The sequence below is a fragment of the Onychomys torridus genome, chromosome X (assembly GCF_903995425.1).
Source record: "Onychomys torridus chromosome X, mOncTor1.1, whole genome shotgun sequence".
NCBI classification, from domain to species: domain Eukaryota; kingdom Metazoa; phylum Chordata; class Mammalia; order Rodentia; family Cricetidae; genus Onychomys; species Onychomys torridus.
In genome coordinates this window covers 129,743,271-129,815,011 of record NC_050466.1, presented here as the reverse complement: position 1 = coordinate 129,815,011, position 71,741 = coordinate 129,743,271, and the positions used below count along the sequence as shown (strand labels likewise).

The 71,741-nt window shown below is 43.5% G+C and overlaps 2 protein-coding genes across 3 annotated transcripts; both read left to right on the top strand.

The window, feature by feature from the left end:
• Positions 1–30,808: 30,808 nt before the first annotated feature.
• Positions 30,809–57,553, top strand: Fam104b (family with sequence similarity 104 member B). 2 transcript variants are annotated; one of them, XM_036175304.1, is made up of 3 exons: positions 30,809–30,985; positions 45,867–45,966; positions 56,528–57,553. In XM_036175304.1, exons 1-3 carry the CDS (start codon positions 30,981–30,983, stop codon positions 56,759–56,761), a joined length of 339 nt encoding a protein of 112 aa, XP_036031197.1. In that variant the 5' UTR covers positions 30,809–30,980; the 3' UTR covers positions 56,762–57,553. The 2 variants fall into 2 exon arrangements, with proteins under 2 accessions (XP_036031197.1, XP_036031196.1); XM_036175303.1 differs by lacking the exon at positions 30,809–30,985 and adding an exon at positions 31,144–31,198.
• On the top strand, positions 45,907–70,263 carry LOC118574404 (protein FAM156A/FAM156B-like). The gene is made up of 2 exons (XM_036175302.1): positions 45,907–45,966; positions 66,690–70,263. The coding sequence occupies exon 2, from the start codon at positions 66,813–66,815 to the stop codon at positions 67,425–67,427; it is 615 nt and encodes a 204-aa protein (XP_036031195.1). The 5' UTR covers positions 45,907–45,966; positions 66,690–66,812; the 3' UTR covers positions 67,428–70,263.
• The last annotated feature ends 1,478 nt before the right edge of the window (positions 70,264–71,741 follow it).

The window sequence follows — 71,741 nt, the reverse complement described above, 5'->3', positions numbered from 1 at the left end:
GAGCATCCAGTACTCTTAACTGCTGAGCCATCTCTCCAGCCCCTTTCTTAGATTTTTGTATGTCAATAATCATGACATTTTAAATAGAGACTCATTTACTTCTTTACGAAGATTACATATCCAAGTATTTTAAAATGAGTACACTGAACATGCAAAGGCCTGGGTTCATCTCAAAAAACCAAACCCTACAGCATAAGTAAATACATAGCAGTAAAGAAGAGGGTTCTCTAGGATCATTCTGGAAACCATAGATGTCTAACTCACCTGTCGGCATTTAGTGTTAGGGTCACAGCCTGGACCCTGACAGCCATAACAAGCTATGCTTTCTCACCTCTCCTTAGTAGGCTAATGAAAGAGACAAGTAAATAGTGAAAAGCAGAGAAAAGACATTTACCCTATGCGGGCACACTGGGAAGAGGGACAGCTCTGTTGACGCCCTTCCTCCCAAGGCCATCTTCTGGGTGCTGGCCTGAGATTTAGGTTTATAGAGGGCAAGAGGTATGTGTTAACTGCAGTCCTGGTTAAGAGGTGGGCTCACTCATCTTTGGCACATCATCAGCTTAGCTCCCATCTCTCTTCCAGGGCGGTCTGTTGTCAGAACCATGTGAGATCCATCCCTGGGAGACAAGTTCTTCTTCTGGCTGGCATCAGGCCTTTCAACCTTCACTTTGTTTGAGCACAAGATTCTTGAGTAAAGTCCAACTTCTCTGGGGCTGACCGCACTCATGGAGCCGTCTCCTTGCTCCAGAGCAGTGGTTCTGAAGCCCAGGGTTTGAGTGACACTTTCACAGGGGTTGCCTATCTGATACCCTGCATATCAGACAGATATTGACATTAGCATTCATAGCAGTAGCCAAATCACAGGTATGAAGAAGCAAGGAAAATAAATGTATGGTGGGGGTCACCAGAGCATGAGGAACTGGATTCAAGGGCTGCAGCATCAGCAAGGGTGAGGACCACTGCTCTAGAGGAATTGCAGTCCTGCTTTAGCTGTGGAGTTAGCGGCCTCACTATCATCCTTGGTGTGCTTCAGCTGAGTAAACAGTATAAATCAGTTATTATTTTTCTCATTGATATTGTGGTACCTTGGCTTGGACAGGTTGAACTAAGATTTCAGACAAGCGCAGAGAGTACAAGGTCTTGAGCACCACTGTGAAAAGGAAAGTTCAGCTATGTGGTCTGGTGTTCCTGTATCCTGCTGTTTGAAGGCTTTGATTCCTCCAAGTAAGTACTCAGTCTTAGCCATGTGATTTTATAATATCTAAGACCATCAATTCCAGAATCGTGATTTTTAGGGGGAGGACAGACTTCCTTTGTATCTTCAAAGTGGAAACTAAGGGTTGTTAGTTTTTAAAATGAGTAACAGGTTTTATTATGGCATTTTATACTACTTTGTGTTGATTCTTGGCCCACTCTCCTTCACCATTGCCTTCCTCTTCCTGCTGGACTCTGTCTTCACCCCAGCTAGCAGCCTTTCTGCTTTCAAAAAGGGTCTGTAACAAAACAACAACTTCATATGCCAGTGCTAGTTAAGTATAGGCGAAGGTATGATGCCCTAGTTGGTAAAGTTTTGTCATGAAAATCTTACTAATTTGAAATAAAAGAACTCAAGTTTCTGTAGTTTTTCGTGTCACTGATAGACCATGCCAGCCAGGAAGAAAGAATGAAAGGGTCCTCTGGAGCCAATGAGACACTGGGTTATCAATGTCACCTTCCTTGGAGACAAATGGCGTCTTCACTTCCTGGTCTGAAGTACCAGATCTCCCCCTACAGGCTGCTCACTCCAGTTTTTCTCTTTCTTTTTTTTTTTTTTTAATTATTATATTTGTGTTTTAATTTTACACATCAGCCATGGGTTCCCCTGTCCTCCCCCTCCCGCCCCCACCCCTACCTTCCCCCCATCCCCTCCCCTCCATTCCCATCTCCTCCAGGGCCAAGACTCCCCTGAGGATTTATTTAAACTTGGTGGATTCAGTACAGGCAGATCCAGTCCCCTCCTTCCAGGCTGAGCAAAGTGTCCCTGTGTAAGCCCAAGGTTCCAAACAGCCAGCTCATGCACTAAGGACAGATCCTGGTCCCACAGCCTGGGTGCCTCCCAAACAGATGAAGCTATTCAATTGTCTCACTTATCCAGAGGACCTGATCCAGCTGGGGACTCCATAGCCTTTGGTTCATAATTCACGTGCTTCCATTCATTTGGTTATTTGTCCCTGTGCTTTTTCCAATCTTGGTCTCAACAATTCATGCTCTTACAGTCCCTCCTCTTTCTCGACAATTGGACACCTGGAGCTCCACCTGGGGCCTGGCTGAGGATCTCTGCATCCACTTCCATCAGTTATTGGATGAGATTTCCAGCACGACCGTTAGGGTGTTTGGCCATCTGATCACCAGACTAGGTCAGATCAGGCTTTCTCTCGACCATTGCCAGTAGTCTACAGAGGATATATCATTGTGGATTACTGGGGACCTCTCGAGCACTCTGCCTATTCCTGTTCTCATGTGGTCATCATTTATCATGGTCTGTTCTTACTTGTTTTCCCTTTCTGTTCTTATCCAGCTGGGATCTCCTGCTCCCCTAAGCTTTCTTTCCCTCAAATCTTGCCCTTCATTACTCCCACTGTCTTCCAGGTTGTTCATGTAGATCTCATCCATTTCTCTGTCATTGGGTGATCCCTGTGTCTTTCCTAGGGTCCCATTTTCTAGGTAGCCTCCCTGGAGTTGTGTAGCAGTGTAGTCATCTTTGTTTTATATCTAGTATCCTCCTATGAGTGAGTACACACCATTTGTCCTTCTGAGTCTGGGTTACCTCACTCAGGATGATTTTTTCTAGATCCATCCATTTGCCTGCAAACCTCATGATGTCATTTTTTTTTCTCTGCTGAGTAGTACTCCATTGTGTATATGTACCACATTTTCTTTATCCATTCTTCAGATGAAGGACATCTAGGTTGTTTCCAGGTTCTGGCTATTACAAACAATGCTGATATGAACATAGCTGAGCAAATGCCCTTGTGGTATGATTGAGCATTCCTTGGGTATATGCCCAAGAGTGCTACAGCTGGATCTTGGGGGAGATGGATTCCCAATTTTCTAAGGAAGCGCCATATTGATTTCCAAAGTGGCTGTACAAGCTTGCATTCCCACCAGCAGTGGAGGAGAATTCCCCTTGCTCCACATACTCTCCAGCATAAGCTGTCTTCTGTGTTTTTGATCTTAGCCATTCTGACAGGTGTAAGGTGGTATCTCAGAGTCGTTTTGATTTGCATTTCCCAGATAATTAGGGATGTTGAGCAATTCCTTAAATGTCTTTCAGCCATTTGAACTTCCTCTGTGGAGAATTCTCTGTTTAGTTCTATAGTCCATTTCTTAATTGGACTGTTGGGCATTTTGATGTCTAATTTCTTGAGTTCTTTATATATTCTTGATATCAGCCCTCTGTCAGATGTGGGGTTGGTGAAGACCTTTTCCCACTCTGTAGGCTGTTGCTTTGTCTTGTTGACTGTGTCCTTTGCTCAACAAAAGCTTCTCAGTTTCAACAGGTCCCATTGATTGATTGTTTTTCCCAGTGTCTGTGCTACTGGTGTTATATTTAGAAAGTGATCTCTGGTGCCAATGCGTTCAAGAGTACTTCCTACTGTCTTGGCACAGTGGCTTACAGACAGACAGACAGATGGGATGGAAAGGAAATTCTCGGGAGTCCAAGACCTCCCTTTCAGAAAACCGTGTCTGCCTATGATAGTGCTTAAAATGGAAGCTTGTTTTGGTACAGTATGCTATTTTTTTCCAGTTGTGTAGGGAATAGAGGTAAATAATTCAGAAAGTGTATGGTTTTCTTACCTCTGTCCAGGAGCTCAGGTACATCCAGAGCACCTGTCCATTATTGACTGTGACAGAAAGGCAAAAGCTTTCTTACCACCTAGGGCATGATAAAGGGTGGGCATAGTAAGGAGAAGCCAGAAGGCTCTTGAGGAGGAGAATCCGTTGGCTGCCTGCTCTGTGTCCTTCGCTCTTTGGTGGGTAGTTAGTGTGAGGATTAAGAGAAAGTCAGTGAGTGCTCCTCCAGAGGAATGAGTTCCAAGGCTGGCTTGAGTGGGTGTAGTGTCCAAAGGACAGGTATTTGTGGGGCAGCTGTTCTGGAAATGAGCAGTCCCATCCATTAGCCTAGAGGCAGCTATGATGTTGGGAAGGTATGTCTTGGTGGGCCCCAAGAGGGAGAGTTGTGGAGATCTCACTGGCTATCTCCGAAGAGACTCAGAGCCTGCTAGATACCTCATTGGCTGTTTCTGCACAGGCTCAGAGCCTGCTAATTCTTGGGTAGGGACAGCTGAGTTCTTCTGGTGAGGTGAATCAAGAACTTCCTGTTTCTTTGGTTCTGAGGGCCGCAGCAGAGAAGGCTTTTGTGGTGGGGGTCATTTTCTGGGTCCACCTGGCAAAATGAGAGTGTTTTTTGTAACGTTTTCAAGTCACCCTGCCCTTTTCTTGCCATGTCACTTTCAGTGATTCCAGCTGGAGACCAGTTTAAAGAAAGCATTTCTTCTTAAGTGTGTGAACTGGGGGTTTTGACCAATTGGTGACAGTATTGCTCTAGGATGTGATCCAGCGCAGTTTCCCCTTCCCTTCTTGCTTGAAAAAAAATGGATCTGGAAGTTTTGTCTGCTGGAATTATGGGGTTGATTTGCTGAGTTCTGGAGGTTCCCTCCCAGCAGTTCAGGGTCTCTGAATTTGGAATGCTTTGATTTTTAAATTGCAATTTCTCCTGTGGGGCATTCTAGGCACCCAGGCTTCTTAGTGTTTCTTCTCCTCTGAAAGGTCTGGTCAGTTTCTCTTACTGACCTTGGGCCTTATGGACTTTTTTGGGTACGTTTTTGCAATAAAGACTAAATTCAATTTTTGGTCTAAAATTTTCTGTAAAGTGTAATAAAAACAGTTCTTACCACAGTCTTATCACCCTGTGGTCATCATTACTTATATTTTATCATAATTACCTTGTGGCTTTTATCCTCCATAAAGGTACATTTTAAACATGCTGTGATCCATATCTGCCTTGGTGTGTTAACATCTTTTTACATACATCCATGTCAACTCAAAAACAAAAAACAAAACAAAACAAACAAACAAACAAAAAAACCACAGCTCTCCATCTTAAAGGAAATAAGAGATAGTTTATTTTGGAGCCATTTGAATGACCATGGCCCAGGAACCCAGATTTAGGTTACTCCAAATTCCATGTTTCCACGTGGAAGCAGTTTCATAGAGTTTTATAGTTTTAGAGAATAAAGAAAGTCATGAATCAAGGCAAGTTTAAAATACATTGGAGGATACATCAAAGAGACAGGTATGCTGAGATGAGGGAAGTCTTCCTATAGGCCCAAGATGCTAGCTGAGCTTTTGGGTAGCTGGAAGCTAGTACTCTGCTAAGTTAATAGATTCCAAAGGCTTCTATGAGTCACAAGGTATTCTAACATAGAGGTGGGCAAGGAATGGCTATTCCTCCTTAGGGCTAGAACTAGCCAAATATAAGGTAAGTAGCCTCTGGACCAATCTCTCCGCAGTTCTCTAGCAATGAGTCTCTGCAGACACAGCTTCTTTGCAGTTTTCTTTCATACACACATATGCAGGATCATCACAATAAGCTTCATATACATGTTTTAAGCTAGGGGCTCAGTAAAAAAACTACCAAGTTGGCTACTCCATGGTTAGTGGGGAAGGTTTGGTTATAGGTAAGAGTGACTAGCCAAAGGCATCTGGGGGAAATCTGCCATAGCTACCTCTCCTGGACAGAGATGAGCAGACTGGCAATTGCCAGGGCTATGAGAGCAGGGGAGATAGCAAAACTGGTGGGAGAGGCCTGCCAGTTCTAAGGGGTTATGTTGTTTGGGAAAACGGCAGGTTAGCTGAGACAGCCTGCGAACCAGCTTGGGGCTCTGGTCTGTTGGAGGCTTGTTTGACTTAATGGAGAACTAGATGTCCTTTCCAGAGGTTGGGGAGCTGTAGGAGCAGATAAGAAAGCAGTGGTTTTTCCTGGCAAGCAGAAACTCACTTTACGAGGTTTCTGAAGAATGCTGAGCCCAGACTGCCATCATTGGGGGTTGGGACCTGACACGTGTATTACCCAATCTCATTTAACATAAATCACCTTAACCAAATAATCGCTTGGAAAGGTATGAACATTTTTCTACATAAAACATTACTCCAGCTGGGCATGGTGGTGCAGACCTTAATCCCTGCACTGAGGAGGCAGAGGCAGGGGATCTCTGAGTTTGAGGACAGCCTGGTCTACAGAGCGAGTTCCAGGACAGCCAAAGCTGTTGTTACACAGAGAAACCCTTTCTCAGAAAACCAAAAGAAAAGATAACCGGAAAACAACATTTTCCTATTCTGTTTGCTTTCTTTTTGCTCACCATTGTTTTCCCAGCACACCAAGAAAGTGCCCAGAACTGTGCTCTCACAAAATGTGTATAGTCTGTTCGATATGTATAGAAGTGACAATTTCTTCAGAGTAACTTTTAGAAGACTACTTTTTAAAGATTTATTTTTAATTGTGTGTGTGAGTGCATGTGTATGTACACATGAGTGCATGTGTCCACAGAAGTAAGAGGCATTTGATCCCTTGGGGTTGGAGTAACAGGCTGTTGTAAGCCACCTAACCTAGGTGCTAGGAATTGAACTCAGGTCCTCTGAAAGAACATTACTTGCTCTTAACTGGTAAGTCATCATGCCAATTTTTTTTTTGTAATTTTGTTTATAAATATAACATTTCATAGTACTCTAGTATTTGAACACTTACCTAATGTGACTTTTCTTTCCACTTAACACCTTATTCTAAGCCATAAAGATGTTGTTGTAATTAAATCTTTTGTGGCTGGAGAGATGACTCAGTGTTTAACAGCACTTGTTGCCCTTGAAGAGTATCCAGGTTTGAGTTCCAGTACTTGAATGGTGGCTCACAACCATCTCTAACTAATCTCAAGGGACTCTCCCTTGCCTTCTTCTGACCTCTGTGGGCACCAGACACACACATGGCACATAGAAATACATTCAGGCAAAATGTTCACATACAAATACATCTTTAAAAATGAAAAAGTAAAATTTTTCACCTATGTATTTAGCAACAAGAAAGCCTTTTGCAAAGCCATAGACAGTGTAGAGTGGAAGAGATCAGGGGCATTGATGAACATGCCTCTTTTCCGTGTAGAGTGGAAGAGATTGGGGCGTTGATGAATGTGCCTCTTTTCCTTGCTGTGTCCTGAGACTCTTGATGCTTGGCTCCATATCTGTATGGCATCTTTCCCACAAAGAGAATTCATCAGTAGATGGTAGAAGGACCTACTTCAGGAAGTGATGGCCTACATAGTAGCCTAAACGGGCTCTTAGTGTATGTCTTGCTAATGTTACATGGCATGCTATTGTTATTTCTCATATTTGTTAAAATGTGGAGTAGACACTTATTAGAAAATTGAAACTGATAAAAATGTACCTTAATAAAAAAAATAGTCAGGCAGTGGTGGCACACACCTTTAATCCCAGCACTCAGGGGGCAGAGGCAGGCGGATCTCTGTGGGTTTGAGGTCAGTCTGGGCTACAGAGAGAGTTCTAGGACAGTCAGGGCTACACGGAGAAACCCTGTCTCAAAAAACAAACAACAACAACAACAACAAAAACAAAACAAAAACAGAGAGAGAGAGAGAGAGAGACTCTTATGCATCTCAAGCTAGCTATAGCTGAGAATGATCTGATCTTAAGTACTGGGATAACAGTTCTGAACCTCCATACTCAGTCTATATGTGGTTTGGAATCAAGCCTAGAGCTTTGTGTATGCCACGCAAGCATCCTACCAACTGTGCTTGATGATCCTCAGCTCCAAATACACTCTTTAAAAATGTCACAGCTCATGTATGTTATATATATATTGAGCTTTCTGCTTTCTAATACAAAAAGAAGTGTCATCTGTAGGGAAATCCATGCAAGAAATGTGAATCAGGAAAGCACATTTATACATTTCTCAAAGATGTCCTTTCTATAAATGAGTTTTTATGTTTTGATTTTTACTATATTGAATTGTTTGTAATATATTTCTGGAAGTAGACTTACTGTATTAAAAACCTAGACTCTTTATACTTTGGGTGTATACTGAAGGTAATACCCAGTATATACCCTCACTATCATTTATGAATTTTAAAATATCACATTATTACATAATTAATAGCCGCAAGTATAGAAATGAATTCCAGGTGTCACAAATGTTGTGACTACTTTCCTTGAGATTTGCTCTTTAGTTGTGCTTCTGGTTTGAGGATGACTATACAATTTTATTTTTCTGTAGCTAGGTCCGTGACAGTTTCTGCTGCTCATGAAACCCAGTCCATGGAGAATGTTAAGTGAGCATTCTATCACTGAGACATACCCACAACACTGTCCCTTTTCTGCAAGGCTTCATACTGAAAATGTCATCCTGATCTGACCTTTTCTGTCACTAGACTTTACTCCTATTTTTCCTTTGTTTCCCACTGTCGTGATAAAGTCTTCCTGGACTACCAAGATTCCAAACAGAATTCACACTTGTGATTTCTCTACCTCCCAGCTGTTAGCATTTAGGCATCTGCGCTGGCCTGCCCTTAGGGTCCTGACAGGGTAGACCTCAGCTGCAGCCACTAAGAGCACCTCCTGTGTGCATTCTCTACATTTCCTTATAAAAGGTGGGCCTTGCCCACCTCCAGTCCCTTTCTCTTTCCCTTCCTTGTCCCCAGGGACCGATCCCTGCCCCCTTCTCTGCCCTTTCTCTCTCCCCTCCCTTTAATAAACCTCCTATGTGGGCCCTGCTGTATGGTGTGACCCCTTCCTGTGCTGTTTTTAAAATACAACGTTGATTCCCTGACCAGGAAGGCTCTCCCAGCAGTCTGAAACATGCTGGGACCCTGGAACCTGGTCTGCCTGCAACAGCCCTACTTTCCTACCTAATGGATCGCTGGGACTCTCCATTTAACACCGACGATTGGTAAGCCACCCCTTCTCTACCTCTGGCCATTTCCCACGAATGAGGCATCATTTCTCCAGCACAATCCTCACCTGGATTTTTCTTGAGGTGCTGGAACCAAGTGACTGTGTCTCACTCAGGCTCCTAGCCCATCGGCCCCTGCTTTTTTGGATGAGGGGCCGCTGAGCAGCTTGTGCCTTCTTGTGGGTCCTCACTGAATCTCGTAGAGATTCCAGCCCTTGCCTTTTCGACCTCACTCATGGAAAATGTGCCTACCTCCATAAGGGCTTAACTTATCCGCCTTTGTAGTCAGACTGGGTAAATGACCGCTTTCCAGCACGCCATATCCCGCCTGGTATTTTACAGGACCTTTGCAGCTTCCACCAGCGGTGCGATAGATGGAGGGGTGCCCTACTGTCAAGCTTCTCTTAGTAAGCCCCTGCTCCAAGGCAGCTTTCCCTCACACCTGCGACAAATCTGCTTTCTCTTTCACCAACTATTGGGTCTCTGGTGGGGCCACCTGCCTCTGACCATTCCTCTAGATGTGAGGCTTCATTTGTCCAGCACAGTCCTCTCCTCGCCTTCTGGCTTTTCTCGAAGTCCTGGTACCAGGCGACTGTGTTTCTCTTGGGCTCTTAGCCCTCCACTCCTGTTCTTGTGTGACAGCATACTGAACAGCTTGTGCCCACTTAATCTGATCCTCCCTGGATCCCTCAGATGCCAGAACATTCAAGCTTTTGGGCCTTCTCTCTGCCTCATCCTTGGGAACTGTGTCATAAACCTCCTCCCTACCACTGGGATGTCTTTTGGAGACCCACTGACCATTCTTTGGACCTGGCAGTTGGGGACCTGAGAAAAAATTCTCCACTTCCTTCCCTTTTTTTTTACTCCAAGACCTGCTAGTGTCTGTCTACTCTCCTGCTTTAAATGTTCTGTTTGCTGCAACGTGTGAAGCAGAGATGGAGAAGCCAGCTTCGTCTTGCTCAGCACACACCACATACCAGTTCTCCCTTTCTATTTACTCAACTCCTGTTTAATTCTGTGTGTATGTACATGTAACTATTAACAGCAACCATGTGGCTCTCCTCCATCTTGGGTGGTGACCTCATCATGATTTCTTGTGAGCTCCAGAGAGTCAACTTGGATCCATCTGAATAGCATCTTTCCAGGTCCAAGTCATGCTGGACGGTTCCACAGAGCCTGGGCAGTGGAGTGAAACAGCCAGCTCCCCCAGGACATGGCCAGCACTTTAGTTTTCTCAGGTCCCCAAGAGATGATCAACAGTCTCAAGCATATCACGACCTCATCTCCACCTCACCTGCTACCCCTTTCTAACTCCTCACCTTTTTTTTGGGGGGGGGTTGGTTTTTCGAGACAGGGTTTCTCTGTCTTTCCTGGAATTCACTTAGTAGCCCAGGCTGGCCTTGAACACAGAGATCTGCCTGGCTCTACCTCCTGTCCTCACTTTTTTATAATAAACAAAAGGGAGGAATGTTAGCATTTAGGCATCTGTGTTGGCCTGCCCTTAGGGTCCTGACAGGATAGACCTCAGCTGTAGCCTCTAAGAGCACCTCCTGTGTGCATTTGCTACATTTCCTTATAAAAAGTTGGCCTTGCCCACCGCTTGTCTTTTTTCTCTTTCTTTTCCTCCTCCCCAGGGACCAGTTCCTGCCCCTTCTCTGCCCCTTCTCTCCCCACTTCCCTTAATAAACCCCCCACCTCCCACATGGGCCCTGTTATATGGTGTGACTCCTTCCCGCTGTTTTTAAAATACAACATTGGTGTGAACAGTAGTTGAACAGGGGTCAGTCATTCCTGAGAGATGGGGGCTCCAGTCTCTCATAACTGCTTCCAGCTGACTTGGTGGCCGTTGGTTAATTTCTTGAGGGTGGGGGAGGGGCTTTTCTTGAGGTAGTCAGACATTCTGAGGTAGCTGATTGTCTTCCTGCTGTTTTGAGCCCTGTGGAATCATATAGCGCTGCTTGGATCTGAGAGCTTGGACTCCACAAGCTGAAGTGGATCTGACCTTTCTGGATGGGTTCAAGCCAACTTCCTGGAGCTCAGAAGAATTTTTAAGTTCACAAAGGAGACAAATTTTAGACATAAGAAGCAACTGAAGAGAATTTCAAATCCTGAGCTGGGAGCTATGATACTATGGTGTTTAGTATTCTGCTATCAGAATTTTATTGGTTAGTGCTAAAGTTACGGAGTCATATAGCGAAAGAAGGTGCACACTACCTCTGACAGTGGGGAGTGGGTAGAGCCTGCTTTTATAGATCACCTAGCACATGCGGATGTGGGCTCACGTAGCTACTTATGCATGCATATAGATTACGTGATCATGCTCCTGACAAGTTTTAGGCCTCCTGAAGGCCTCTCTACCTTGCAACAAACTGAATCAGACCAAATTGGAAAGCCCAGGTTTAATGGGTGAAGCATTTCTGGGTGATTCCCCAGCCTTGCAGAGAGAAGAAGGGGACGAGACTGGAAGAACCACGAGTATGTTTTCTGGGATGCCACTTATGTATCCCCTGGGAGAGCTCCTGAGCCTCTCTGGGGGAGGAGCTGTGTTTGGCTGGTTTGAAGGGGCATGTTTGGAGAGGACCTGTGTTTGGCGGGCTTTGCAAGGGTGGGTTTCGGGAGGAGCTGTGTGAGGTGGAGCTCCCACCCAAGCATTCCAGACTCTTTGGGTATAGGGACACCGGTTCAAGTCTGACTACTTCCTGCAGGCATGGGGCAACATGGGGAAGAGGAGTCGGGAATTGGTGAGCTCACATTCAGTAGGAGGTGTGAGTGGAGAAGCATCTGGTTAATTTGGGGACCTCAGGCATCTGTTTCTGAGTTCAATGAAGAGCTTGATGAGCGGTCATTTGATGAGTCCATTGGCCTTCTCAACCTCCTGGTTGGTGTCCTCAAAGCTGGTACAGAGGCTGACATATCTGGAGGGCCTCCTGTGAATGGACCTGTGAAATACTCAGTAGAGTGTGAGGACCAAGGTGAGTATGGCCCCAAAAAGGCTGAGAACATTGCAACCAAGCAGAGGTGCAGGGCAAGCAAGTGCAAAAAAAAAAAAAAAAAAAAAAAGAGTGTGAGAAGAAGCGCCCTGCAAGAATGCAGAGAAGTGTCAGGGTTTTAAGTGGGAAGGAAGGGATTCCGTCCACCCCCATGACAGAAATTGGTAGGACCTAAGTGAAATGTCAGAATAGGTAGCTCCTGTGTCCAAAAGAAAGTCAATGAACTTACCCGTTACCTGCAGCGTCACACTAGGCTCAGAGAGGGCTATGGGAGTCAGCAGGTCTTGGCCATGTCAGTTCTCCACCAGGCTTAGGAGTTCCCAGTTGCCAGAGTTGGTGAGGCTGGACCTCCATGGCATGGCATAGAGGATGATCCTGCATGGGGGCATTATGATTTCCAGTACCCAGGCTGTCAACAAGCAGGGCATGGCCTCCTGGGTGGCAGGGGTCAGGGCAATACCATGACCAGTGGCCTTGCTTACTACATTTGAAGCAAATTTTTGGAGGAGTTGACTTGGGCTGAGCTCTGGCAGGATGGAGCCTCATGGCCGACTTCCCTTGGACCCCTTGTGGGGGGCCCTGGTAGCCTCAGAGCAGCTGATAAGGCTTGGGCTTGGAGCGTATTCTTGTTGCAGCCCTGTCTGTTGGGTTGACTTGGCTGACATTCTCAAGCATTAAAAGCTTCAGGAGCCATTTTCACCAATTCCTGTAGGGGAGTTTGGGATACCCCCCAGCATTTAAAATTTTATTTTTATTTTTTTTGTAATTTCTGGTGCTGACTGAGAAATGAAATGGGTGGGAAGGCAGGAGTCTGGTGAGATCAAGTATGAGAAGAAATCGGGGAAGATTTGAGGGCGTTATGTAGTGGATAGCCATCCCCGCATTGGCCTGGAAGTTCCAACCCCCATTGAGGCTTCGGTAATGGTCACGCCCACAAGGCAGGGCGGAGGAGGAAGCGGAAGGCCCAGGCTAGCTCAGTTGGTCGAGCATGAGACTCTTAATCTCAGGGTCCTGGGTTCGTGCCCCACGTTGGGTGCCAGATATTGGTGAAATTATTAAGGCCACTCCACGTAGTTAAAAGGGAGGTTTATTTTGTGGGGTAACTTACAAATGAAGGGATAGGTTGTAGGATCTGGCAAAGGTATGGTGCAGTCTGGTGGTGTTCTCTGGAGAACTCTGCTCGGTCTACCTCCTGTGTCCAGCGTCCCAGAACCAAGAGAGAGCCCTCCTCTTGATCCTGGGCCTTCTGCTTCCTCCTCCGCCCCGCCTTGTGGGTGTGACCATTATCGAAGCCTCAATGGGGGTTAGAACTTCCAGGCCAATGCTGGGATGGCTATCCACTACAGCATTAGGCCAGTGTGTAGGTTGAGGCATTGGGAGATAGGGGGAAGCAGTGTGGGGAGGGGAGGACAGGAAGGAGGATGAGGAGGGGGTTGGGCAGGTAGAGTTTGGGGGAGGTGGAGGAGGGGTCAATGTCTCCAGCAGTGAATAGGTCAGTGCTGTAAGACACTGTAGGGAGGGCAGGAACACAGAATCCAAAACCCATGGACATAGGGCAGTTCTGTAGCCCCAGTTTGAATAAATTTTGTAAAAGACTCGGCAGAGTGTTTGGGGGTCAGCCTTTGAATGGCAAGTGCTCTTTCTCAAGTCTATGCTGGGGACTGAAGCCTAACACAATGCATCCACTGTGGTAAGTCTTGGGTCAAAAAACCCAGGTGTGTGTGTGAAATGCCCTTCAACAGAACATCTTTTGGAGGGGTCCCATGAAACAAAGGCAGCCCTTTGCTCTGGAACTGGTTGGGTGAGGCGAAGGCAGCCCTCTTCCAGAACAGGTTGGGTGGAGTGGAGGCAGCCCACTGCAGTACAGGAAGGGGCAGAGTAGAGCAGAGGCAGCCCTTCACAGCACCAGAAAGGGTCTGGTAGAGCGCAGGCATCCATCTGTACTGGAAAGAGTCAGGTGGAGCCGAGGCAGCCCTCTGCACCAGAAAGGGTTGGGTGGAGTAGAGGCAGCCCTCTGTACCAGAAAGGGTTGGGTGGAGTGGAGGCAGTCATCTACACCAGAAAGGGTTGGGGGCCTGGCGTGGCCGAGTCTCTGGCAAGATACCCCGAAAACGAAGAGGCCCTGAGCCTCCTAGGCAAGGACGTGAAAAGGGCAACTTACCCAGCCAAGAGCCAATCTAAGTCTGGCAGAGAGCAGGTGTGGGGGAGAGGGGTGTTTTCCCACCAAGTGGCCTTGGGCCAGTGGGGGGAAAAATCAACCTTCCCCTCGGTGGAACCTCTAAATAAGTTTTAGGCCTGTGGAAGGCCTCTCCACCTTCACAAAAAAACGAATCAGACTGAGTTGGAAAGCCCAGGTTTAATGGGTGAAACATTCCCTGGTGAATCACTGGCCCTGCAGAGAGGAGAAAGGGATGAGGCTGGAAGAACCACAAGTCTGCCTATATATCCCCTGTGGGGTTGTCCTTAGCCTCAATGGGGGAGGAGCTATGTTTGGCAGGCTTTGAAGGTGGGATTGGGGAGGAGCTGCGTTTGGCAGGCTCTGAAGGGGCAGGTTGGGGAGGACCTGTGTGAGGTGAAGCTCCCACCCAAACAGCTCTGTGCACATTACATGACCACATTGTGCATGGATTATAAAAGGTGAGTGACTAAGCATTTTGCCTGACTGCTGAGCAATGTGCAGACATGTGTAGTTAAGAGTTTTCCTGCCTGGTCCACAGTCAGGACAAATCTCTTTCACCTGCCAAGCCCATAGAAGCTCAGAACCAACCAAGTAAACATACAGAAACTTACATTCTTTAGAAACTGTAGGCTTCTTGTTATCTACTTCTTCTATCTTAAATTAACCCATTTCTATAAATCTATACTTTGCCACGTGGCTCGTGGCTTAACCATTACCTTACATCTTCCTTGTCATGGCAGCAGCTGGCAGTATCTCTCTCTGCCCCAGCCTTCCATCTCCCAGAATTCTCTTCTCTCTTGTCCCACCTATACTTCTTGCCTGGCCACTGGCCAATCAGCACTTTTATTTATTTTAAGCAATCAGAGCAACACATTTGACATACAGAACATCCCACAGCAGACATGTTACTCCAAAAGTGCCTAGGAGTAACACTAGCTATTTTTCTTTTCTTTCTTTCTCTTATTTTTTTTTAACAGCATTGCTCAGTTCTAGCTGTCAAGAAACTTGCTTTGTAGACCAGGCTGGCCTCAAACTCACAGAGATCCACCTGCCAAAGACTCCAAGAGTGGGACTAAAGGTGTGTGCCACCATTGCCTGGCTCCCAGTTGTTTTTCTTTTCTTTTCTTTTTTTTTTTTCAAGTCAGGGTTTCTCTGTGTAATAGCCCTGGCAGTCTGGAACTCACTGTGTAGACCATGCTGGCCTTGAACTCTCAGAGATCTGCCTGCCTCTGCCTCCCAAGAGCTGGGATTACAGGTATGCCCCACTGTAGCTGGAGTTTTCCTGTGTCCACGCAGCTCCTGCAGCCACTCAGACCCAAGTAAACACACAGAGATTTTATATTACTTATAAACTGTATGGCCATGACAGGCTTCTTGTTATCTGGTTCTTATATCTTAAATTAACCCATTTCTATTAGTCTATAAGTTGCCACATAGCCCATGGCTTACTGGTACTTTTACATCTTGCTTCCTCTATGTCTGGCTGGCGAATCCGGACTCAGCCTTCTTGTTTTCAGAATTCTCTCTCTTTGTGCCGCCTATATTTCATGCCTGGCTCCTGGCCAATCAGTACTTTATTTATTAACCAATCAGACCAACACATTCACAGCATACAAAGCAATATCCACAGCACTTCCCGTTTTCTCTTTTTTTTAAATAGGAAGGTTTTAAATTTAACATAGTAAAATTACATATAACAATTATCGAGCAAGAATTACAGTTACAATATCTAATCTATTTGTATTTGGCAAAATTAAAGAAGATATCCTACCTATCTTATATTCTATATTTGTGAGTCTAAGGTTTCATATCTAACTCATCTTTTATCATAACTAAGGAGATTATAACTATCTAGTCTTCAACTACATCAAAGACCTCAGAGAGACACAATATTACCTGAGAAATGGGAGAAGGACGCAAGCAGCTTTCAGGAGCCTTGTGAGAATAGACAGAGGCAGCTGGCAGCCTGGACAGTCGTCCAAAGTTCCTCTGTAAAGTTGGGGCATCTGTCTTTCGCCCACAGACCTAGAGTCTTTCAGTCCTTTCTGTGTCCTGTAGAATGTCTTGCAGTTTCCTGTGCAAAGCAGGAACCTGAAGGACCTTTGCCAAGCAAAGCTCAGTGGTCACCTTCCTATGGGTCCTGCATGTCCGGTTGATCAAGCAGTCCAGGCAAGAACAGTTTCTTTCCCAAATGGATACTTTTGCCAAGAAGAAGATAAACTCCATATAGTATTTTTTGATGCCCATCCTCCTCTCTGAAGTAAATTGGTGCTGCCAGGAGCAGACATGTCTCACTGTCCAGAAAGTCTAAATTTTTAAAACATTTTAAATGCCATATTCTGTAGGTCTTTGAAGCATTTGAAGATTACCTACCTAATTGAATTATATCAGTGTATACCTAGAAAAATTAACATGACTCTAAGTTTGACTATCATAGAAGACTAATTATTAATCTGTATTTTTAATTATCCATTACAGTCTAAATGAATTACACATAAACATAATGCCTCCAACGAGAGTAGAAATATATATACAGTATAACAAAATTAAGTTTAAACTTGTATCAAACTAAAATCCACAGCAATGTAAAACATTTCTAAACAAGTTGTTCTTTAAAAGTAGATTTATTAAACTACCCTTTTATCCTATTACATCTATACTATCCCCTTTTCTTCTTTAGAAAGAGATTGCACTTATAATCAACCTGCTTAAAATAAATAGTGTTTTTTCTCTGTCTCTTCTGATATGAGTCAGGAGAATCTCTCAATCTTTTCTTTTAGCAGTATGCTTGAGTTTAGAGAAGGAGTGAGCCAATCCATCTCCAAAGCCAGCTTGGTACATTTGGGAATTTGAGTGTAGCTTTTCATACTATTTCCTGATGGATGAGGGCAATATAGTCTTATGGGAACATAAAGAAAATTTTAGGATTATGGAGTAGTCCATGAGGCTGTATTGTCTGAGCCAGTTGCCTTGAAACCGTTCTGGATGTTGGATCATCTGGGCCATGCATGGTGTCATTGGAGACCTTTCAGGGGGTCTTGGCTGGTCAAACTTGATATATCTTAATCTGGAAACAAAGCAGAGCCTCCTTTCCAGAGCAACATATCCTTAGATCCAAATTTCGAGGTCAGGGTACCTTTAAAATACACATATTGGTTTAACTGAGCAGCCTTTACAGTCAAATGTCTTTTTGCAGTTAAAAATGCCAAAGACAACACAATCCATATTCTCTGTGTGGTATCCATCTTTATGTGGCTTACTTTTTATATTACTTTTACTTTAAAGACTTTATTTCTTAAAACTTACCTATTTCTTTATATAACTGCATGTTACTTTTTTCTCTCCTCCAAGCCAACATACGTTTTTATACACATTGTAAATGGTTTAGAGGTTTATCCCATCTGAATCTGTCTTATTGTGAATCTGTTGCTTTAAACTGCAGCATTTTCCACCCACTTCCCAAATTGGCGGTGGTATGTTTACCGCCAGCTCTGGGTTTGGGAGCCATGTGTACCATCAACTCTCAGAGGCAGTGGGTCTATGCTTCTGTCAAAGCAGCATGTAGCCCAGGACCCCCCCCCCCCTTTTTTTTTGTCTGTATTAGCAAAGGCTAAATTCACCAAGCAGTGTAATGTGTGGCATGCAGATGCCTCATTCCCGCCATACTGCAGGTCAAGCATGCACGCAAGGAACCTGCCATATAGTAACTCAAGCATGCAGGCTGTGGCTCACTTGAGAAAGACAACTAGAAAGCTGTTTTTAGCTCTCCTGTAGAATCTTTTTCTTTTAAGCTTTCTCAAGTTTTAGGTGGAAACTCTTGCCCCATTTTCTGGTGACATTTGTAGCTGGAGTTTTCCTGTGTTTATTTGGCTCCTGCAGCCGCTCAGGCCCAAGTAATCACACAGAGACTTTATATTACTTATAAGCTGTATGGCCATGTCAGGCTTCTTGTTATTTAGAAATTAACCCATTTCTATTAATCAATAAGTTGTCATGTGGCTTGTGGCTTACTGGTATTTTTACATCTTGCTTCCTCTGTGTCTGGCTGGTGACTCCTGACTCAGCCTTGTTTCCAGAATTTTCCTCTCTTTGTGCCACCTATATTTCCTGCCTGGCTACTGGCCAATCAGTGCTTTACCAATCACAGCAACACATTCACAGCATACAAAGCGATATCCACAGCATCCTACCACTGCACAGCCCAACTATTTTTCTAAACTCGCTACCTGTGAAGGTGAATACTTCGGGAACTCTTACAAAATGCGTATTATGCCGGGTGACCGTGGCACATGCCTTTAGTCCCAGCACTTGGGAGGTAGAGGCAGACGGATCTCTGTGTGTTCAATCCTGGCTGGTCTACAGTGTGAGATCCAGGACAGGCTCCAAAGCTACACAGAGAAACCCTGTCTGAAAAAAAAGTATTATTTACGTGTGTGTGTGTGTGTGTGTGTGTGTGTGTGTGTATGTGTGTATGTGTGCGTGCCTGAATGTATGTGCACTTGTGCATACAGTTGCTCTAGGAACTAGAAGAGGATATTGAATCTCCTAGAACTGGAGTTATGAACAGTTGTAGGGCACTTGCTGTGGGTGTTAGGTACTGAAACTGGGTCCTCTGGAAGACTAGCAAGTGCTTTTAACCACTGAGCCATCTCTATAGCCCATGACTCTTAATATCTATTTTCCTTATAATCATTGAATTTGTGCTAATGTAGCCCAATTATACTCTGTCCTATAATCTCAATAGAAATGTTGGACCCCATGTATTCTGATTATTAAGCGCCTTGAACATGTACATTGTTTTAAATTCCACCCAGAGGAAGGCAGAATGACAGCTGTGGAAATTGGCCCCTTTATTGGAATAGGTGGAAAGGCCAAGAGTTGTTGGGGGTGGGATGCTGAGAGCAAGGAAGAGATTCTGTTGCCATCAGAGAGAGAGAGAGAGAGAGAGAGAGAGAGAGAGAGAGAGAGAGAGAGAGGGAGGGAGCGCGAGTGCTGACCTTTACTTTCAGGGCAGACTCCTGTATTAATGTTCCTTCAAGGTGCTCTCTCATTTATTTTCAGCTAGAACTTTATGGTATAAGCTGAGCCTGCCCAGAGAGAAGCATTCCTGCTCATCACTTTAATCTCTTTAGACATGTGCTCTCTGACCTTAAGCTGAATATTCTTAGGAATGGGTCCACCCCTTATGAATATGTATAGATCCCTGAATAAAATCCCTATGCTTCTTTGTTCCCAGGAGAGCTTTGCTTTGAAAATAGCCCTTGTGCTCTCCTTGCATGATGCAGATAAGTATTTCTTCACTCTTATGTTTTGGTTTTGCTTATTTTAGCCATTGTGAATCCTTTTGTATTCATTAACAATGGGATCCTTGGCTTCACTCACCACAGTTGAACTATCATTTCCACATTAAAGGAGTTATCAGTTTTGCAGAGAAGACCAGCATAAATTATACCTCTTTTATATGGCCACTGACAAGCTGACTTCATTGTCATCATGAAGAGGCCTAACTGCTCCCTTGAGTCTGGCCAGTGGGTTGTAGTTTACGAAGTCTGGTGAAGCCATGTTCTCATACCCTCACGCCATCATTAATCCCATACTCTAAGATGGCATTTTATATCTTTTGGTATATTATTTTGAGAGGTCTGGCTATGTAGCCCAGTTGGCCTAGAAGTCTGATTATCCTGATAGTGTTCTTTTACCTATAATTTTGAGCTTGCATCATCATATCCAGCCTTAGAGTTAATTTCTATTGTAGTCATTTTGGAATACATAGACAAGATAGAAAGGAAAAAAATAACTGTGGCTCAGCTACTCACATACATTCCTTTTAACAGGTTCCCACTTCCAACACGTTTTGTATGTCACATTTATTTTTCTGTATTTGAGATAATATTTTGCCACATGCTGAATTCTGAAATTGTTTAGTTTATTATTAGGTAATCATTATATCTTGTTTAAACCTAAAATCTCAATAATTCAACATAAGTATCTGTCATAAAATGCTTAAAATTTCCTCCATTGTCTCTGAAATAGAAAATATATGCTACTGATGCTGGAGTAAAATTTGATGCTATAAAGGATTTTTTATTAAACTTACTTATTTTACATCCTATCCATAGTTTCCCCTCCCTCCTCTATAGCATGAATCTTAAAGGTACTTAATAAAATCAAACCTGAGGCCAGTTATTGGGGTGAATGCTGGAAGATCAGAGAAGCAGAACAAGCCAGCCACAAACTCTTACGTCTAGGAAATCCTCAGTCTCTAGATAGTGATTTCCTATTTCCTCATGCCTTATATACCTTTTAATGCCCTGCCATCTTACTTCCTGGGATTAAAGGCTTGTGTGCCATCACTGTCTGGCCTCTATGTCTAATCTAGTGGCTACCTCTGTCCTCTTGATTCCAAGTTAAGTTTTATTGGGGTATACAATATATCACCACATTTCCCCTTTTTTTGTCTAAAATAATAAAAGGTTATAACTAATGTAAGAAAAACAATAAATACAGTCAAGAATTACATTAACAATGTCCAGTCCATTAACATTTGACAGATTCAGACAAAAAAAAAGCTATTTGGCCTATTTTGGTGAGTCCAAAGTGTTGTACCTAATTCACTTTCTATCCTAACTTGTTTTGCCAACCAAAAACTATCTTTTGATATCTTCCAAATTTATACACTTATACACCTTAGTGAGTTTCTTTTCTGAATTTGTTAGCTATCTAATCTTCAACTCCCTCAGAGACCTGAGAAGGAATAATATTTACTGAGTAAGCAGAAAGCAACTTCCAAAAAATGTGAGAAGTGACAGAAACAGCTGACTGCCTGGACAGTCACCCAAGGTTTCTCTGCAACATTGGGGACATCCATCTTCAGCCTACAGGTCTGACACATCTGACAGACTCATCTGTGAAGCAGGATTTTCTAAAGAGTCTCCCTACCTTGTCTTGGCAAGGATCAGTAGTCCTTTGTTTTGTGTCCTGCTTGTCCATTCTGGAAAGCATACTGTCAGCAGTCGTTGTACATTTTCTTGCCCAGTGGCTAATTTGCAACAAAAAAAGTAAACTCCATAAGGAGTTTGTTTCTTCAATGCCCAACATCTTCTTTGTAGTAGATTGGTGCTGCCAGGAGCAGACATGTCTCAGAGTAATAAAAAATAGAATCTATTTTATTAAAACATCTTAAATGCCATATTCTATAGATCTCTGAAGTGTTTCAGGATGACCTGTCTATCTAAAATATATTTCTGTTTAACCTTGAATGACTACAAGTTTGATTGTAATGACTGTATCTTTTTATCTTATCATATCCATATTCTCTTTTTTCAGAGTAGATTCAATAATCTACCCTTTATCCATCATTTATATAATTTTTTCAGAGTAGATTCAATAACCTACCTTTTATCTTATATCCATATCTTTTTTTTCTTTTTAGCATAGATTCAATAATCTACCCTTTATCCTGCCATTTCTATATCCTACATTTCTGTATTATATCCCCCTTTCTTTTAAAAAGAGATTGGCCATTGCCAATAACAATTTGTAACCAACAACCTAAACAAAGACAAACATCAATAATCCTTTTTTTGGGAGAATGTGGGCATAGTGTTCTAGGCTACTTCCTTCTGATTGGCAATCTTATGGGGATCCTGAGGAAATTTGAGGTAATAGTCAAGTCCTGGGAAGACCGACTGGAACCTTTGTTGATAGGTACCATTTGTTAAGGTTCAGGAGGTCTCGCTTGATCAAATCTGATACATCTTAACCTGGAACAAACCCATAGCCTCTTGCTTCCTTTGGAAACAACAAAAAAAAGAGTCCCCTTTCCAAAACAACATAACCTTAGATCCAAGTTTTAAAGTTAAGATACCTTTAAAATGTGTATATTGGTTTAACTTAGCAGCCTTTACAATCAAATGTCTTTCTGTAGTTAAAAATCTCAAAGACAGTAAAAGCCTGACTCTCTGTGTGATATCTATCTTTATGTGGCTTATTTTTATATTACTTTTACTTTCTCTTTAAAGACTTTATTTTTTAATAATTATCTATTTCTTTATGTAATGGTCTACCTTCCTTTCCTCTCTCTTCCAAGCCTACATAGATTTTTACATATAATGTAAACCATTTAGAGGTTTATTCCATCTGAATCTGTCTTTTGTGTATCTATAATCCTTTTCTAATCATTGGAAACTGCAGTGTGGCTAAGACTGAAGTGGCAGCCCTGACTGCTGACTCCTCCCACTTCAGCCTCTCACCATAGCAGAGGTACCAAATAGAGTCATGCTTACCTCCCCAGCTCTGGGGTCCATGTTGCCATCAGGTAGCGTGCAGCTAGCCTATAAACCCTTTTTGTCTGTATGAGTGAAAACTAAATCCACCATGCAGTGTGCTACATAGCTGGGAGCCAGCTCTTTGTACCTATGTGGGAATCCACTATGCTTCACTCAAGCCCAAATGCTATGGTGTCTCACGGCCCACATGAGACATGAAGTAGGAAGCTGTTTTTGGCTCCATTTTAGGATCTCTTATTAAGTTCTCTCAGGCTTTAGGTGGAAACTCAAGCCAACATGTTGGCCAGCCAAATGTAGTGTAAGCTTCCTAAGGTCCCGCCCAGCCCCACTGTCCCTCAGATACTTATAAAAATAATCATTCAGCCCCACGTTGGGCACCAAATGTAACATGAATCTTATTAATAATAATAATAAAAAACTCAGAGCCAAGTATTGAGGTGAAAGCTAAAAGATCAGAGAAGCAGAAAAAGCCAGCCACAAGCTCTTACCTCTAGGAAATCCTCAGTCTCAAGACAGTGAGTTCCTGTTTCCTCACACTTTATATACCTTTTTATGCACTGCCATCTTACTTCCTGGGACTAAAGGTGTGTGTGCTTCCCAAGCAAAGGTATGAGATCTCAAGTGTTGGGATTAAAGAGTGTGCCACCACACCTGGCTGTGTTCCCAGTGTGGCCTTTAACTCACAGAGATCCAGATAGATCTCTATCTCCTGAGTGATAGGATTAAGGGTGTGTGCTATCACTGTCTGGCCTTTATGTCTAATCTAGTGGCTGGCTCTGTCCTCTGATTACCAGATAAGTTTTATTGGGGTGCACAGTATATCACCACATTTGGCTGCGGGTCTACATCTATTTTCATCAGTTGCTTGGTGAAGATTATCTGATGACAACTGGGCTAGACACCAGTCTGTGAAATATTGTTGGGCATCATTTCATAGACCTTTTTCCTTTTTTTTTCTTTTCTTTTCTTTTTTTTTTCCAATCATGTTTATCATAGGTCTTTGGGCTATATGTTTCTGGTCCTTGCACTTGAGGCAGTGTCAGAGGTTGGCTCCCTCTTGTGGCATGGGTCTCAGGCTGGACCACTCACATAGACAGGACAGACTGTAGGGTGAAGGTTTTGTGGCTGGGTGGTGATGTTCCAATCCCTCCACTGGAAGTTTTGCATGGTCACAGGAGATGGCCAGTTCAGGCTACATATCTGCTATTGCTAGGAGTCTTAGCTGGGTTCATCCTTGTAGATTCCTGGGAGTTTCCCTTGCACCAGGTTTCTATCTGACCATGAAATGCACCCCCTTTTCAGTCATCTCTTTCAGTACTCTTCCCCCTCCAACCCACCCAACCTGATATCCTATGTTCCCACCCCCAGTCTACCAAGGAGATCTCTTCTATTTTCCCTTCTCAGGGAGATACTAGAATCCCCCTTTGGGCCCTCCTTGTTACTTAGCCTCTCTGGGTCTGTGGATTGTAGCCTGGTTATCCTTTGCTTTAGAGCTAATATACAATTATGTGTGAGTACATACCATGTTTGTATTTCTAGGTCTGGGTTACCTCACTCAGGATGATTTTTTTATTGTTTTCTTTTCCAGAGCTGAGGACCAAACCCAGGGCCTTGAGCTTGCTAGGCAAGCGCTCTACCACTGAGCTAAATCCCCAACCCCAGATGATTTTTTGAATATAGTTCCATCCATTTGCCTGCAAATTTCATGATGTTTTTAATAGCTGAGTAGTACTCCATTGTGTAAATAAACCACATTTTCTTTATCCATTCTTCAGTTGAAGGACATCTAGGTTGTTTCCAGGTTCTGGCTATTATGAATAAAACTGCTGTGAACATAGTTGAGCAAGTGTTCTTGTGGTATGATTGAGCATTCCTTGGGTATATGCCCAAGATTGATACAGCTGTGTCTTGAGGTAGTTTTATTCCAAATTTCTGAGAAACAACCATACTGATTTACAAAGTGGATGTATAAGCTTGCATTCCCACCAACAGTGGAGGAGTGTTCCTTGTGCTCCATAATCCTCTCCAATGTAAGCTGTCTTCAGTGTTTTTGATCATAGCCATTCTGACAGGTGTAAGATGGTATCTCAGAGTTGTTTTGATTTGCATTTCCCTGGTGGATATGGTTATTGAGCAATTCCTTAAATGTTTTTCAGCCATTTGAGATTTCTGTTGAGAATTCTCTGTTTAAATCTGTATTCCATTTTAATTGGATTATTTATTTATTTATTGGGTTTTGAGACAGGGTCTTTCTATGTAGCTCTGGCTGTCCTGGAACTCACTCTGTAGACCAGGCTGGCCTCTAACTCAGAGATGTGCCTGCTTCTGCCTCCTGAGTGCTGGGATTAGAGGCATGCACCACCACCACCTATCTGATTATTTGATTTTCTGATGTCTAGTTTCTTGAGTTCTTTATATATTTTGGAGATTAGCCCTCTGTCAGATGTGGGGTTGGTAAAGATCTTTTTCCATTCTGTAGGCTGCTGTTTTATCTTATTGACAGTGTCCTTTGCGTTAACAGAAACTTTTCAATTTCATGAGGTCTCATTTATTAATTGTTCTTAGTTTCTGTGCTACTGGTGTTTTATTTGGTAAGTTTTCTCCTGTGCCAATGCGTTCAAGGCTATTTTCTACTTTCTCTTCTATCAGGTTCAGTGTGATTTGATTTATGTTGAGGTCTTTGATTGACTTGGACTTGAGTTTTGTGCATGGTGATATGAATCTATTTGCATTCTTCTACATGATGACATTTTGCAAGCGCTATTTGATGATGCTTTTTTCCATTGTATAATTTTTGCTTCCTTGTCAAAAATATAAAGGATTTTTTAATAAGCTTGCTTAGGAACCATTCAATTGTACAAAGTAGAATTTAGCTAGCGGATTGCTGCCTCCAAGAAGGCTGGAAGATAAGACTGGATGGTGGTGGTACATGCCTTTAATCCCAGCACTTGGGTTGCAGAGGCAGATGAATCTCTGAGTTCGAGGCCAGCCTGGACTACATGGTGCATTTCAGGACAGCCAGAGCTTCACAGGGAAACCCCATCTCTACCCCCCCCCCCCAAAAAAAAAGAAAGACGAGAAGAGAAGTAATGCACTAACAAGACTTGTTAGAAACCGAGAAAGCCAAGTCTGCCACAATTGAAGTTTAAGGTTGTTGGGAAAGTTTCTGCTAACGTTTACTCAGCAAGATTATCCTCCAATTAGGCTCCATCCTGTAACAAAAGGAGACAACCCTGACTTTACAACCAGCCATTATCAAAGAACATGCCTCTAAGGGGCAATGCTAGGGGGCAGTGCAGGGTCACAAGCACCATTAAGTCCTGGTCTGCCATTAACTCCCCTTGCTCTTCTCAGTAAAAGCTTAATTCTGCCAGGTGGGCAAAATGAACCCAGGTAACAACTAAGCGAAAAGAACAATACAGGTGTACTTAGGAAAAAATTCTGACAATTTCTCTGCTCTGTAACTCTCCCATCTGCCCAAGTGGCCGGACATGAGTCTGCTGCCTGTTTAAATTGCTCCAAGTGTAACCTGGGGCTGAGATCTAAAAGAGATTTAAGGATGACTGCATGTGTGGAATGTGTAAGCCTGAAGTATACTTAAGCTAGTGAAATCTTCTGGTTTTGGCCATCTCCTCTTTGAGCATTAGCCAGAGCTGGACAAGTGCTAGAAAGAGCTTTTTCTTCATTAATCTCTTAATTATGTAGTATGCATAATTAAAATGTTCAGTGTGTAGAGCAGTTTCTTGCTGGGAAGGCGTATTATTTCTATTACAACAAATATTGTTAATAAATCCTTGTCAACATTTGAGAGTATAATTCTCCTGTTGATTTCTACAAGTTGGCATGTTTCTGGAGTTGCTGGGTTTCAGCAGTCTGGTCATGGCAGTCCTCACAAGATAGGCTCTGCCATCCATTCATCATCAATAAGCCAGTTAGAGAGATGGTTAATAGTAAAGAGCAGAAAAAGGAGATTTCAGTGTGTCCACACTTGGAAGAGGAACCAATAAAAAGGGCCAGCCACCTCCATTTTGGGTCCTGACATCTGGTTTAGAATTCAGCAGCCATTAACTCTTAGGTATGACTAAGCAGTCCTGGTCAGGATGTGATTCTACCCATCAACTGACACTTCACTGTCAGCCCTGCAGGCTCAGCCATATCGTTGTCAGCAGTCCGTGAAATCTTTCCAGGAGACTAGCTCCCCCTCTGACTGGCACCTGGGCCCAGCCTTTTCCTTCCCAGAATGGGACTCTTGGGATAAATTCCCATTTCCAAGGGTCCATTGTCTCTCAATAATTTGATAGCCCAAGGCAGGGGCACAAGTCTCTCTCTTTAGAATATCTTGGCTCCTGCTGAGACTGCTAGAGATACATTTTGCAAAATTCCTTTGAGAACATTTATCAAGTGTCTGTATTACTGTACCTTGAGATTATTGCTGACCTTTTAAATGTTACTAAATTCAGACATTGCTATATTGTTTTTGTTTTAAAATAAATTCTCTTAAATTGCATCAAAGATCTACATTTTCATTTAAGACCTATACATTTGTTTCTCATACTTGTTGTATAAAAATAAGCTTACAAGATTTCATATAAGACACTGTTAATTTAAAATGAGTACTTTGGGGCTGGAGATATGTTCTTCCAGAGGTCCTGACTTCATAGAAGCTCACAAACATCTATAATAGGATCTGATGCCCTCTTCTAGCAGCATGCAGATATACATGCAGAGAACTCATACATAAAATATAAATAAATAAAAATTTAAAAAAAAAGAATTTAAAAAAAGTTAAATGAGTACTTTGTGGTCAGGACTATACATTCAGTATTAGAGAATTTGCTTAGCACTTACAAGGCTTTGAGTTCAATCCCCAGGTTAGCAAAAAGTAAAAACAAAAGAGTAATAAAAAAAAGAAAAATAACTTCATAAGTACATGTTTAAAAGGTGGTGGAGCTGGGTGGTGGTGGCGCACGACTTTAATCCCCAGCACTCAAGAGGCAGAGCCAGGCAGATCTCTGTGAGTTCGAGGCCAGCCTGGGCTACCAAGTGAGTTCCAGGAAAGGCGCAAAGCTACACAGAGAAACCCTGTCTGAAAAACCAAAACCAAACCAAACCAAAACAAAACAAACAAACAAAAAAAGGTGGTGGAAAACAGCTCATAGAAACCACAAGTTTTGGAACCCAAGATGGAACACAGTCACTAACCACAAACTCTATTCTCTGTCCTAGATAAACTACCATCTTGCCTCAGCTTTGAAGTTGTCTAGTCTCCTTGTTATCTTTGTGTATATCAGTTGAATAGGAATTTATATTTGAGTCACAGGTGGGCATGGTGGTGCATATTTGTAATCCCAGCATTTAGGAGGTAGAGGCAGGAGGATCAGTTCAAGATAGCCTCATTTATATAACTAGTTGGAGGTCAGCATGGTCTACTTAAGACCCCATTCACAAAAATTACTAAATTTAAGTCACATATTTATTTTTTACCTTATGATACCTTGTCTTGGATATATTTGAACAATCTTTCCAGACTAAGATTACAGACAAGGATACAGCACATAGGCTTTCCTCTGGAAAATAGCAAGTCCTGTTCTTGACTGTGTAATCTGCTATTTCCTTGTGTAAGTGTCCAGGCAGGAATGAAGATGTCCTAAAGAGATACTTAAGTATTTTCTCCTTTGCCTATCTTTTCAACAATGGACCTCAAGGAGTTAGAAATTTCCCCAGGAATTTCACTTTGGGGAACTAAAATACTGAAACCTGTGCCAGCCCCAAGGGAGAAGCTGTTCTTAAAGAGATTGCACATAGTTCTGATACCTTGTCATACCTTGTAAGAGAGTGGAATCTAAAATATGATGGCTAGGACTACACCTTGAGCAAGACAGCTTAGTTCTGCATACTTTATTCTGCCCTCTATTTAAAACTAAAAGTCATCAGATGCAGAGATCCATGGCCAGGCTGAGCTCCAGGAGTCCAATCGGTGAAAGAGAGGAGGAATTCTTTTTCTTTCTTTCTTTCTTTCTTTTTTTTTTTTTTTTTCTGAGACAGGGTTTCTCAGTGTAGTTTTGGTGCCTTTCCTGGATCTCGCTGTATAGACCAGGCTGGCCTCGAACTCACAGAGATCTGCCTGGTTCTGTCTCCCGAGTCCTGGGATTAAAGGCATACATCACCACCGCCCGGCTGAGAGGAGGGATTCTGTGAGCAAGGGACATCGAGTTCGTGATGGGAAAATGTACAGAGATGACCAGCCAAACTATTGGAAACACATGAACTGTGGACCAATAGCTGAGGAGCCCCCATGGTACTGGACTAGGCCCTCTGGATAGGCGAGACAGTTGCTTAGCTTGAACTGTTTAGGGAGCCCCCAGGCAGTGGGATTGGGACCTCTCCCTGGTGCATGAGCCTAGCTAGTGCCTATGGTGAGACACTTTGCACAGCCTTGGAGGGGCTTAGACCTACCTCAACTGAATGTACCAGGCTCTGCTGACTCCCCATGGGAGACCTTGCCTTGGAGGAGGTGGGAAGGGGATCTGGGGGCGGGAGGTGGAAGAGGAGGGGAATCTGTGGTTGGTGTGTAAAATGAATAGAAAAATCTCTTAATTCAAAATAAAACAAAAAACTAAGCTGGGTGGTGGTGGCGCATGCCTTTAATTCTAGCACTCAGGAGACAGAGCCAGGTGGATCTCTGTGAGCTTGAGGCCAGCCTGGGCTACAGAATGAATTCCAGGAAAGGCACCAAGCTACACAGAGAAACCCTGTCTCGAAAAACCAGAACAACAGCAGTAACAACAACAACAACAACCCCCCAAAACATTAAAAGTCACTTCTGTATAGTGGAAATGGGCTTTGGGGCAGATCACTGGAGTTCTATGCTCCTCTGCCCACTGTGGCTGCAATAAACAACAAATCTTTGCACTTTTTACCATTACTTTGTTTAATTGGCTTATTGAGGATAGGTGGTCTGCCAGGGCCTAGGCTCTGGCTGTAGTGACACTTGCAACCTGAAGTTTGTAGGCTTTGATTCTTAAGTGTATACTCAAATCGTACATGATTTTCTAACAGACCACAAGCTCTGGAGTCACAACTTTAGAAGTAAAGGGTTCCTCATGTATCTTCAAATCAGAAAGGGTGCTGCAACAGAACAACACAACCTACATTGTCACTAGGAACTACAGACTGGCAAAAATATGATGAGCTTCCTATTTGAAACAGTTTGCTTGTTAAAAAAACTCACCTGCAATAGAAGGACTCAAATATCTATGGAATTTAGTAGTTGCTATTATTGTCCGTGCACCTCCATACTATTTAGGTAGGACACAGTAGGGCACTAAAAAAAGATCTTAAGAATGAAAATTTTGGCTGGGTGGTGGTGGCGCACGCCTTTAATCCCAGCACTTGGGAGGCAGAGGCAGGCGGATCTCTGTGAGTTCGAGGCCAGCCTGGGCTACAGAGTGAGTTCCAGGAAAGTTGCCAAGCTACACAGAGAAACCCTGTCTCGAAAAACCAAAAAATAATAAAAAATAAATAAAAATGAAAAATTCTCTTAATTCAAAAGCTTGTCATTGATGTAGCCCTAAGCTTAGAGGTTGCTTTTGGGTGTCTGGTACTCTTCAGGATGACAAAGTGTACTCATTTTTGTAATTTCCTACTTCTCATCTTATTTTTCTGTCTGTATGGGATACTGAGTAGAAAGGAAAACTTAGAGATCATGTAGACCAATGGATTTTAAATTCTAAGAGATAGAAACTCCCGGGAGAGGGGAAAGTGCTGTGCACGGCGGAGCTGTAGCAGAAGCAGGGCCTTTCTTCTCAGCTCCTTGCCTGAATTCGGAATTCTCTGGCTTCTTCTCCTTACAGTTGAGGACACAGCATGAAAGAGAGTTCTTTTAGTCTCTGGCCCACCAGGAGACCCTGTGAAAAGTAAAGAACTGCCTATCTGTCTTTATGGCAAACCTACTGTCATTAAAACGATGATGTACAGTTCCATTAAAAAATGAAATCTGTTTTTGTTAGGAAATATGATTTTTTTCAGTTATGTTTGGATAGAGCTAAAATAATTCAGGCTTTTGCGATTTTTCTTGTCATTGCCTGGGAGCTCAGTAACAGCTAGGGCATCTATCCATTATTGAACCTACAGGCACACTGTTCCTTGATGCTCAGGTGTGACCTAAGAGGGAAAGAAGTCCCCAAAGGATGAGAGGCCCCAGTGGCGGCTTGCTTGGCTTGCTGCTGTGAGCAGTTAGATTCAGATTAGGTGAGGGCCTGGAGGACAGTGAGTGCGTCAGAAGTGGGTTCGAGGCTGGGGTGAGTGGGAGGAGCGTGTCCTTGTACACGTCTTGAGCGTGAGCCGCAGGGGGCTGTCGGGAACAGGTTCTGGACATCACCAACCACGTCTCTTAGGCAACAGGCAGCTACAGCGCTGGAAGGAAAGTGCAGGAGCCTCGGAGCCAGACTAGCTGCAACCTCGCCAGCATATGCTTGCAGACTCTGAACCAGCCAATCCTACACTAAGAAGAGCTCATCTTTCCAATGTGGTAGGGACTTCCTGTTGCTGTTGCCATGGTTCCGCGGGCGGGACTTAAGAGAGGCTTCCTTTGTTTGAATGGTTCTCTAGTCCCCTTGCTCAGGTTTGAGTGCCTTGTGTGTTGTTCATCCCACCTGTCTTTCCCAGCCTTCATCTTATGGGCTGTGGGCAGAAAAGCAGCGGAAAAGATGGATGATCCTCCGAAGATGGACGATCCTCCGATGTGGGTGCCTGTCTGTTTCTTTAAAGTCTTAGATGGCAGTGTTGCGCCATACAGCCCCTTCTCCTCTGCCCTATGTGTTTGAAAAAATACTGTGAGTCTTTTTAAACTAAAAAGGCTTTTTTCCCCTTTCCTTTTCCCCTTTTCTTCCCTTTCTTTCCCCCTCCCCTTCCTTTTCCTCTAGTAGGATTTGTGCTTGCCTGGAACTGGCAATTGAGTTAATAAATTCTAGCCTTACCTTGTTAATATTCACAGCCTTAGAACAAATCCCTTTATTTTTCAAGTTGGCTTTACTATTGTAGGGCAGCCTAGACACTACAGCTACTTGTATTTTGGCTTCCCAGAAAGGCCTTATTATTCTTCTCCCTGCTTGTCCTGGGGTTTGTGTTCTTTCAATGTAGAATTTGTTTCACTTCCGTCTGGAAAATTTCTGTAAAGTGTTAATGAAAACAAGTTTTTTTCCTACAGTCCCATCACCTCATGGTCACCATTAATTGTATTTTATGGTAATTGCCTTAGAGATTTTCTAATCCATTCGGTTCTTTTAAACATACTAGGATGTATATTTGTGCCTTTGCTTTATAGAATCAGACCAAATTCCATTGATATATGTAATTGCTATATGTCACATTAAAAATCTCATATATTTAGCTTGAGTTATTTGTCACTTGAACATTTTCTTCAGTGTGACAAAATTATTTAAAAACTGATATGAAAAATACAAACAACCCATAACCCCATCTCATCAAATATTTTAAAAGTATTGTTGCTGAGGACAAGATTTGTACTAGTTTGCTTTTTTTTTTTTTTTGCTAACCATTTATACTTAAGCACATAAAAAAGTGGCTAGCAGTGTGTTCTGAATAGACATGTTGTGTGTAAGAATTAGTGTTTAATTTCTGTGGGGTAATTTTGTTTATAAATATGATATGACATTTTGTAATATCCTGTAGTATTTAGTCTCCTACATGCTTTTTCTTTCCATTTAAACAATGTGAGTAATAAGTATATTATTAGAATATAAAGCCACCTTTGTTTCCAGGTTTACATTCCTTCCCAGAATATCTTGTTTTTTCTTGTATTTAGCACAAAAAGTTGTTCTACAAGAGTGTATAATTTAGATTGTGATTCCACATCTATGTGCCACAGTTGCCATGAATATGAAAGGTGGTGACTTCAGTATCTGCTTCAGTGTTGATAGCCTGCATACATAGCTCAACAGGTTCTTAACTTGGGTCCTCACTGCTAGATGTCCCATTATTGCTGTCTGTCCTGTTGGCTGTGACATGTGTAGTAGGAAGAGAGTTTTAAACCAACTTTTTATTTATTTTTATTTGAGTCTTGGTGTGAAAAAATCTCTTTAAATGCAACCTCTTGAGATTCCCATTTCTACCTTCTAGTACGAAAAGCTTTATGTAATTTTGAGTGAACTGAGTCAAGGAAGAAAATATTAACACATTACTCAACGATATTGCTTCTTTAATTTACAAAGAATATTTTCATACATTCTTATTGTATTTCTATAAGTAGATTCATTGACTTTACAAGTCCAAACTTTTTTATTAATGAAATTTGTTTTTGACAATATTATATTATAAGTCCAAACTTTTATTCTATGGGTACATGCATGAAAGTTAATTCCCATTCTCTGTGAACTTTGGTTTTTTGTGCACTCATAATCATTTATAAATTTTGAAAAATAGTATTGATTTTATGTTGCAAATGTAGAAATTAACCCCACTGTAACATATGTATTATACATGTTTTCCTTTTTAATGATGTTTGTGGTCTTTAGATATATAATTATTAGTACTACTCCCACCCCCACCTCTTTGTCGGGGTGGAACTTAGAGCTTGGAGCACCTTATGAACACACTACCACTGAACTACCTCTCTGCCTTCCTCCAAACACTGAATCCTGTTTTCTTCTGCTTTCTTCTTTGATATGGAGCTGGAAGTCCCATCTGGTCCTACCTCCCCTGCCACTTATTTTTAGCCTAATCCGTTTATTTTTCCACTGTCCTGATGAAGTCCCCATCAAAATGCTTTGAAAACCTCAAATAAATAAAAAGTCCAAGTGATTACATGTTTAAGGTTTTCCCTAACAACTTGCTAAAATCACTACCCTCTAGGACTCCAATATATGTCTATTGTGTATATCCCTGAACTTGTGGTCATTTAGCACAATTACATGCTTTTTAAACTCTCACTAGAAGTACTAGATCCCACAGCTTCTGAGTCATTAAAGCTGCCCATGCATGTACCTCAATTTAACTTTGACCGACGAGGGCAGAGCTGGTGGTTGTGGAAGCGGTTGTCTCCCTCCTTCAGCGCAGCTGAAAGGGCAAAGAATTGCTGGTAGTGAGAGTAAGCCGTGGTGGCCTTATCAAAGGGGGAGACGAGTGTGGCTGGGAGTGGTGGATTCACTAACCATGACTCTTCTACCATTTCCACCTTAAAAGGAATGTCAGCGTTGAGAGAAGACCTACAGGAACTCCACTTGCTTTCTCTGTCCTCTAGCAGTCTTACTTTATTGTTTCCATGGCGAAGGCTGACTACTCCTTTGATGATGTCCAGGGGTGTGGGAGTTTACAAACCTGCTGAAGAAATTGTTTCACACATTCACTGTTAGTCTATCATTAATTCCATATGATGACATGGCAGTCTCTTTTGTTTGCTTGTTTTGTTGGTTATTTTTGAGATAGGGTATGCCTATGTAGTCCAGTCTGTTTCTGTTCTTCTGTCTCAGCCTTCCATGTTCTGGGGTAACAAGTGTGTTGCAAGCCCAACTTTCTGATTTATTTTTATTGTAGTCGCCTTGGAATATATGGAAGAGAATAAATGAAAAAGTGTGATCTTTTCTTAATGTGTTTTACATATTACATTCATTTTTTCCTGTAATTGTGGTAATATATTTTTCAATATTAGATTATGAAGTAGTTTTTTTCCTACTAGATAATAAGAATATTGTCTTAAAATTCAAATTTCCCAATAGTCTATAATATATATCTTCTACAATATGATTAGCAGTTCCTTTATTGTTTCTTAAAAAGAAAAACTAATGCTGCAATAAACATTGTTAGAACGTCATTGCCCTCGTTTAAACAATGTGCCTACTGTGGTTTCTGCCAAGTGGATACATACTGCAAAACTCCTCTGACCAAGAAAACTTGCCAGGATCTGCACCATTGGGTTTTGAGATTACTGCTAACCTTCAGAATGTTACTATGCTGAGATTTGAGTTTGCTGTCTTAGTTTTTAAAAATATCTTTTACATTATTTGTGACTTAGTGTTCTTTCATACATTTTTATATACTCTGTGAAAATGACTTTAAGATTTCATATGCGATATTGGTTTTAAAAGGAATACATTGTGGCATGGGAGTATGTTTCAGTGGTACTGAGCTTACATAGCAAGTGGGCAAGTAAATCTAATTACACATAAAAAGAACCAAAACAACAAACAAACAATAAATAAATTATCATTAAACCAATCCAAACATTTCTCAAGAAACATTCTGTCAGCCATGCACCCCAAACATTTCCATATGCAGGTTTATAATCTGAGAAAGATCATAGTCACAGACTGCCTGCCCTACATAAACTGTCATCATGGTTCAGTTCTAGAATTGGTCCATCTTAGGATTCTCCCTGGTGTCTCTCAGTTAAATAAACAGGCTAACTTGTATCACTTTCCCCCCATTTCACATCCCAGTACCTTGTGCTAGTTGTTTCTGAGTGATCCTGCCATACTAAGATTGCAGAGAACAGAACATATAGATCTTCTTTCGTGGGAACCACTGGTCATGTTATAAGACAGGACCCAATCCTAAGCATATGTTGTGGTGTCTTGGTGCAGCAGAAGCTTTCGGGCTTTGATTCTCAGAAGCTTATATGTATAGTCTTAGCCACATAAGACCACAAACTCTGGAGGCACAATTTTTTTTTTCCTGAGACAGGGTTTCTCTGTGTAGTTTTGCGTCTTTCCTGGAACTCGCTTTGTAGACCAGGCTGGCCTCGAACTCACAGAGATCCACCTGCCTCTGCCTCCCGAGTGCTGGGATTAAAGGCGTGCGACACCACCGCCCGGCTAGGAGGCACAAATTTTAAGGGGTGAGGCAGGGACACAAAATTTCCTTACATCTTCAAAATGGCAGACAGAGTTCTACTACAAAATGTTAAAACCTGTGATACTAGATAATTAAATTTAGGAAAAAGTATCTTGTGCTATTTGGAAAAGATGATGCACACAATCACATGAAGAAATAGGACTCAACTCTGTAGAGATTGGTTTTCAATGATGGATGTGGATAGGGCACAAGAAGGTAGCAAAGATACGCTACATTGGAAAAAAGTTTTTTTTTTTTTTTTTTATATATCACTTGATTAGTTTATACCTGGCTAACAGCTTACCAGTGTTGCAGACCTAAGCTTAGGGGTTACTTCTGAGTGCCTGGTACTAAGGATGGTTAAGTTTACTCATTTTCTTACTTTCCTTTGTCACATCCTTTGACACCAGGAGGAAAGCTTAGAGAGCTTGAAACCAGCAGATTTCAAACTGTTTAAGTGTAAGAAACTTTGTTAGAGGAGGGGTGTAAATGAAGAGGTTGTTCTCTTACACTCTCCTGCCTGGTTGCTGCTACCCTCAGCTTCTGGGTCTTTTTTCCTTTTCTTTTCTTCTCTTTTCTTTTCTTTTCTTTTCTTGCTTTCTTTTTTTTTGTTTTTTGTTTTTCTCTGTAGCTTTGTGCCTTTTCTGGAACTCTGTAGCCCAGGCTGGCTTCAAGCTCACAGAGATCAGCCTGCCTCTGCCTCCTGAGTGCTGAGATTAAAGGCGTGCGCCACTGCTGGCTCAGCTTCTGGTTCTTAAAGTTGAAGAAACAGCCTGCCCAGAGAACAAAAAGTTCTCCTTGTCAGGTTACTTTTTTTTCCCTCAGTAAAGCAGGAGAGGCTGATGGACCTTGGATTGGAAGGGGTAATCCCTTGAGCACCGGCCAAGGCCTGTCTTACCCTGTTTGCTCACAGTCCTGTTGAACTTCCTCTCCCCTTTTGAGTAAATATGTGTTTTTGCCCCCACCTTTGACTTCTGTGAGGATTGAGTTAAAATAATTCAGACAGGAGCAGAGAAATGCAAGCAGGGTATGGTAGAACATCACAGAAGGGCATAGTCCTCTATGCTGCTCAGGGCATGACCATGAGTAGGAAGTAGACTTTGGAGGGGAAGAGAAGGGTCGAAAGGCTCCATTGGCTGCCAGCTCTGTGTCATGGGGCATTGAGGTAGGGAGTTAGGATTAGAGAGGATGAGTGCAGCCATTTGGGAAGCACGAACAGCGGCTGGGAGGAGTGGGAGGAGTGTGTCCAGGGACTGGCATAGATCTCACGTGGTGCGTGCTGTGCAGGGCAAGAGGTCCTTCTTATCAGCAGTCCCAGTCTACATCAGCGATTGCAGCCCTTGGTCAGCAGAGAACTAGAGCACTGGAGGAGAGTACAGGCCTGCCTCAGGACGGAGCCGCCAAGGCCTCCCAGGACGCTTGTGCTCAGGCTGCCAATTCACCACTACTACTACAAGGAGCAGCAAGCATCTTTGCAATGTGGTAGGGATTTCCTCTTGCTGTTGCTATGGTCCCTGAGCAGAACTAAGGGAGGCTTCCTTCGTTGGTATAGACCGATTAGCTACTCGGGCAGGTGTGAGTTGTGAGTTTCCTGTGTGATCTGTCTGGTCAGTCATCTCAGTAGGTTGACTTTTTCATCTTCATTTAGTGGGCTAGGGGCAGAAAATTCCCAGAAAAGATATTGGTGCTTATACGGCTCTCTGAACCCTAGATGGCAGTATTTCTCAGTGCAGTGGGCCTCTCTGCACCATCCCCCCTCCCTTCTTGTGTCGAAAAAAACATCCCCTGCTGTGGAACATTTTTTTTTTTTTTCCCCCTAATGTAGAGGCTTTAAAAAAAAAGTCTTGGAGCAGGAGATTAAGTTACCAGCTTCCTCTGAGGTTCCCTCCCAACTCCCTACCTCTTGGACAAAGCCCTTTTCTTTTCCAGTTGGCCTTGCTTTAGTGGGGCAGCCTAGGAACTCATTCTTTTCCCTTCTGGCCTTGGAGTTTATGCACCTTTGCAAATATTTTCTTCCAGTATAGATTGTATTTCACTGCATTCTGGACATTTTCTGGGAGTATTAATGAAAATTTTTACTCACAGTCCCATTACCCAGTGATTACCATTAATTCCACTTTGTGATCCTTGCTTCAGAGGTTTTCCATACAGGTGCATTTAAAGCATACTGAGATCTGTATTTGTAGAATTATTGCCGTGAGTCTCGTTACCTGTACACTTACGGTGAGTTACCGTCAGAGCCCACATATCTAGCTAGCCTATGAAAGCTTGATCCTAGTAATGAGCTATAGCTCCGACACAGTTCTTTCAGAACTCACAGGGAAAACAAAAGGAGCCCTTGAATTCCTATGTAAATGTTAAAACAACAAAGGACTTTCCCCGGGATAGGAGCTTTACTAGTTATACCCATCCCCCACTCTCACCCCCAACCAGGACACCTAGTAGCCTGCCCTCCACACCAGCATCTGTTGAACACAGGAGCATCTCTTCTGGCTAATTGATTTTGTTTATGCATGTGTCTTTTCATAAAACTCTAGTGTCTACAGTTTTTTTTCTTCTTTTTTTTGGGGGGGCGGGGGTATGTTTGAAGACAGAGTTTCTGTGTGTACCAGCCCTGGCTGTCCTGGAACTCACTTTGTAGACCAGGCTGGCCTGGAACTCACAGAGATCCATCTACCTCTGCTTCCCTAGTGCTGGGATTAAACAAGTGTGCCACCACTGCCTGGCATATTTGCAGTTTCTTAAATGATCTTTCTTCCACTTTCTTGTGGGGATGTGTTTGTTATTACAGTTTACCAAAGTAGTCTTTGTTTGCGTTTGACATGCTTACTTGGTGTGTCTTTTACTCGTTTTTTGGATTATAGGACAGAAAAGCATCTTCAAAGCCACTGTGTTATCTAGGGCCTTGATAGACGAGGGCCGTTGGTAAACCTTTATGCTTGCTTTCAAGTTTCCTGATGTATTGATAACTGACTCCACGTATGTATTGTGCTGTCTCTGGAAGCACACATTAAAAGTAGTAAATAATTACCTGTTTCAGGGAGATGATGCTTTGCATAATAGGCAAGAGATATTTTTAGCTTGTCTTCTGGCAAGGGTAGATTCACTATTATTCTTGTTATCTACTGTATTTGCTACAGTATATAATAACTACCCTTTATTTTTTATGAGATATGTCTTACTATGTATATGTAGCCTTGACTAATATGATACTTGCTATATAGCCCAGGCTAACCTTGATTGAACTCCTGGGAATCCTCAGTCTTCCCAAGTGCTGAGATTACATGCACCTGTGATATCAGCAGATATTGGGGTTTTGTGGACATCTATTGAGATTTCTGGGTTTTTATGTTCCAGAACAAGGAGCTAGACAAAGAAATGTAGATAATAGCAGAAATAGACACACTTTATCAGAAAGGAATACACTTCCAAAGGAGGAAGTGGGGTGGAGTTGGGAGGAAGGTTAGAAACATGGAGGACTGGCACATTTATAGGTCATTTGCATAGTGCAGGCTTTTTTGCTCACACTGTTTTTTAACATGTAGGCCTTGGTAGTATGTATAGGGCATATTGTTTTAGTCTTCCTCTCTGCCAGCTCATTTATTCTAGATGAGAGAGAGCAATGGCTTCACTAATCACAGTTGTTCTACCATTTACACACTTAAAGAGGGTGTCCATTTTTGCATGGTGAAACTGTTTTAAATCTGCTTCCTTTCTTTGATGTATGGCAACCTGACTTCTTTGTTTAGATGGAGAGGGCTGGCTGCTCCCTGCTTAATCTGCCAAGCAGATCTCTTCATGCATTCAGTCTTACTTTTAAAATTAAATTCATTTCTATGAATTTTTGTTTAATGGACTGGAGAGATGGCTTATTGGTTAAGAGCACTGGCTGATCTTCCAAAGGACCCAGGTTTGATTCCTGGCTCCCTACAGTGTAGCTCACAACTGTCTGTAACTGTAGTTCTGAAATATCCAGTGCCATCTCCTGGCTTCCACTGGAACTAGGCATGCATATGTGAATAAACTATATGCTGGGAAAGTATCCATACGCATAAAATAAATGTTTAAAAAATTTAAAAATTAAAAGTGTGTGTGTGTGTGTGTGAGAGAGAGAGAGAGAGAGAGAGAGAGAGAGAGAGAGAGAGAGAGGGAGAGAGAGATTGAGAGAGAGTGTGTGTGTGTTGTGGTATGCATATGGAATTTAAAGGACAGCTTTTGGGAATTGGTTCTTTCCTTCCATCATGTGGATCCTGGAAATTGAACTCAGGTCCACAGGCTTGGAGGCAGACAAGTTTACCTGCTGAGCCATCTTGCTGGCCTGACAATTCATTTCTATTGTAATTTTGGAACACACAGAAAATAATAAGGGAAATAATCATTACTGAAGATCTCAAACATCTTATTTCAGTGTGTTTTGTAGATCACATTAATTTTTCCACATTTTCAAACACTATAAATATACTCTCTCAAAATATGTTATCCAATACTGAATTCTAAAGTTTTCATATTAAATAATACATTTTTGGAAATTCAAATTTCTCAGTATTCTAGCATGTATTTTCCATAATGTATTTTGAAATTCCTGTATTTTTTTCTGAATTAGAAAAATTTTACAACAAATACCATTAATGTGTCATTTCTCTAATTTCAGATAATGTGCCTTTTTAGGATTGCTCAAGTAGAGATGAAAATAATATCTTTAAATTATTTTTGAGATTTGGTATCTTTTCATGCCTTTAATATCCATGCATGTGGTTTTTTTGTTTTACTTTTTACTTTTTTTCCAGTTCTGGGGAGCGAACCAAAGATTGATGCATTTGGGCAAGCACCTGACCACTGAGCCCAGGCCCTCTTTTAAAACTATTTGTATATTTGATGTAATTGATGATTGTCTTGTAGACGTCCTCTCAGTGTCTGAGAACTATAACCCTTATTAATGACACAGTGAGTGCCTGACAGACACAGTGCATTTAAAACGTTCAGAACATCTCCTGTGAAAATTGCTGTGTATCAAGCACGTCCTATTACTTGTATTTGTGCCACTGCACTACAGAAGGAATTTGCCTGGGTTTCTGACATTGGTACAGATGACAGATTTTTCTTGCACTTATGTGGTTTTGATCCATTGTGTATTCATTCTCTGTTGGTAAACTAATGATTTTTGTATATCTCTTCTAAACAAGATTTATCACCCGGGTGTTTTTTTTATATTTGCTAATTGAACTGACATGACCACAGATGCTTCCAGGTGTTTAACATTGTTGAGTTTTCTTTATTATGTGCTGCCATCTTTGCTAGAACAGTCTTGGGATAATGAAGCCTTCTGATATTCTGTCTTTAAGTGTCTCTCTTCTGTGAACTTACCTATTTTCACAGGGAACCAGAACAACTGAAGGCTTTCCCATTTTGTGTATTTTCAGTTTCTGTATAATGTGAATCCTTACATTGAGAAGAAGCAAAGGCATGTCCATGTTCTTTACATTCACCCTATTTCTTTTTCTGCTCCTAATACTAGTTTGTTTCCTTTCTGAGATGTGATGTGAACATTTGGGATGTCTCCATCTCCACACACATGCTTTTCATATGATTTGACTCTACAAGGATTTTCTTGTTCACAGTGGGATCAAGAATCCAGCTGAATTTTTGCAACATGGATTATCTTTATTATGTTCAAAGTCTCTCTGTGACTTGATGTCTTAAGATTTCTCCTGGAATTTCTGTAGTCATCTTCAAAGTTCTGGTCTTTCTGTTGTTGCCATGTTCCTGAAGGTTTCCTGCATCACATATCCATGGAGCTTATGGCGGGGGGGGGAATACTGCAAAACACATTCCTCCAAAGGGAAGTTCACAGCTACATCTTCACAGTCATATACTTTATATCTGCTTCCCAACTATCCTGCTCCCATCACAATAGCTTCTGGGGTCAGTTGTCACAAAGTGACAGAAATCGGGTCACCTGAATCCTCTCTTAGCAGTCAAGATAATGCCCTTTCAGACTACTTTTTTTTTCTTTTCAGATACTGTCTTCTTTCATTTCCTGCTAGCCAGGCTAAACTTGAATTCTTTAGCCCAGGCAGGCCTTGACCTTGAGATCTACTGCCTCTTTCTTGCTCTCCACCTTATTTGTTTGTTTGTTTGTTTATTATTTTTCAGATAGGGTATCTCAATGAACTTGGAGCTGAACATCTGGCTAAACTGCCAGTAAGTTTCAGGAATCTGCCTGTCTCCCCTATTACCCTCTCTGGGTTCCAATTATGCTTACTGGGTGCTAAGAATACAAACTCAGGTCCTCATGCTTGGTAGGGCAAGCAACTGAACCATTTAGCTAGACCCTAGTCAAGGAATGATTGGTGAATGGCAGGAGAAAAGTTGGTGTTGGTGCTCTTGGAGGGCTGCTTACTGTAAGCCACGGAGCGAGAACGTAGACATTGTCTAGTATTGGAGCATTTGCGGAGGAAAGAGGAGGAAAGAAGGAGCATCAGAAGTGGTCTTGAGGGGATTCATAGCTACAGGTCTTGTATATGGTAAGAGACTGTGTGGCCAGTAGAGGGGGGCCTACAGGAGGCTGAGGCTGTGGATATGATGTGGAACCATTAGGGAGTTGGAAGGTCAGGAGGTGGTACTGCTGGTGATGAGAGAGGAGAATGAAAGAACAGGACACCGTGGGAAGGCATAGTCTGCCCATGGCTGCCCGTGACATGGCCACACGCAGGGAGGCTTAGCAAGAGAAAGAGAGAATGTCCCCAGAGAGAGGACGCACTGGTGGCCTTCTCAGTATTGTGGACACCGAGGTGGGCAGTTACTTTTAAAGGTTGTGGGCTGCAAAGAAGACAATGCACTCAAGTGGAAGGAGTATGTCCAGGGAATTGATTGGCACTTGTCTCAGTCCTGGCACAGCAGGAATAATTAGGCAGTCTGTTTCTTTTTTCAGTGCTCTAAACTCTTCGGCTGTATTTCACAACAGCTTTAGAAGGAATATTTAGGCAACCCCCAGGCTGGAGACTAGAGGTGACCTCTCTGGGTTCCTATACAGACCTAGAACCTGCCAGTCTTAGGGTAGACTTCCTCCCCTGCCTCCCACTTCATTTGTGCTTCCTGATGAAGGCTCATATACTCCCTGATGCTGTTGCCATGGTTCTGAAGGCAAGACTAATGTTTCTGTGCTGGAGTCTTTGCTGGTACCAGTTCATTATCTTCCCTTTCATCCTACTTCATTTCCTCAGCCAAGTCTCTGAGTTTTCCAAAGAAAAGTAGCTAGAAAGATAGATTTTCCTCAGATTTAGAGATGGCAGCTACTCTGCCTTTTGCCCTGCCCTTCACCTTGGAAAATGCCATGCCTTTTGCTGGAGAAGTCCTTCCTATTGTGGTGGGGCTGCTGCCTTCTGGACAAAAAGTCATCATTTAGTGTTTAGACATTTGGTTCTCCCATGGAATTGCCTAGATACCTTAGCAACTTGGCATTTCTGCTTCTATGAAAGATCTTTCTAATTTCTTGGACCCATTGATGTCCTGGGATTTACAGGCCTTCCTCAACATACTCATCTTTTATAGTAACTATTCTTTCTCACTGTAGAAAATTTAGAAGGCTGATATTATACAGTACAGAAAACTAATCTTATCCACAGTTCCCTTGCTGAAAGATTAAGCTTTCATAATGAACCCAGTAATTTTCCTAGATATTGTCATTCATGAAGTATATTTAACTAAACTGGAGGCATGGTTTTTGTTGTTCTTGTTGTTTGTTTTCGAGACAGGGTTCCTCTATGTAGTTTTTGGTTCCTATCCTGGATCTCACTCTGTAGACCAGGCTGGACTCGAACTCACCGAGACCTTCCAGGCTCTGCCTCCTAAGTACTGGGATTAAAGGCATGTGCCACCGCCGACTGCCCAGCTCGTGTTTTATTATAATTTAAACATAATGCTTTTTAGAGCTCAGTTTTAGACTTTTGAAAAATACCTTTTTTACATTATACACATTTTTGTTTAAGAACTAAAATGTAAAGTAGTGAAAGCTTCAGTTAAATAGGAGATCAGAATATAGTAACTCATGGTTCAAGGACAGTCATCAGCATGCAGTCTTGTGAGGGCAGGAGCTGAGATTTATGGTTAATCATACATAATGCAGTACCTGGAGGAATGTCTTTACTGTAGTCTGTGCTCAGTGAGTATTGCGAAATAAAACATTTGCATTTTTCACTAGGTATATATGTGTCACTGTACTCATAGCATTGTGTTGTAAAGAGTTTTCTACATATTTTTTTCTATTTATTATTTTGTTTTGAAAATCAATTTTATTAGCTTCAGCCTGGTTAGTTCACTCAAGGGGAAACCATTTAACTAGATGGTAACAAACAGAGCCCTGATCTTTCCAAGTTCAAAGTGCTTTCCTTTATTCTGTGAGGTTTAACTAGATGCTATATATCACGGAATTTCTTGGGGTAATGTGATGGACCTGTTATTGTTGCTCATGAGTTGATTTGATTTGCTCTCACTATATCTCCTCTATTCAAGGACACTGTTCTGTATCATAGGCAAATCATAGCAACTAAGATTTTGGAAACTATCTCAAGGTTAACTGAGAAAGAATTAAAATCTGTAGTTAGCTTAAATTGTTACATTGAATTTTTTTTCTTTCTTTTTCTTTTCTTTTCTTTTTTTTTTTTTTTTAGGTTTTTGAGACAGGGTTTCTCTGTGTAGCTTGCGCCTTTCCTGGAACTCACTCTGTAGTCCAGGCTGGCCTTGAACTCAGAGATCTGCCTGCCTCTGCCTCTCAAGTGCTGGGATTAAAGGCATGCGCCACCACCTCCCGGCTCATTGGATTTTTTATTTAGATCATGTATAAAGTAGGGGGTCTAAAAGAATATAGAATTTAGAAATTTGAATTTAGGGGACAAACTACCAATGCACTCTTGTAATTAAGAACACAGTTATTTCACAGGAAACAATGTGTTTGAAGGAAAGCTAGTCTTATTGAAATATTCCTTATTCTCTAAGACCAACTACTGGTTTTGATGTTGCTTTGGCATGTCTGACATACCTAGAAAAATCTTGTATTTATTACTGAGAATTTTCGTTTTAAATACCACTTGATACAAATAATATAACTTTAACTACACTGTCAACTTCTTTGCCATTAAAAAAAAACTTGTTTGAATAGCTATCCAATTATGCACTAATTTTTTCCCTTCTTGTAGAAGAGGGGATGGGGTGATTACTGAAGAAAATTTCTCTCCAATAACCTTTGCCATTCTTCCTTATTTTATTATCTAGTCACTTCATTGCTCTAGGATGTTTCCCAGATTTTGAGTGTCTAGCACGTGACAGAGGAGAGTAGAGCCAGGGAGGGATGTCCTTGAACATCCATGTTTTCAGTAGTTGCCGTTTTAATATTGTACACTGCTTATGGAAACAGGAAAGAGGCACTGGGGAAAGTGTTTGAAAAAGAGTCTGATACCACTCACTTCAAGTCTCTTAGAGATGAATGGAAGATTGAAGACTAAAGAAATGCTGGACATCATTAGAATTAACAATACGAAGGAGGGCCAAACTGTTAAAACCGGTTTCTAATTAAGTGGTTAAAAAGAATGTCTGTCTAATCAATTCCAGGATTACCTGCAAGAATTGTAAGATCAGGCAAGTCTTCCAGCACTCTTGAAGCTAGAACAGTAAATTACAGCAAGTTAAAGAACAGCCAAGCCACAATAGTGGGTTTCGTGACAGCTTGGGCTATAGAGTGAGATCCTGAACAGTATAAGGAAAGAGAAAGATATGAAGTATAATGGAAAACACCACAACAAAATTGGTGGTATATACTTTTTTTTTCTCTGAAACAGTGTCTTACTATATATTTTATATAAAGCTCAAGCTGGCTTGAAACTCATAATGTAGCCCAAGTAGCAATGGAACTAGAGATCTTTATGCCGCAGCCTCCCTGGCATACATCACTATATATAGTTTCTTTAAAACACTTCTAGACACAGTTTCAGGGAAGTAATCAGCCACAGTGTCATGATGGCAGTGAAGTAGCAGGTACAGTGACATAATAGTTGTTGCTATGGCAACAGAAATGATCTGCCAGTACACAGGAAGTGTCTGTTCCTAGCCACTGGCTGAAGAGACATAAGAGCAAATAGGCGATTGAAGCCACACCTGTCTTGAGAGCTGCCCTATGACAGAGCTGAAAATCATATAATCTGGATTCAGTGGAAAATGGGGCTGGTCAGGTAGAGTTTAACATTTGATCATAAAATCTTTATGTTTTTGGTCCCAAGCAGTGGTCCACATTAAGATTCTGATTGGGTAACTTGAACTTGGGCTTTGGGTATACAAAGAATTCCTGTTTGACATATTTCCTCCACAGCCTAGTGCCAACTGCCTACAGAATCTGAATCCATCATAGCAGCTCTGACTGGTACATCCCCAGTCAAGGCGGCAGATTTGGGTATGGGCACAGGGCTGAGGCTGCAGATTTGGGTATTGGCACGGGGCTGAAAGTTAAGCATCAGAAAGATCAGTTGCAGAACGATGACAGATGTTCCTCTCCTTTTGAAAACTCTTTACAGGAAAAGGAGAAGAGGTGACAAAGAGGAAGACACCCACCTTGCCCGTCATTCAAAGAGGAATAAGAAGGACCAGGTCTTTCAGGACCCGCGTGCTATAGAGGTAGGAACTATGGCCACACAGCTTCTCCAATTGACCCATTGCCCGCTCTGTGGTGTTGATTTCCATCTCCACGAGGCAATAGAACCCTCCCAGATGCCCTCGTGAAAGTCTTCTCCTTGGCTGCAAGGCTTTGAGGCAGAGCAGGATTTTAAGTATTGACATAAGCATGATTTTACTGTGCATCAAGCAGAGACAGGGCTGACAGAGAGGCTTTCCCAAGCCCAACCAGGAGGAATGGGGTTCTGGAAATGACTCCACCTTGCAAATAGGGAGGGAGAATCAAACCCCCTTCTATGGTTAGGACAGAAATTAACTGCAAGAACTGAGAGGCATGCTACTAACTACAGTGCTCTTCTTGCTTTCTCCCTGAAAACCTAAGAGCCAAGTGGGGTTGTGTGACGGGATTTGGGAAAGCTTTAGTGATGCTTGTGCTGAAGAGCTGGCATTTCAACTTCAACAGTCTTCACTTTAACAGCCAGAAAGGGGTTATGCCGCATGGTTTGAATGGAAGCATAACTTAGTGAGGAGGGGGCATTGTAAAGGTTTTCTGGACAAGTCTCATTAGGTAATGAGTAAGTATGGCTCAATTTTCCTTTCTCGAACAAGAGATACAAGGCCTATGAACATGGGTCTTCCTTGGGACACAAACAGGTAGGTTTTGGATAAAATGTACCCAGACCTACCTGAGTCAAGCAAGGAGTGTCTTGACAAGTTGAGTTTTCTGTTGCATATGATCACCTAAATATGTATACCAGCCTTTGTTTCCAAGGTTAGCATCCTTACACCTCTGCATATAAATCATACAAAGGTATGAGATATGGTAGTGCAAACATAAGATGGAAAGCTTTGGTTCATGTCTGTCTTCCTGATAAAGAACAATGGCTTCACAGTGCTTTCCTGATGGCTGAGTAAAACAATAATGGACAATGCAAGGACAACATGTGAGTCACTAGTACAGATCCCAGACCTTTACTCTGCTATTGATCACATGGGAACTAATGCTCAAGTTCCAAGGAAAACAGCAGTAAGACAAATGGGAAAAATACATTAAGGACCTCACACCTAATCTGGTTAGAATTCTGTGCATCCTTGATTTTCCCCAACGGCTGGGGGTACAGCTCTTTGTGACACCACTGTTTTAGGCTGGGTGAGTTAGGCTGTCTGCTGGAATGTTGGTAGCCTCCTATATATCTCTCTGGTGTTAGCAGTTTGTGGTCCATGCTGGTTAGTTTAACTGCCAGCCTCACAGGACATGGAACCACCTGAGAGGAGAATCTCTTTTTAATACTCTTCTGTATTCTTCAAAATTTCGTGCATGGACATGCTGTTTCGAGATCACCTTCTCCTACAATTTCTGCCTGCAGCTCTCCCCTGGACTCCCTCAACCAATATCGTTCTAAACCTCAGAGCCTCCTTTTCAGTGTGTATGCAGGTACCTGTTTAACCTACTCTGTCCAGCTGGTGCTTCTGAAGTGCCCAGAGACTTGGGGTCATCCACTGAGTCCCAGGTCCCTCTTCCCAGGGCCATCTACCCAGAGGGAAGCGGCTCTTCCTTCTCCAGCAGCCATCAGTGGGCAATAGCTCCTTAGTTAGAGGGACAGCCACAACAGCACCTCCCAGGAGATTAACCTAGCTTCATCATGTTCAGGTCTTGTGCAGGTAACCACAACTACCATGGATTCACATGTGCAACAGCCGTACCATAACCAGGGGACAGTGTTTCCCAGCATTCCTCCCTGTAATCTGGTTCTTACATTCCTTCTGCCTCCTCATCTACAATATTCCCTGAGCCTAATGGCAGGGGCACATGGGTGTGGATGTCACATCTGTGGCTGAGCACTCACAGTTGCTTAGTGTCAGCACTTTGACACTTATGTGTTTCTACATGGACTGCTACTCATTGCAACTAGAAGCTTCTCAAAGCAGTGTTGAGGGCAGTGCAGACCTTTGCATGCAAACCTAAATATTCAGGAGGCAGTTTAACAACACAGCCATTTAGCAGAACAACTACAAGTCGTCCCCCACCCCACCCAGCACTTTGAAGGAACCGTGGGCTCACCAATAATAGGTTTTGACTATGTTTACAGTGCCAGGCATACACTCATTCATGTGGAGCAGGCCTCAGATCTAATCAGGAGAAGAATTAGTTAGCCCCAGGCAGAGAACTGCAACTATGCCACCAGAGGACTCATCATGCCTGGCAGGCCAGTATTATACCGTGCAGGGTCCAGCAATGGGTAAGATCACGTATGTCTTTGCCCTCACAACAACCAGCGTGTATACCTTCTGGGTACTATGACCATTAGCATTTGTTCACCTCTGAGGCTGGCCTCACAATAGGGAGGTAATTTATGTGCCATGCTGAGATTATACTTAATGACCTATTGCTTCTGGGAATTACATTGTTCACCCACATGGAGTATCCTTGTTCAGAATAGTGTGGATGGGGGCTGGAGAGATGGCTCAGTCATGAGGAGTATTGTCTGCTCTTCCAGGAGATCTGGGTTCAGTTCCCAGAACCCCATGGCATAACCTGTCTGTAACTCAAGTTCCAGGTGATCTGACACCTTCACAGACATACATGCGAGCAAAACACCAACACATATAGGATAAACATATCATTAAAAAATAGCATGTATGACCTCATTTACCATCTAGTGTATTTCCATAAAGCTTCTTCATACATCCTTAGTTCTCCTTAGCATGTCCACATCCTGCCTTCTTTTCTCTACTCCTTTTCCCCTATTCTCACTTAAACTTTAACCCCCAGTATTTCCCTCACAGTCTTTCATATCACATGCCTTCCACCACCTCCTCTTGTTACATATATTTTACTTGGGGTCTAAAGCCATGGGTTCTCATGTGGCTTCTCTCTGCATATTTCACAAGAGTTAGCCCTTACCTAACCTCTCCTTTGCCCATTCCCATCACTCCAGAAACTGTTAGAATCCTTCAGACACCAGGATTTCCGCTCTCTCCTTTCATTTTACCAGTATTCTGTTATTTCCCATCTCTTCAATCAGATTTCCCCCAACCCAATGGCCTGTTTGTAGTTTCTTGGGTTCAAATTGGGCCCCAGGATAAGCACACAAAACAAAATATTTGAAGCCTGGTCCCACATACAAGTGAAAAGATGTGGGGTTTATCTTTTTGAGGATGGGGTGACCTTACTCATTGTAATTTTTTTCCAGTCTTGTTTGTTGACTTTCAAATATTCTTAACGAATAATTATTTCAGTCAGTTTGGGGTATGTGTGGCGGGTATGTCTTGATTGTTGGTGAATGTAGAAAGAGCCAACCCATTGCAGGTGCTGGCACTCCCTGGAGAAGGCATCTAGAATGTGTAGGAGAATAGGAAAGCCAGCTATAAGCAAATGATCAAGCAAGCAAGGATCCCTGTGCTTTCTCTCTCTGCTCTTAACTGGAGATGAGAACTTGGATCTGCAAGCCAAAGAAAAACTTTCAACCTTGAGTTACTTTGTGTCTGAGTGTTTTATCACAGCACCAGAAATGAACTGAGTAGGGCACCATTTCCATCTCTCTTGATTTCTTTATATGATCTGGAAGACAACATTAGAGGGCTCTGAGTCTCTTGTTGAGCCAAACAGATTTCATTAGTTGTGTTGTCAAAGCGTAAGCAAAGAGGGTACCTTCTGAAATGACATTCTTGGGAGATACATTCATTGGATGGGTGTGCATGGGGTGGGGGTGCTTGCCCAAAGATGGCCTAATAGATTGTAGACATTTTAAGAACCCTTGTCCATGGAGCATGCCCAAGTAAGGCAAACCCATTCAGGTGCAAGTTCACGTTAGAAGCTGAGTTGTGGATTGAAGATAAACATGTCCACGTGTTTTCTGCAGGTGAGGCATTCCTAGTCATCTTTTGTTTGTTTTTGAAATCCATTCCCTTCTTTCATACACATGAGGCAAAATAACTTATATCACAGGTTGAATTTTTCAGTTGAAACACAGCTTAGAACTCACGGTCTGGCCAATTTTACTTCCTGGACTTCAGAAAACCAGGATTAGTCCTGCTACCTGCACACAGAACTTTGGACAAGAGTGTCCTTCATTCTCTTGCTCATGAACAAAGTAGTAATGATTCAATAGTCTTCTGACTCATGAGAGTGTGTATCATTCTGGAGGGATGAGAGAAGGTGGGCCTCTAGTGCAAATGTGAGGAGCCTTTGGGTGTTCTTAGTCTAAAGACTTCATTGGGCATGGTTGGGCTTGTCAGTTTCAGTTAATAAAAAACAGCATGTAATTTCGGGTTACAGCGCGTTTAAGGATGATTTTTGTTACACTGTTGGCGTTCAGAAATGAATGCCTCTCAGGTATATAGGAATGGAGTATGATGGAAAGCTGGGGTTGTATGTAGAAAGATCTTGGATTCACTTTCTATTCACTTTAGGAAGCATTATCCAGTTCTACATCACGAATACACATGAATTCCCATTCAGTGTTTGTGATACTATTCCGTGATAACTTTGTCCTTATGGCTTCCGTTTCCATGTTCCCAGCATTTGTATCATGAGCCAATTGAAGGTCTCTTCCACCTCCTGTGAAGCCTGGAGACCTGCCATCCTTCTTCCAGGTGCTGTCTTCCTTCTCTCCTGTGTTCTAAGATGCTCTCTGCATTCCTGACACCGTCTTTCTGGCAGTTCCTTTTCTAAGATGCTCACTGAACCCGACTTTCTGCAGCCGCCCCTTCCTTGGCCACAGCTTACACTGGAGAACTCAACCTGGGGAGCCTGCTAACTCAACCCCGGGAATGTATGTTTACCCTGCCAGGTGTCCTCTGCAGTGACTGGGATGTTCTTGTGTGTATGTACAAAGCTCTCAGCGACTCTTTCCTCCTCCACTCTCTGGGTATCACTGATGTTCCTTCGTGTTTCTGCCAACATCATCAAGAGGAGCACAGCCTGTTTGGGGATGCTTGGCAAAACTGTGTGGGTGGCCTCTGTGTTCCTTGTCCTCCTTTCCCATCCAGCCACTAGAGCATCAGTCTGTTCGGCTCAATGGAGTTCTCAGCATGGTACCCCAGGCCTCCACATGTTCTTGCCATGACGGCTCTTGTGCTTTCTATGGCTGGAGAAATTCCCTAGGGGCCACAAACCCTCATCTTATCATCATGTGTCTGCCTCCCAAAATCTCCCTCACATTCTTGGGCTCTTGTTCTGCCTGTTGATATTCTGACTGTGCTACACTGGCTGGTGCAGGTGCCTTTCATTCTGCCTTTTCATCATTTATTTTATTCTTTAAGATCATAATACAATTACATCATCTCCCCCTTCCCTTTATCCCTTGAAACCCTTCCATATACGTCTCCTTCTTGCTCACTGTCAAAATTTTGCCCTCATTTTCTTTAATGTGATTACACACACACACACACACACACACACACACACACACACACACACACACACACACAGAGCGACTGAAAAATACAACCTATTGAGTCTCTGTAATCTTTTTTGCCTTTCTTCTGGACTGTGCATTTGGTATTGGATAACCAGATGGTGTGCTGTTTTCTCTCAGTATCCCCTTAGTTGACTGTATGTTTGATTTTTGTTTGTTTTGTTTTGTTTTGTTTTGTTTTGTTTTTGTAGCATTGGGTGACTCGGGCATTTCCTGTCCACTTTGGCATGTCTGTCATGGTTGCTCTTCAGTTGATGCTTAGGCCCTTGTGTGGTAAGACTTTACAGGTGCAGTTTCTGTCTTTCCAAGAAGACTGTCTCACTGTACACTCCCTGAACCTCTGGTGCCGCTATCGCACCCTTAGTGTTATCTTACATGTTGGTCTTTGTGGATCACAGGCATCAGAGCTGGGGAAGACTGCTGGTTGGGTCCCTCTTTTGCAAGCTTGTGCTCAAGAAAGGTAGTCAGTCACGGTAGCTAGTCCTCAGGGAGGAGGCATTCAGGTCAGGTCCTCTGGGGACAGGATGAGATTCCTGCTCCATTAGTAAATACACAATGTTTGGGTAGATTAGGCATTGCAGGGGCATATGCCTACCCAGGCATTCTCTCACAAGTGCAGCCCAAGTGAGTATTGCTCTGAGCCTACTGAGAAAAAAGCGCCACAGGTAATTCTCTGTCCTGTCCTCAAATAGAACTGTACCTGTTCTCTGCTGGCCACACAGCTTCTTTGGCTCTGAGGCAAATATGAGGACTTTATTAAGGCCTTGAACAAAGTATAAACTTGCCCATGTACATATACCTGGGCCACATCATCACTGTTGAGCACACCTGGGATTTTTAGATGGTGAGATGTTCTTCCCCAGATTCTTCTTAATATGCTTTTATTTTATAGAGTGTGTGGACCTGCAAGGATGTGCCCAAAACAAGTGCTAAACTATGTTGAGAGTGCAGATAAGCAAGAGTGGGCTTTGTGTGGCTGAAGAGATGGCTGTGCAGTTGGGAAGAGTAGCCTCTCTTTCAGAGAACATGGACATCCCTACTGAGAGAATTCCATCCACCTGTAACTCCAGTTGGAGAGCATGCATCCCCCTGTTCTGACCTGCACAGGCACCTAAGGACTCATGGTAAACACAGCATATACTCAAGAACACATAAATCAATCAATCTTTTTTGTTTGTTTGTTTGTTTGTTTGTTTGTTTTCAAGGCATGGTTTTTCTGTGTAGGCCTGGTTGTCCTGAAACTCAGTCTGTAGACCAGGCTTGCCTTGAACTCACAGAAATCCAACTTCCTTACTCTCCAAGTGCTGGGATTAAAGGCATGTGCCACTACCACCCAGCCAATAAGTATTCTTTTTTTTCCTAAAGGACTGGGTTTCCTACTTGAGTGGGCATTCTTAAGAGATGTTTTTGGGACCAGTCTGGACATGCTAAGAAGCATCCATGTGTCCATAAAATTTTGGACAGTCTTGAAGCATCAGGTCTTTTGTCTGGGACAAGAACTCACCTCTGAAACTGAGGTGGAGAAAGGTGACAATAGTATTGATCTGAAGAGCAGTTTGGGCTGTCAAAAGTGCAAGCCGATCAAGCAGTAAACCAATTCACAGTTGGTCCTGAATCATAAATATTTCTTTAATACAAAGATTCCTGCTCAAGGTCATTCTCACAGCAGGAATGTTACACAGTCCAGGCTTTGTTAGTGGGAGGACTGTTGATTAGATGAATAGCCACTGCAGATGGAGAAATCACAACTGGGGAGTAGGGGGTTAGTCTGTCTTCCCCACAATGGAGCACACTGAGCACTCCTCCCAAGGTCTCTTCTCCAGCACTACACTTCATTTCTCTAATCTCTTGTTTGAAGTCGGGAGGAATTGAGTCTCACATAGATTTTCATTGGCATTGTGGTAGTATTCTGTGCCTCAGTTACTTACAAAGTGAATCTTTGTCTAGAAGCCTCTTGCTATAGATGAGGTGGAAAGTAAAGATATCATAAAATAGAAATAATGGTTTCCCGTCTCTTGCTGTGTAAGTGTGTGCTGGTTTCAGTAAGAATGGCCCCAATAGGCTCATATATTTAAGTGCTTGATCCTCAGTAGCTACATCTGTTTGGGAAGGATTAGGAGGTGTGACCTTGTTGGAGGAGGTGTGTCACTATGAGAGTGGAATTGGAGGTTTCAAACCCCCATGCCATGCCATGCCATTCCTAGTTTGCTCGCTCTCTCTGTCTCTGTCTCTCTGTCTCTCTCTCCATCTCTGTCTCTCTCTCTGTCTGTCTCTCTCTGTCTCATGGTTGTGTGTCAAGTGATAAGTTCTTAGCACCTGTTCCTGCCCATGCCTGCCTCCCTGCTGCCATGCACTCTCCATGGTGGTCACAGATTCTTAACTCTGAAACTGTAGGTCTCCAGTAGCTCTTCTGTAAGCCACTTTAGTCATGGTGTCTTCACAACAATAGAAAGTAACTAAGACAACATTTGTGTGTTTCTGACCAATTTTTAAGTGTTGACTTAACTACCCTTCAGAGTTTTCAAAAGTCTTGGTAAATAGGCATCCCATAAGAAATCAGGAACATCATTCTATATCAGCAGAAACAAAACTGCACCTTCCTTGTTACCAGAAATGGGCCAGAAGACTCCATTTAGGTAATAGAAGTAATACCATTTTGATTAATTAAATTTATTTCAGACTTCTTTCTGTTCATTCTTTTTTCTTGTCTGCCTGCCTATCTACCTGTCTGGCTCTCTGTTTCGGCAGATTCTCAATACACAGCTAGGGCTGGCCTGGAACTCACCATGTAATCCAGACTGGCTTCCAGATCCTCCTGCCTCTGCCTCCCAAGTGGTGGTATATCAGGTATGTGCTAACATGCCCTGGCAGTTACTTGTTTAGTCATCTGGTTGTCAATATCAGAGACACTAAAGTTGTAAACCCCATCAATGACCATTATTGTAATAATTATGCCTGTACACGACTGAGGTAGAAATTTTATGTCAACTAGAAATGAGAGGCTGGTCATCTATTGTTTTCTTCTCAATGGCTCTGAAGAATTCCATTCAGGGTTGTGAGTTTTTCTGTAAGTTCTCACAGGCAGGATCTCAGGTAGCTCAAGGTCACCTCAACATGACTATTATGCTAAAGAGGATCATAACCTTGACATATTCTGATCCTCCAAACTCCACCAGGTTCCACACCAGTGCTTCTCAGCACCTGGTGTTCAAAACTGGGCTTCAACCCAGTACTTTGTGTGTGCTAGGCGAGGTGTCTACCCATGTCACCATATCCTCAGACCCTTAATGTACTATATCCCCTATTCATAGGATACAATAATCTTCATGACACAAGAGTGTAAACCTAATATGCTCTCATTTATGATGGTTCCCCTACTTGCCATATTGTTTAGAATATAGTCCAGAAGGAAAAAAAAAGTTAAAAAGTGGAAAGAAATAAAGAAAAAGAAAGAATAAAAGAACCCACACCAAACAACCAAGAAAGGAAATCTACCTAAGGGAAAGCAGAGTGTGTATTGGGTCATTTTATTCAATGTGATAGGTTACTTGGATAAGCAAAACATACCATATAATTTCTACATTTGGATTTTTACACTGGAAGTCTTTGAGGGGTACAGTTTGTCTGGGTTCCCCTGACACCACTTTCACAAGCATAGCCCTTAAACCCATGGAAAGCTATTTGACAGTTACACACAGATTCATTTGCCTTCTGTGTCTCTCAGGGACAGCCTTTGAATGCATGAATCTCATTGCATATTTCCTGCCATCGGATACCTGTGGGAGATGTAGTGAGATGAGGAGACCCACATGACCTGAGAATGACGACACATCTTGGTTTCTGTCCTTCTTACAGCTATGAACATGAAAAATGGTCTTATAAGTCATACAATACCGCTGGGGCAGTCGTGGCGAACGCCTTCAATCCCAGCACTCAGGAGGCAGAGGCAGGCAGATCTCTAAGTTTGAAGCCAGCCTGGTTTACAAACCGAGTTCCAGGATAGGATCCAAAGCTACACAAAGAAACCCTGTCTCGAAAAAAAAAAAAAAAAAAAACCAAACAAACAAAGAAAAAAACACAGAACAAACGAAAAAACAAAAGCCAAAAAACAAAACACACACACACACACAAAAAAAAAAAAACCCACTTACAATAGCAATATTGTTCACCATTTGTATTCAGATAAGGGTCATTGTGATCACCTCCTCCCCCTCTGAGAGTATTAAGATTAAAGGCAAGCAGTCCATGAGTGTCTGTCTGCACAAGTGTGTGGTCCTGTATCTAAGGTGTTACTCATGGTCCATGCATGTGAGGCAAGTACTCTACCATTGAGTTATATCCCTAGTCTACAGAATTCTAAAATAAGTCCTTTTGGCGGGAGAGGGGATCTAACAAAATATCACCAATATGACAAAGTGAAGTTATTTCCATGAATGACATTATTAAGAGCAAACACGCAGTATAGAAAACACACGGAACCACAAACAGGAGACCAAGGGGTGTCAGTCATTAGACATGCTGAGTGTTGCCATACAGCTGTCATTTCAAACTACCAAAGGCATTTCGAGGTATGAGTGGAGCCTTGAATTGCTTTAGGGAGAACAATTATGTCCACTCTGGGATCAGGCCTGGAAAGATCCTGTCATGTGTGTGTACCTGTGCATATATATGTTAATGGAGCTCTCCTCATTAGATCTTTGCCACATTGGAATGCGGATCTGCATTGCATCTTAGTTGTTTCATCCAAATCCCTATCACAGTCTGCAGCATTGATGGCTGCTTTCTCTGGAGGTTGGCAGCATACTTCCCTGGTGCAGGTAATTGGAATGCACAGTACAAACAGGGCCAGAGGATATGTGGAGGGATTTGCAGTGAGAAAGCCTGTGTTTGAACCCTCTCCCTGACATTCTCAGAGACTGGCCTTTGGGCCTGTGGGACTTCTCTTTCCTGGTCTGTCAAATGGGAATGATTAACACCAGCTTGAGCAATAGTGCTGCTGTGAGAAAGGAATGAGCTACCCAAGTGATTGGACTTTATAGACTGTGAAGCCTGTTGTAGAGTGTGATGCCAGTATTCTTCAAGCTGAACAGGAAATGATGAACAGTATCATAATAGCCATCCTCCTTCTGTCTTTCTCCTTCCAGTCGTCAAGCTGTGATAATGAAAGGATCCACAGCAGCATCAATAACCCCAACAGAGAAAGTGTACCAGAGAGCAGCTTAAACCAGAACATTGCCGAACTTAACTCCAATATCCCCGAGTTCTCCCACGAGGACTATGCATTGTTCCAAGGTCATGGTCCTTACTCCCACATTAACCAGATCTTGAAGGAGGCTCACTTCTACAGCCTACAGCAGAGAGGACAATCTTCGACATGATCACCTAGGCGTCCTCCTCCCTTGTTTATAAAAAGCAATGGCATTCACATAAAGCAGTCTTGGCTTTTGTCTGTATTTTCAGTAAGAGTTCAATGGGCATTTGTAATCTTTTGCTGGTTTGCTCCACTATGGCGATTTCAAATGGTCCTTCATGACAGTTTGATATGTTTTCTGTCAAGTCTGGTGTCCAGTTCATGTTAAAATAGCAACATGAGGACTTCTCCTGATACTGAATGACTTATATGTCCAATTCGGGTTGGGTTCCAAGTCACTCATCTAGGGTCTCTGTGTTAAATGTTGTTTTAAAATGTGACTCCTTCTGAAAAGCTAAGTGGCCCAGAAAAGAATGTGTGGTTTTTATTAAAACTTGGAAGAAGAAACAGTAACAAGAAACAAGCCAACCCCAACCGGTAATGAGCATTGGGTAGGAGGGAGAATGTGACTTGTTGTCATTCTGAAATGAAGGACAGGGCCACGCCTCAGAAGGGAGATGTTCTACAAAATCAGTCTCTACTTATAATGGTGCCAATGTCAGCCCATGCAGTTAGTTGTAAATGTGAAGCCTGTGTCTAGTAACTGCACTCTTTGTATTCCAAGGGAGAAGCCTTCTTCCTTCAATGCTCCTGTGTGTGCCCTTCAGACCTTGTGCAAAGCACTTGTAATTCTGTCAGAGAAGTGCATAGCAATGCCGTGGCTTAAGTGCAAAATCTCCTTGTGAACCGCTTATGTATTGTTCCTTACAGTTCCATCTATTATGTCTAATGGTGATAAAGTCTAAGCTACTGGACATGATTTCTGACTCGAGGTATTGTAAAGTTGGGTGGGATGATTGTCCATTGTATTACAACTCGTTCGTGGGGAAGAGGGCATCTCACATCATCAAAATTCATACAGATGTTTGGGGCGGGCTGGGCCAGTGGAACAGTATCTGTTTACCCTGTGGCAGTCCCCAGTAGTGATATAACTGTCAGCACAAATGCTGTGACTTGTGATGAGTGAACTGAGGCACCATTAGAAGAACCAGGCATGCCACTTAGGGATGACTCTGTCCCTGAGGTTAGTCATATCTAGCAACCAATCCTACCTGTGCAGGGACTCACTTCTTTAATGCTTACACTTTTTCCATGATCAGGTCAGTGGTCAAGGAACCAGAATGCATCATGCTTTCTGCCCTATAGTTGTAAGGGCTACAATGTGTTTTAACATTTAATTAGAAAAGCCTTAGTCTGTTTGGTACCAAGCTCTCTATATTGGGAACTACATGCCATGCAAAGGACGTTTTTTTTCTCATGAAATTTTTTATTCATTTCACATACCAATCATTGATTCCCCTCTTCTCTTTTCCTGCCCCTCCTGCCTTGTCCCCGCCAACCCACCCCCATTCTCTCCTATAAGAAGGTAAGGTCTCCCCCATGAGGAGTCAGCAGAACCTGGTACATTCAGTAGAGGCAGGTCCAAGCCCTTCCCCCTGCATCAAGGCTGTGCAAATTGTCCCACCATAGGGGGTGGTCTCCAAAAAGCCACCCTATGCACAATGGATGGATTGTGATCCTACTGCCAGGGGGTCCCCAATGGAGACAAAGCAAAAGACATTTTTTAATGGCTCCTGTTTCCTAAGTTGGAGAAGCAGGTCTTTAGGGGAAGACGCTAGAGTTTTTGCCAGGCGACAGTTAACAGATACTTGGTTAACATTTTCTCTGTATGAGTAAAGCAAACAAATAATAAAGAGGAGAAGGAATCTGAAATCTGAAACTGCATATGTGCAACACAGTTCCAGAACACCTAAGGAGAATACTGCAGGGTGAAATCTATAGCAGGATGCTCACCATGAGTATGCAGCTGTAACAGTCATGCAGGTGTGATCTCTTGGGGGATAAAGGTGCTTTTAACCTGGCCTGACATCCTGAGTACAATCCCTCACAGCCAGGCGATGTATCCAGAGGATGGACTCCAGAAAGTCAGAAAGTGGTCCTCTGCCCTCCTGAAAGGAGAAAATCTCAATCTCTCTCTCTCTCTCTCTCTCTCTCTCTCTCTCTCTCTCTCTCTCTCTCTCTCTGTCTGTCTCTCCCTCTGTCTCTCTGTCTCTCTATCTCTACCTCCTTCCCTCACTCCCTCTCCCTCTCTCCCCCCTCTCTCCCTTTCTTGTCTCTTCCTTTTCCCATCTCACACTTCACCTGGGCTAGCCCAAATCTCTCCATGTAACCCAGGCTGTCATGGAACAGAAGGTGGACAGCCGGCCTCTGCTTCCAGTGTGTAGGATCCACTGCCTGTGCCGTCATGTTTGATCTTTCTAAAACGTTTATTTGTGTTTGTTTTTAAAGTCGGGCTCTGACCATGTGACCAAGCTGGAACTGGAATGACTATGTACCTCCAGGTGGACTCAAACTCCTGAAAAAATCTGCCTGCTTCATCTCTTGTCCTGTTTCAACACCTTACTGTCTTTTCAAGTTATTTAACTGGTTATCGTCAGCCTATGTCCTAACAGATCCCAAGTCTTTATTGGAATGCTGTAACCTCACCCTCCACAAATGTCCCTCATGTAAAATACAAGTATTTTTGAAGTAACCAGAAGGCAAGAGAAGGGATCCTTTTCCACTGAAGAATCAAGTGTCTGGAAGAAGGAAAGAAGGTTTCGCCAAGGGTGATACAGGGGTTGTTTTTAGGGAGTAAGGACCTAACTGGCCTCTAGGAACAACCTAGTATGGGCTACACCCCAGTGAGTTCCTCCCAACACTCCTTGAGGCAGAAGTAGGATGAGCTTTAGAAGTCACAGGCAGGGAGGGCAACTTGACACAAGTCATCCACCTGTGGAATCAGGTCCTGAAGAAAGTGACAGGAGTCCATGAGCAGCTTAAGGCACACAACTGCAAGGAAAACACCAGAGTTGAAAACTGGGTCTTTTCAACGTTGTAGAAGCTCCCTTTCCTCTAATGTAACTGGGCTGTTTTAGGCAAGGCCCGTTGATTCTAGACACTTCCGCAGGAGATGCCCACTCATTGCATTGTGCAACTAGACAGTATTTAAGCCTAGTGATGCCATCCATGATGCGTACAGTGGACCAGAGAATGAGCAACAGTCTCTCCCTCTTCTTCTCTTCTACCCTCTGCTTCTCTGTCTCCCCCACCTGCCTCTCTCTCACACACTCTGTCTCCCTCCATCTCAGACCTTCACTCTCTCTCTAGCTCTCTTTCCCCCCTCTCTCCCTGACTTTAGTCCCTCCCTCTCCAAATCAAGAATTTGGGCCTGAAATCCACATCCCCTTGGTGGTTTTTCATGCACAACTACTACTAGATGCATGGAGGAGTTCAACATCTCTAGTCAGGATGGGCTTGTCTATTCATGGCCACAGACAAGAGGGATATCTTGACTTACACAAGAAGGAATTTGAGGGACAAACTTTATGGTCCCTTGATTGTACCCACTGAGTGACCCCTGGACAAGTCCTAATGAGCAGAGGAGTTTCTTATGTATTCCTTCCTGGATGTCCTATCACCACCATTATTGTGAAGTTCCTCGGTTAGGCCAAGGGCAGATGGCACTGGTTTCCCTTTTTGATTTTTCACTTGAGAGACATGACAGTCACTTGCATAATATCACAATCCTTTCTACTTACTCACACATGGTCCCTGCTGCAGATTAACATGTTCATTAGATCATTTCCTCTGGGGAATCCTTTTCTGTCTACTTGACCCAACACAGAACAGACTGACACAAAGGCCACTTCGAGCTCTCCATCAAACCCTAACTGTTGAGGTTTTTTCTGAAGCCTGTGCCAATCTCTACATCATCATCATTTTCCCATATCATGTGAGGGTTGTGTAATAAGATCACTAGTGTTCCCACCAATTGAGGCAGATTTTGGAGCTGATAATGACTGCTATCTCTTCCTTTGCTGCTTGGGATCAATTTTGGGGGATTGTGGCCAGGATGATTTCTGCAAAGAAGAAATGTTTTTTAATGAACTAAGACTAGAGAATGGTAAACAAGCATTCTTCACCAGGTAGACCTCACACTCTGGGTCTGTGTGTGTGTGTGTGTGTGTGTGTGTGTGTGTGTGTCTGTCTGTCTGTCTGTCTGTCTGTCTGTCTATCTTTCTGTGTCTGTGTTTGTATCTGTGTGTATGTGTTTTTTAATAGCATTTGATAGGGACCAGGTTCATAAACATGACACACATTCTTGACCTATGTAAGAAGTTTAATATTGTTACAATCCTTATTGACTGCCCTTTGCCACACTTGCAAACACTGCATTTTTATATGTAAGATTCTTGTTATAGCAAAAATTAGTTGTCAAATTTCAAAACACATAGCACATACAGGATAAATGAAGCTAAAGAGGAAGACCTGATAATTGATGGCCCTCTGGGGAGAAACACTACTGTTGATTTCTTCTCATGGAAGAGGAAAGTTGTCTGAGGACTTGCCTTCCAATAGAAATGAAAACACAAGCCTGCTGCTGGAAGCCTGTCATCCCATCTAGCTGGGAGGCTGAGGCAGGAGGATGACAGGCTCTAAGGCAGAGCTACAGACTGAGTTCAAGCATAGCCTGTGTAGGGTCTGTGAGGCTTTGTGTCAAAAGAAAATTCCAAAAGAGAAGGCTGTAAACATAGCCCAGTGGTAGCTTATGCCTACTATATATCAGGCCGTAGGTTCAATACCATGTACAGAAAAAAGTAAACATACATGAATAAATGAATCCTAGTAAAGTGTCCATAAGTTTTATGGGAGACATTTCCTATGTAGGCATCCCTCAGGAGTCAATGTAAGTATGAGATCAGACTGCATCTTCTTTCCTACTAGTGGAAAGTTGCAAAGAGGTAATGTAGCACACAGGGACAACAAACATGCTGGTAAGTTACTCAACAAATAGGACAGAAAAGATGCAATCATGACCTTCACTGCCACTCTGTTTTTACAATGCTTGGTCAGGTGGTATCCATGTGACCCAGGACTGGGACGTTAACTTCCTACTGCTCATCTTTAGCATAGTCAGTTATGTCTCCTTTATGTTCTGAGGGTCTTCATTGTTGATGTTGACTTGACACATGTTTGGTGATTTCCCAGCTCTTGGAGTGGCCTCATTCACTCCAATACTAACAGTCTAGTTTTGATTGGCAGCATCCAGTCATTAACAGTACTGTGTTTGCTTTGATACTGTTGTGGTCCTTGGTTATGCTTTTCACCATACTGAGGTTAGGCCCTTGTTCATTATGCAATGTGCTTCCCTAATGCCTCAGACTGATTACATGGCATTTTATACAATGTCCATGGATCTAGGTCTGTCAAAGTCAGAGACTGAAACTCCACAATATGGACCTCCAAGGGTCTTGGGCCTCATCAGAGGAAAGATGAACCAGAAAGGCATTAGTCCAGTTTAACCTACAACTTAAACAATAATTTGAAGAGGCAGTTCACCCACAAGGTCTGAATCTGGAATACTGCCTGGGGAGCCACTATTGGCAAATGGACCGTGGCACATAGGAGGCAAGTGGTGAAGGTTCTCAATCTGGATGGAGAGTGACATGCTTGATCTGTTTGCTAGGATCTGGTCATCTGGAGGGGACTGGCTGGTGCTGAGAACCTACAAGGGTAAAACCCGGGATCACATTGTGTGGAACTACTGGAGACCAATTTTTGGAATGTTTTATCAGAGTTTAAAGAAGAATGCACAAGTCAAGTGTAGTAAGGGCAGGCATTTCCCCATCAGTCGGAATGCCCCCATTCCCACTGGGAAACGTGTAATTTAGGCAGAGAACCAAGTATCCAGTAGTGAGCAATGGGGATTTATTTCCCTACATTGGGAGAGCCATGTTCTCCATTTTCAGCTTAAGAACCTAGATGCCTTGGTAAGTTTTATAGATAGGCAGATTGGTGTCAGCTAGTCTCTCATGCAGGATCTTGAGAGGCAGAGGCAAAATCGTCAGGAGTTGGAGGCAGGCCTTGGCTGCCTAACGAGATCCATCCCAAGGGGCAAACATTGCACACATGGAGCTTGCATGTGAGAGCATGTTTATAATTGTGGAAGACACAGACACATCCACACATATTCAATAAGCATAGTGGCCAATTCCTATAATCCCAGAGGAGGCAAAGGAAGAAGGTGGCCAGAAAGTTGAGATCATTCTGTGTCACATAGTGAGTTCCAGGCCAAACTGCACTACAAGTGAGACCTGAAATAAGAAATTAAAAATAAATAAATTCATGAAGGATTTAAATGAATGCGTAAATCTGTGTTCTGAACGGAGAACTTTAGTAAGTTAATAAGGACATATAATGCTTTCAGAATGGAGCAGCCACAGTGGGTGGTGGAGCAGTTGTCCTAGTCCCATTGCTTTCATGTGAAGGACACCCGCCTACACCCCAGGGCCACCGAAATCTTCTTATCTGACTTGATGATTGCCCTGCCAGCACTGAGCTTCCAGGACAGGGTAGCTACTGTTGGAGGTAAGAGCACCAGGGTTACTCAGTCATCAGGACGTGTTTCCTGAAATAAGGGGGGACAGCAGGACTGACGTGAGACTATGCTGCCACATTGCTGTCCTTAAACGATAGTGTGGCTATGGCATCCATTGTATTTCATTTCCATTTGCCCTTTTCTTCTTAGTTTAGCCAGGCCACCAAACCTGACATTTGCATTGTGGCATTTTCAAGGCCTAGGTTTGGAGATCTCATCTCACTAGTGCTGTCCACTGGCACGAGCGCTATGTCTGTGCCAAGAGGCTTCACATGCATACGCCTGGCTGGCCTGGAACTGCTCTTCTGCCACGTCGTGAATATCCGCTCCCATCAGGTAGAGACCTTGCCGGTTTCAGAGCTTGCCAGTAGAGACCATCTCCAACTTACCGGTTTCAAACATGGTCTTACTGTCCCAATAGGTAGAGAGCTCTCAGGCTTGCTCTTTTCCTTTCATCTACCCTCCACCTAGAATTTGTCCAGTAAGCTGCAGCTTCAGTAGTGTCCCATCAGCCAGTCTCAGCTGGACTTGGAAGATTCCCACCCCCGCTGTGGGCATCACTTCTATCCCCATCATGAGGTATTGAGGGCCCATTGAATTCTTAAAAGAGTAAATTAAGGGCATTATTCTCCTTTGAATCCCTAGAATTCTTTGTATGTCTGGGAACATCTATAGAAATACTTCTTTGAACACAATTGATCAGTAGTGCAAAATATCAGTGGAAGTGCAGGGATATAGTGAGGGAACTGGCATGCTCTCAGCAGCCACAGCAACCTAGCCACTGCTTTTAAGGTAATGTGCCCAAACCTTTGCCCCATCCCACATTGTTTGCTTCATGGATCTGTGTGAGTGGCTACCCCTTTAGACTCACCTTGTGACCCCCTGCTCCCCACTTCAAAACCCTGAACCACATTGTCCTTGTACCCAGAATGTGTTCCACACCCCCACCAGCCCTCCACCTTATCCCAGATGATTCCCACTCCTCCCATAACTGGCAATGCAAAGGTATCCTGGGATGGCTTTGTTTGGTTTGGTTTCTGTGCTACCTAATCCTGAGATAGATCGTAGTTTTGTTCATGTATCAAGACCAAAGCCAACTAAATATTTATTTTTTGAGTGTAATATCTGCCACCCCAAAATACTTTGCCTCCTGAATAAAAGGATCCATATGGGTTCTCAGCTCAGATCCTAGAGCACCTGTAAGTCCCCCATGAATATCACTTACTGAGCAGTAGAAAGAAGGTGAGTGCCCTCACCAGAAACCTGGTCTCCAGTATGGACTAGAGCTAGTCACACAGCAGGGATGGAGGTATCAGCAGCCCTCCACAAAGATGAGCTTTCACATGGGCACCCACACAAAGAAATGGTCTCCCTCCTCCAGTTTCTTGTGGCAAAGCTAAAAGAGAGCTGTGTGCCCTCTGCATCCCTCATTCCCACCCAGCTAAGCCTGCCTCTGCCTCTGTTGGAAGTGGAAACATGAGAGACACTGAAAACACACAATGTGTCAGGTTGAGTTGTAGAATGGCTATCTTTCTGAAGAATGGGCCCTCATAGGCCTGGTAAGGAGGATTGCAATGCAGTAGGGAACTAATGCACGGGGAGAGATCTGTGCCTTGGTGAAATACAAGTTGGTGTTTAAGGAGTAACTTGGTTTCCTATGAAACCATTGCCTCCAGGGAAGAAGCAGGAACGGACATGTTGGGTGAGAAAGGTATGCATAGCATTCTGAATATCTTGATCATCAAGGGGGAAGACATATTCCAGAAAACCATTGTGCTGAAGATGGGCTGTCACCAGGTATCATTAAGCTAACCATGTTCGCTGTGATCACGGCTGCCATTCGTAGTTGGATGAGCAGAGGGAAGTGGAGTGGAAGGGGCAATGACCATGTAGCTGTACCAGGGACCTTCCTCAGTGGCTGCATAGAAGAGCAAAAACCAAGTCCTGAGGAGGTGAAAAAGCAGTGGCATATTTTCTGATGACTTTGATAAAGAATGTGGACTAGTTTCTCTTTCAAAGTCTCGCCCTCACTTTCGTTCCTTCTCCAGCACCCTTCCCTTCCTGACATCCCTGGCTGCCTTTGAATTTCCTGAATCTCATGCTCAGGAGGCTGCAAGATTGAGTGGCAGCTGACTAGCAGTGCTGCCAAGTGACATTATTTAGTATCTCCTTCCTGGAAGCAGTTTCTTCACTTCCATGTAGTAGCAAGCTTAACTTGATCCCCATCACCAACACCACACACATACACACACACACACACACACACACACACACACACACACACACACCACACACACAGGTGAACAAATACAGAGAATGTCTTCTTTCAGTTATCCCCCATGCCTGAGCATAGGGAACCTTCCTGAAGGCTGCCTTCCTCAGCCTCCACGGTTCTCAGTCTTTCAAGTGTGCAGAACAGGCAGTCACTCGGACAGAGTAAGGCCAACTCCACCTTGCTGCTATCTGCAGGCAGAGGTGTGACTCTCATGTCCACATCTATGAGTAACTAAACAGACTCTGCCCTCTTTCCCTGATGCCACCTTTACCCAGATTGTCCAATACCCCTTTGGTTTTACTTCCTGCCTTTCACCGTCCTTGCTTTTCCCTTGGGTGAGGAGACTCGTGTGTAACACAACAGTTTTCAGCTGTCAGACATGCTTTGGGGAAGCAGTTTGCATGCACAAGTGAAAGGACAAAACCCCTGGAATTGCAGAGTGCAAGAACGGACTTTGGCTATGGTTGTCACAGGCCAGTTGATGAGTAGGTGTAGGAAAACAGGAGGTAAAGGCAACACCATATTCAAGTAGCTGAGCAGTAGTTGGCTCTGAGCGCTAGCTACATCAGGACATCTATGGCTGAAACTTAATGGCAGGCAACGTTTACTTTTAGGCTTTTGTCTAAAGTCACATGTTGCTACACAGGAAAGAGCAGAGTGAATGAAAGGCCCTTGCCAAGATTCTATCATTCTCATCACAAGGAGGGAAATTTGGTTATGATCTCAGAGCATGTCATGGAAGTGTTCACACAGGCAAATTCTAGTACAGCATGGCAAGCCAATGATCAGAGAAGGGGGAAAATCAGAGACGGGTGAGGTACTAGGGTTCAAATCCTTGTAAGCCCATAAAAAAATCTGCCCTGTGAATTCATGTAGACACCTGTATGAAGAATGGCGATCACTGTCCATTCATTGCAGTTGAGTGGCCTTTGAGAGAGGGGCTGAGAGTGAGGCAAGAATCAGTGTGGTTCACCATATGATCCCTTCCTCATGAGCTTTCAGGCATGAGAAAGAGTGCCAGCTGCCATCCAGGAATGCTGTTGATGTACCATGCCCTGTGCTAAGCTCTCTGGACATGTATCATCTCTTGTAACCCGAGGAAGAAGCCTGGGAGGTGGCCCCATTTTGAAGATGAGGGACAGACAAAGTGAGATGAATAATCATGGGCTTTCTTTCTTCTCTTCTCACCTCTTGTTACAGTCTGCATTTTCCCGGCTGCACACATTCCTCCTGACTATCGCCCAGTTATTCCACAAGCCTCCACCTTCACTTTGCCTCCCGGAACCAGGGCTCAGCGTGGCCTCCAGCTCAGACTAGAGCCCCATGGATCCGCTGCAGACATGGGATCCAATGTCGGTTTCCATGCCCTCCCGCATGGCCACTGTGACACGCTCCCAGGAGTCCTCAGCAGGCTCTCAGCCTTCCTCCTCAGAAAAGCTAAGCATGGGCCTCAGTGGCCTGAGCCTCTGCCGCAGCTCTGGCTCAGTGGCCTCTGCTCCTCTGTCAGAGGGCCTGCTCCAGCAACAGGCCCGAGAGAAGAAGGCCCTGTGGCAGCAATACTGGGAAAAGCAGGGCTTTCCTCAGAGGAAGAAAGTCTTCCTGAGACACTCGAGACGCTGGCACCGGGATCACATGGCACCTTACCTGCTTGAAAGGGTTGTCAGAGGCTCTCCCTCAGGTGACAGAGCTCAGAATCAGCTCCAGTGCCAGGGCCACATGCCGAACATTGCTGGGTTGACTGGAGACGGGAACAAGGCTCCCAACCCTCCCTCCTGGGAGACGCTGGTACAGGGCCTCAGTGGCCTCACCCTCAGCCTGGGAGCCAACAGACCGAGCCCCCTGCCCGAGGGGCCTGGGGAGCAGCAGGAGCCAGAGCAGATGCTCCAGCTGGAGAGGCAGCAGGAAAGCATGAGGATGTTCCAGAGGATGCTCAAATAGAGGATGGAGGAAGGCTGTGGAGTTGGCTCCCAGAGGATGGAGGTGAAGACGGATTCAGACAGTGCAGCAGAGCCAGCTCAGGGGCCCAGTCCCTTCTGAGATCAAGGCAGTCAGCTGCCTTTGGATGAGTCCCAACACTTGTTGTCCTAGGAAAGGCTTCAACTTTCCTGTTTATGCCTTTAAGCATGCCTTTGTGGGTATGGTGGTGTGTGTTAGCCAGTACAAAAGGAAACTGGGGACCAGGGATTTCTGAACCGCCATCTTGTGATCCCACACAGAGTTTTCCCTCATTTTTCGTGGAATCCAATGCCCCCCATCTTCCTGTTAAAAAGCACCAACATTGTGTGTATATGTAGATATGTAAATGTATATGTGATGTATATATAAGACATATATATGTCTTCTATATGCCTTCTTGATGTCAGTTTATTGAGTGCCCCAGAAAAGGGCTTACAGATATGATGGGATGCATGTTCTGGATAGCAGAGACAGATTGATGTTCAGCTTCTAGAAGTTGAAGCACGGGAATGCAGGCTTAAAGCAGCTAGCAACCTAATGCACTGTATTGGGTAAAATATCCAGGGTTTGAACCTACAAGGAACAAGAGAAGAGTCCCTCTTTAGCCATACCAAATCCTTCATCTCTGGCGGAATTACCCATGTGTTCATTCAGCTATTTCCATAGCAGAGTCTGACTTGGAATTTCATAACTGCATCACAACCAACCCGCTGCCTCTTCATCTGCTCAATAAAATCATTTAAAGACATGCAGCCAGGTCAGGAAAGGCATAGTCTCATGGAGATGAGGAGACAAAGAGAAGAGACGCTCAAGTATGCATGCTGGCGTCAGTATGGACAGTTTGAGGAATGGCCAAGGACTGTACTGAAGGAAGGTTTAAGTGGCATCATTATAGTGCCAGACGCTGGTATACATATCGTTATCACCAGAAATTTGTGATAAGTGGCGAATGTTCATAAGGACTGTCTTCACGAGTCCCAAGTTTTCCAGTAATGACAGTATAAACAATTGTGGCCTGACTATACACATATTATAGAGTGGAAGTTGGGAGGTCAGTTTGCCCTCAAGTTTGCTCTTACAGGTCAAGGACCAGCAGTGGAAAGTATTCCATAGGTTTATCAGTGGTAGTATTGGGGATCTGTGTGTACTCTGTGTCTCTTAGCTGCTAAAGACTCTGATGGTTCAAGAGAACAGATGGGAGGGCAGAATGCACCCCTTGTTGAATTGACAAGAGGACCAGCCTTTGACCTGCCTGTATGCCACACAGGTGGGGAGGGCTGGGGCCTTATTCAAATGAGGGAGTTGGCCATGGCTCCACTTGCTGCTTAGCAACCACTGTGCAGTGTCTCAGTGCTAGAGCGAGCTGGTGGAGGTTCAGAAACACATCTCTGCCAGCCATTACGGGGTGCCCTGATTGCTCTGAGTGTGAAGGCATCCTGTCAGGATAAACCTTCCTTGTCATTTGGCCATGAGAGGCAGAGCCTGTTGTCTTCTAGGCAACAAGGGGAGGCTGTGAGACATGTCACTCTCTGTGCTCTTTGTGCCCTGACTTCTTGCGCGCCCCCTGAGCTGCAGTCACTGGACAGGGCACCTGTACCTCTGTCTGAGCAGAGGGATGTGTCAGGGCAGACAAGTGTGTTTCACCTTCCCCAACATTGAAATGATTTGCTTTTTTCAAGTCTGTAGTGTCCTGTGCTTGCAGCAGACGCCGTGAAATGCCCTGTTCCAAATGTGAAAACATGTTCTCTTCTACGACCAACTGCCTCCTGTTGTTAATGTGGACTGGAATGTCATCATGTGGTTTTGTCAGAGATCTGGAGAGGTGAAGAAACTGTAGTGGTCTCCACCCTAATCCAGGAGTCAACTTGTTTGTTCAACACGTTGTGAGTTTTGTAACACACGGTCTAAGCCACACTACTGATGTGATAACTTTCCACTACAGTTAAGTTTGCCTTGTTACTTTGCAATATTCTTTCCATGATACAGCAATGCTTACTTTTGTCCTTTTCAATAGTGGATCTCTTTTAGCAGGTGCTGTGGTTTCTTCCTGTCACATCTTCCCTACCCGACTCTTCACCTGCCTGACAGTCTTCTTGATGGCACCTCTTCATGCCCTGTGACCACGGGCTCCTCGTCAGAATATACATCGGTGATGTTTCAGAGAGAGATGACAGAGTAGGAGGAGGTCACTGAACCATGTGGCCTAAGGGCCACCTCCCTGGATAGTCAAGTGAGCCACCTCAACCAATGCCAGGATCCGCTGTGATTCTGCTGGCAGGGTGGATGCAGGAACTTTAGGCAGGATGGTCCAGGCTCAGCTGCCAGAACCTCTGCCCCACCCCTGGGAATCTCCATGCCTTCTATGGATAGCAACACTGAGGGCTTGGCCGAGAACTCTGCCCCAGGCATCTTGGTGGTCCCTGCAGCCTCCCCCATGCTCCCTGCTTTCCCTGCCGGGTGGTCTTCTGTTCAGACGAGGTAGTCTGAACATTGTCCTTTACATTGTCCTCGGTTGTTGGAGTCCCATTGATGCAGCCACTTGAGCATGACTACTGACTCATCATCTTCACCTCCTTTAATTTCATTTCTTAGTCCCGCTCCAGGGGTTGAGCTGTACAATTATACATGTGTGTTGTATGATTGAGTGCCTGCAGGTGTGTGCAAGTGTGGGCAATCGTGCCTGTGTGGCTGGTGGTCTGAGGCTGACTCTGGATGTGTTGCTCTATTCCTTTCCATCCTGTGTTCTGAGACAGATCTCTCCCAAGATCCTGGAAGTCACCAATGTTGTTTGATCTGGTAGATAGTGAGTCCCAGGAATCCTCTTCTCTGTGCCTAGCAGCCCTAGGATTAGGGGTGTTCCTGCCAGGCCTGGGTTTTGAGTGAGTGCTTGGGGATCCAACCTCAGGCCCTCTTGCCTATGAGCCAGACACTTTACCAGCCACCTGGCTCCCCAGCCTTGAGCTGTACACTTGGAATTCATTGCAATCTACCTTCAAACAGCAGCAGCTCTTTCCTGAGTCGTAAAGCCTCCAAGCACAGTGTGCTCCCACTTCCTGCCTCACAGTCTTTGGTGGGGTGTTTCTTGGATGAGAAGACCAAAATGTATTCTGCACACTCACAAGACAGCAGGCAGCATCTTCCCAAACACTTTCCAGTGCCTTAGCTGTGTTGCTGCTGCTCTCAAAACCTCAAGCACGTTTCAAAAGCTGGTGCTGCAAGAGAGACTCTAATTATGCCTTGATTGGAGTTGTCATGGTGATGCCATTGGAATACCTTCCATCACTGCAACATGATTTACCTCTATGACTGTGTCGTGCCAACCTCTCCCAGCCCTTTTGAAATAGACAGACATTCTCCCACTGTCCCATTCTGACTTTCTCTCATGAGAGGTTGGAGATGCTTGTTCCTTAAATGTCGTGACTCAGTGTGAAGCCCTGTGAGGACTCTGGACGGGAGGCGGTGGCAGAGGTGTGGGTTGTTAATTTCATCCTGAAACCGCTGTGCCAGAGGAAATCAATAACCTGGGAGAAAAAGAGATTTTTCTGAAAGGATGGAGTGCGGGTGGTTGCCTAGGTTACCAGGAAAGAGAGCGCCAGGGCACATGGAGACTGCCACGTGACCAGCCTCATTCTGCAGGACCCAGACCTGAAGCAAGAGTGTGGGGAAGCATGCTCAGTATTTCAGAGCCATCTCAACATTAGGAGTTTCCTGAAGGTACTCTGAGCCTGTTTGTGAGAAGCAAAGTCAGAGAGGACCAGGAAAGGGACTCCAGCCACTAGCTACAGGGCCCATTGGATTATCAGTGAGAGTGTCCAGATGGGGCAATTCCTTTCCTCCTGCTGGCAACACGGACAGAGTCTGTGAACACCTGTGCAGCCCTGGTCCCAGTGCCACAGATGCTATGCTTTCTGTGCAAACTGCCCTCTTGTGCTACATGTGCGGGTGCTTTCACAAAGGGCTAAAATGGAACAAGCTCTGAGGAATTCCCAAGATTGCAGAAAGAACCTCTCCCTCACCTTCCCCCTCCATCTGTCCCTCCCTCAGCCTCTTTTGTTAGAGCACCGAAAAGAGGAAAGTGCCATACTTTATTCATCATAAATGCACTCAGAGGGTGCAATGCTGACTTAAATGAGCTGGACTAGAGGTACACATGTATACTGCATGACCTCACTGTGTGTGGAACCTAAAAATGGCCATATCGTTTTTCACAATGATGAAATAAGTTGTTTGTCATGGTGAGGTGCATGTTGGTGAAGTTTGCAGAGCTGCATGCATGCCAAGTAAAATTGGTAACAC

Bases quoted from the DNA above. Each gene is read 5' to 3' on its own strand.
- Fam104b (XM_036175303.1), top strand. From the start codon at position 31,164: ATGGATGATCCTCCGAAGATGGACGATCCTCCGAT. The intron at 31,199-45,866 runs GTGGGTGCCTGT...AACTCTTTACAG, and splicing joins AAGATGGACGATCCTCCGAT to GAAAAGGAGAAGAGGTGACA. The intron at 45,967-56,527 runs GTAGGAACTATG...TTCTCCTTCCAG, and splicing joins AGGACCCGCGTGCTATAGAG to TCGTCAAGCTGTGATAATGA.
- LOC118574404 (XM_036175302.1), top strand. From the start codon at position 66,813: ATGGATCCGCTGCAGACATGGGATCCAATGTCGGTTTCCATGCCCTCC.